Consider the following 72,089-nt stretch of genomic DNA (forward strand, 5'->3'; position numbering starts at 1 on the left):
TAGTAAATGAATAGAGAGATAAGAAGAAGTAATTTTAGAAGTACAAAAGCAATTTTTGAATATTTTTTTATAAAATAACAGATAGCAACAGAAATCAGACAGTTTCGATTCCAGCAATGCAACAAAAAAGACTTTGTGTAATCAATTGTGTACTTTATCAATTATCATTTTGTCCTACTTTAGTTACTAAAATCATATACCTTTGTAATTTGTAACAATTAAAAATAAGTATATTTGAGTTGTAACCAGTAGTACAATTTAGTCACAAAAAGTAAATTTTAGACGCAATTTGCCCCTAAATCAATGAGGTGGAGGGTAAAGAAGAAAGGTTAAAATTGAGTTTTCCAGAGCCATTAATTTTCTTATATTATAGATTAATTAAAGATAATATTAATAAATGATAATTAAAATAAGTGATATAAAAAGTAAAAGAAAAGTACTAGTAGTTGAGAACGGATTGAGTATCTTATTTGTAATCTATCGATTCTAGAAGCATTAAATTTGTATATGCTAAAGAGACAAATTAAGAAGACAGAAAAAAAATAATGAAAGAATGGACCTGTTCTCAAAATTATGAGTCAAATAAAGCTATAAACCAAGAAGATAGATAACGAGGGAATGGACCGTTTCTCAAAATTATAAGTCAAAATATTAATAAAGATACATCTATAAAATTTAGGTGAAATAAATTTATTAATTAGAGACTATTCCTAATATAATTTTCAACTCCATGTATGAGATTACATCAATTTCTTCTAATTTGATTAAAAGTTTTAGATTTAAATTCATACTTTTGAATGGTAAAGTGTTAATCATTTTAAGAGAGAGGTTTTTTATTTATTATTAGGGCTGAAAATGAGTCGAGTCGAGTCGAATTCGCCTCAGCTCAGTTCGACTCGATAATAATTGGCTGAGTTTGAGTTCGAGTTCGAGTTTATGACAAACTTTTATTTCAGCTCAAATTCGACTCGTTAAGAATTGGCCGAGTTTGAGCCCGAATTCGAGTTCATCACGAACTTTTTTTTCGGCTCAAACTCGACTTGTTAGAAGTACACGAACATCTCGGTTCAACTCGTTAGATTTTTCTTGTTAGGTTTAACTCGCTTATTTCACGAACTTAAAAGTAATTTTTTTAAGTATATATATATATATATATATATATATATATATATATATATATATATATATATATATATATATATATATATATATATATATATATTTGATATTTTAAATTAGTATTTTTTAAATAAAAAATATAGATATAAAATAAAAGTTATAACTCTATAAGATTATAATTTACACAATTTTAATTTTATTTGTATAATTATTTGTAGAAATATTTTGCTCACTTGAAAATATAAATTATCAATTTTAATTGTTAGATACTAAGATCTAGAGCAAATATTTAAATTTACTCTATCTCATATATAATCGAATTGGCTCATGAACCTAACGAGTCAAACTATGTATAATTTAAGTTCAACTCATTTAGTTAACGAACTTAGTTTTTAGCTCATATCCAGCTCATTTGATTCATGAACCTAATTCAACGATTTAATTTACGAATCGAGTTTCGAACTATATTCGAGTTAGTTTGATTCATTGTCAGCCCTATTTATTATAGTTGTGATTCTCTTTAATTAGAGAAATTAATATTTACAATTGCGTGCAGTAAATATTCAATAAACACAAAAAGAATTATTATAAATTTTATTTATATTAAAAAAATTGTAATCTAATTAATGTGCTTATTTCATATGCCTTTTAAAATTGAGATGGATTAGATTACAATTAAGATAAATCCTCACATATGTTAAAAGAACTCAATTTAAAAATCAATATCTTAAAACTTGTAAATTTTATTTTCTTAAAAGTTTATAACAAGTTAGTAATATTTTCTTAATTGTTTTTTAATATTTCTAGTTCAAAAAGTAATGTTAGTAAGTGTTATGATTTGAAAAAAAAAATACAACTATTAGCTTAAAAGAGGAGGAGTTATATCCTCTTTTATCCTTGTCTCGAATTTAAGTCATGGAAGATTTTATCCTTCATCTTTATTTATGCAAGTTTTCATAGTTTCATAAATATAAAATAATATTTTTAATCATATTAATAATAAAAAAAATTCAAAACTAACCATAATAAATTAAGAAATTAATTATTTACGATTACTTTATTATTTTAATTTAATGTATGCTCGAAAAAAGTTATGACCATTGTAACACCCCATATTTTCTAATTTTAAGTTAATCGGAAATTAAATTATTATTTAGAATTATTTTGTATTTTGTTGAATTATTGGAGAATTATGGATTAAGGGCCATTGGGCTGGAATGGTGAGATTAGTAGTATGGGGGTGCTAAGTGAGTAAGCCCGTTACTAATTATTTTATGTTTTCATAAAATAAAGGAAATAAGGAAAATTGGGAAAAAGGAAAAAGGAACGTGAAAAGCAGAGCAAAGGAGATGAGAGATTGGAAAGCTGATACGTGAAAGAGGAACAGAAGAGGAAGAGGGCTAATCAAGATCTTTGGCTAAGGTAAGGGGGGACTCTTCCGGTTAATATCTTTTATCGTATCATAGATAATAGGACTGATTTAGATGCATTGTTTGTGTCAATTGGTTATATGATGGATTGGAGTTTTGGGATGATTTTGAAGGGAATTGTATGATTTGATGAATTGTATGATTATATGATTGTTATGATGATTAAATGATCCTCTTTGTGTGTTATATTTGTGTTATAACATGTATGTGGCTGATATGGTGGTAATTGATGTTCATGACATAACTTGGTTTGAGTTTTGGGGATTTTGGGGTAAATCCCGTAATGCTGTCAATTGCGATGAAAGTTGTGACTTTTGCCAGTTCGCGCCGCGAAGGTAGGTGCGCGCTGCGAAGGCGTAGTGATTTTCTCGTTCCGCGCCGCGAACCTGTGTTTGCGCCGCGAAGGCGTGTTTTCTATTCGTTACGCGCTGCGGACTGGGTGTGGCGCCGCGTGCTGTAGCGATAATTGTTTTCTAGTAAAAAGTTAAAGATGTGTAACTTTCAAACCGTAAGTCCGTTTTAGACGCCGTTTTGGATGTTGTTCCTTAAATTGAATGCTCTACCATATGAAATAAATAAAACAACAATAACTTGATTTTATTTTGAAAAGTACCGTTTTCTCCAAATGTGGTTTATTCTGGTTTTGCATAGTTGATGAGGTGCAATGATGGTTGTTTGCATAATTGAATATGTGCAATGATGTGTGCTGTGATAATGTGGTTGCTTCTGCTTGTTATGCAAATGGATGTTGTTCATGGTAAATATGGCTATCATGTGTTTTGATGAACGATGATGTAAATGCTCTGTTGTTGTTGGGTTGATTTGTTGTACTTGGTACACGATGGTGAGAGGTGCTATTGTTGTTGCACTGTGTGGTGGTTTATGTGTACAAACACATTAATGAATGATTTACCTGCTATGATGTTGTGGTTGTAATTGGTGTTTGTTATACATATATTGTTGGTGTAAAATATGTATTTTATTATGGTTGAGAAATAGCATAATTGTGTGTGGCTATTGATTATTGTGTTGGTTGATGATTATGACATTTGGATGGTTTATGTAGATGATGAGCATGTTATGGTTGATACATGCATTTCATAATCATTATGTGGCTGATCCTTAACGATGGTGGATCAGTGGTAGCTAATTCCCATTGTGTGGAATTAGTGAGTGGGTGTTGCCGTATCCTTGACGATGGTGGATCGGTGAGTTGGGTTATCCCAGATTTTGGTACCACATGCATATAGTTGCATTTGCATTAGGCTACTTGTGTTATTATAACATGAATGGAAGATTGTCCAATGTTATAATATGTGATGATTGTGTAATGGTTATGATTTGTTTGGATGAATTATGGTGTTGTCTCTTGGTAATGTATTCTATTTGTTGTTGTGTGTTGATGAGTACTTCCTGACAATCTGAATATAATGAAATTGGATGAATAATGTGACTATGATGTGTTATTGTTTATGATTCGATAACATTTGTTAATTGTGAATGAGACTCACCCTTACTGTTGATATTTTCAGATTGAGGATATCGGCTTGTGGCTCGGTGAGGATTAGCTCATGAGTCAGTTTGTTTAGTATAGCGTCGGTGTCATGCTCTGATATTGTAGCACTGGGGGAACGCTAGCTTAGATTTGATGATGATACTCTATGTTGTTGTTATTGGAGTAATTTTGTGAGATATTGCATAGATGATGTTATGCTTATCTGTTGATTAATGTTCCGCTGTATAGAAACATGATTTTGTTAAATGGATGGTTTGCCCCTAAGTGAAGCATGACAATTGATTTATGATAATTTGTTTTAAATTGAATTGTGGCACCCTTGTTTTCATGTTTTACTCTGAATTATTTTATTAATTTCCGCGGGGTTTAGAAGGGTGTTACAACCATCACATTTTTAAACCTCAAAAAATTAAAATAGCCATTTAAATATCTCTCTTTTACTAACAATAAATATATGTTTTATTTTTTTTTTATAAAATAAAGTATATGAAATGATAAATAAATAAATATATAAATTTAAACTTATATGTGAATCAAAGATATTATTAGGGGTGGCAAACAGATATATCAGGCTCATTTAGGTTTGTCATGTAAAAACTCGTAAAAAAAAACGAGGCGGGCATACATAGTTAAGGTTGTCAAGTTAAAACCTTGATCCTCCCGATGGAAAATGGGGTGGGGTGGTGTTAGCCTGAAAATTCAAACCAAGAGATTTGACATAAAGTTATTGACAACTATGTTTGGAAAATGATTAAGTATGAAGAGGCTTAACCTTCGACATAATGGCTATGTCGACCAAGAGGATTCAACTAACGTGGTAGGCGTAATTTGGAGGAGTCACAGGAACAGGTCTATTCGATTAGGATCACTCTCTTTTCAAAATATGTCCAAAATCTCAAAAAGGATTTCGAGAAAAGGTTAAGATCGATAGGACTTATCATATATTATAAGTATAAGCGTCATTTAAGCAAACGATTCTCGGCAACGCTATAGAAGTTAATCAGAGACTCTTAAAGGCAGTTATAAACAAAAGATTTGGAAAGAAACAAAAGATTTGGAAATATTATTCCGTGAATTTATCGTCTCCACATGGATTGGTTGGAAAGAATTGTCGTTCGACGAATTCTTAGTTTTTGAGTTCGGGTTAAATGAGTTTTAAAGTAAAGAGCGAAAAAGTAAATTATAAACAGAAAATAAATGCATTTTCGAGAGGAGAAATTAATCTGGCATGAATGTAAACTACTCGTCACAAACTTAAACCTATCACTCCATTGCACTAAACTTATAATACTCGTCAGAATCACCACATATCCCTCACATCAATGTTCATTTCAAAATATGATTAGGATCAGGTCTATAAGATTAGGATCACTCTCTTTTCAAAATATGTCCAAAATCTCAAAAAGGATTTCGAGAAAAGGTTAAGATCGATAGGACTTATCATATATTATAAGTATAAGCGTCATTTAAGCAAACGATATCTCGGCAACGCTATAGAAGTTAATCAGAGACTCTTAAAGGCAGTTATAAACAAAAGATTTGGAAAGAAACAAAAGATTTGGAAATATTATTCCGTGAATTTATCGTCTCCACATGGATTGGTTGGAAAGAATTGTCGTTCGACGAATTCTTAGTTTTTGAGTTCGGGTTAAATGAGTTTTAAAGTAAAGAGCGAAAAAGTAAATTATAAACAGAAAATAAATGCATTTTCGAGAGGAGAAATTAATCTGGCATGAATGTAAACTACTCGTCACAAACTTAAACCTATCACTCCATTGCACTAAACTTATAATACTCGTCAGAATCACCACATATCCCTCACATCAATGTTCATTTCTGCAACACCGACGAGAGTTCAACCATATTGCTCTTTCGACGATGTCTCAAACCGATTGAACAACACAGAGAGGCATTAAACTCCGATATTATGTGGATGTTAACCCCAAACCTATCTCTAGAATCTAAAGCTAACAAATATCCCCCTAATCAAGATTCATGAGCTATATATTTATAACAACACAAATCAAAAGCATTTAAGCAAAAAGATCAAGGAAACACCGACAAAGATTTGTAAAGAAAACTTTATACAACAATAGAGTAACAAATATACATAGGTTTAGAGTAAACTTACAAACAAACCCAATAAATAGAGGATACATAGAGATAAGAGAAGTAGAATCACAAATCTCCTGGTTTGTCAACTCCGATTGATGAGCAATCTGACTCCGGATCATCAAAATGAAAGCTCCATTGTTGTTTTCGAGCCCTCTCTACTAAAAAATGGTTGTGATGATGTTGGGACTAAAAAAACTCAACCCATACCTTAAAAAAAATAATCTGATTTTCCCCCTATTTATTGAATTCCAAAGTTGCAGGGCGCGCTTCACGCACTTAGAGAGCACTTCGCGCTGTCATGAAAAGATCAGCATTACTATTTTTTCCATAACTTGAGAATCGTAACTTCAATTGCACCCGGTTCGAAACGTTGGAAAGCTTATTCAATTTCCTATCTAACAATGACTAAATATATACAAAATTGATGATTTTTTTCATATTTGTTTTGAGCCTTATTCATTGATGAATTGCTCAAAATCGCGCATTTGAAGCAGTGTCTTCAACACTTTATTGCTCATTCTCCAAATACCGATCAATACCTACAAAATAAATAGAAAACTATCAAACGGTAGATAAATGAATCAAAAATTCGAAGAATACATAATATGTACAAATATAATGAAAACAGACGCATTCACGCACAAGTTGAGGAAAAAGAGACGATAAGTGTCGTAAAACTATATAAAAAAATAACTACACTTTGACACTTATCACCAACGTGACAAATGGTTTGCAGCAGTTTTTAACTAGTAAAGACGTGGGGAAGCAAATTAGGTGCTTGAAGCCCACCTAAGGAGATATGTATTGATTGTTGAGGAAATAACTGTCGCCGACAATTATCATTAGAGTAGTATGTAATGCAGGCTCATGCATGTAATCATGTTCGCAAAAATCTCATTTATTCTCTATAGAACTGAAGTACCCAAGTTCCAGAGCAAAATAATTTGTGAGAAATGTATGAGTTTGCGTCCTTGTCTTTTACTTTTCTAAGTTTCCTTAATTAAACATCTTACTATAATGCCATTTATTGTGCTTTTGGTTTATTATCTTTATCCAAGGTTTATCGTAGTTAAAGTTTACATGCAATTTGTCTTTATACAAACATTTAAATCCAATTCTCAAATATTTTTTGTTGTATTTTTTCTGCACAAATTGTCTTCGAGATTTTTTGAGTTAATCTTTTAAGTGGACTAAACTCGTGATTACTTAATAAAAATACTAGTAAACAGGTGGACACATGGACTTTGCACCCCTAAAAGCTAAAACTGCAAAAAATATATTAATACACACGCCTGTAAAAGCCCACAAAAAATGGAGTGGAATGGAGCACACATATTAGAAGGTGTGCACCTAAAACCTTGGTTTGTCCTTCAAAAAAATCAGACAAAATAGACATGTTCGATGGGTCTAACTTTACATGCTAGTGTTGGTTTTGAAACCACACAACTTTTTTCTCTTTATAAAACCAATGTAGTTGGATGAGGAAGTAACACATATGATTTGTTTGTACATTCTTGGGTTTGTATGGTTGGGGATGATGATATGAACACAAATCCATAATTGTAACTTAAATAGTCTTTTTGTCTTTATAAGTTGGTGCGTTTTTGGTTTAAGTCCACAAAACTTTTCTTTTTATGATTTTAGTCCCTAATTTCGAGTTTCACAAAAAAATAAATAAATCAATGATGCAGTTTCAAATCTCTTGACTAACATTAGAAATTGAAGTATTTGACTAATAAGGAAGGAGGGTTGGCAAAGTCATAAATCTAATAATAGCCAAACATTTCTATCATTAAAGAATATAACAAACCATAAATTTAACTATTTGTAGAGTAAGCATAAAATATTTTACATAAAAAATTTGCTTTAACACCTTCGCAACAATACACCACTATTATTTCAGAGGTAAAACAGAAAAAAGTGATTTAGAATAATAGACATACATTCTAGGGTTTGAATATAAAAATTGAAGTGGGAATGCAATTGAGAACAATACTTGAAATGATTATAATAATAAATGATGTTGTGCAAGATAAAATAGAGGTTGAAAATGAATGTGAAGGTGAGAAAAAATAGAGATGGAGGTGAATTGAAGAAGAATAAGATGTTTTTATAAAATTAATTAATAATATATAAAATTAAACTATTTAATGAATTATTTTAATAATATTAAATTACTATGTAATATATATTTGTGTTGCAATGTTATAAATAAATTGAATGGTTGTTCCAGTGAATAGAGATCACCTTATGATAGCAAAGGTTATAGGTTTAGCTCTTCTTTTTGGGACCAAAATTTTAATTTTTGCATTTAAAGATTTAAGACCCAAACTAAAAAAAAAAAAATTGCTTATGTGGAATTACTAATATTTAAAAAAATGAAAAAAAAATATGGCTGACCTGAGTTGGTTACATTATTTTATTAACATTTTAACAAAAGTTTAACATTATACCAACACACACAAAAATCAGCTAAAAGTAATGTTCAAAACTAAACCGACTTAATAAAAAAACCGTGAAACTAAATCAAACCAAATATAAATTCCGATGATGTATGATCCACTTTAGTATTTATGTAACATAACACTTTTGACTAACACTTTTCAATTTAATATAAAGTTATTAATTTGTAAAAGTTAGCCATGACAAATGTTGGTTGTGACTAACTAGCTACACGAAACATTACAATCCTTTTTTTCCCACTTTCTAGGTGAATAATTAATACAAATTTTACACGAACACACTATGATATTTACTCGACATGCATGATGCATGCATTATTGGTGGGAATTTTTTAGACTAGGCACAAGAAAAAACATTATTTTAAGTCTATAGATGTTGGACCATCTAACAAACAACTACCATCTCATAAAAAGAAACCCATCAATAATAACTTCATGTTTACTATAGTATTTAGAAACTAAAATGGAAAATCAATTATACTACCTTTTCTTTTGTAAAACAATAGTCTCAAAAGAGTGTTATTTTCAACTTCTAACATTTATGACAATAAAGAAACATTAATATTTTAATAAAAAAATAGTGAAATATGAGATTTTGTGAAATATAAGAAAGTATAAGTTGGATTTTTGTGTACATTTTTTTAAAGGTTTTTTTTTATAAGCAAAATTGGATTAAAAAAGCACTAGGGGTGCTTAACCCAAATACAAAGAAATAAAAGTCGGTAAGCAACCCAACCAACAATCAAAAAAATAAAAGTCTCGGGGTCTAGGAACCAATCCTCCCGGGACCTATTACAATGGTTCCTAAAAAACACACTAAACCAATTCCAAGATAGGGATTTCATAAGTAATAATCGATCAAAGGAGGACACATCCAACCCATTGAAAATAACATCATTTCTACAATTCCACATAATCCAACAAAAAACTAAACCGAAGAACCATCTCAAATCAACACCGCCCACCATACCAAAATGCTCCTCCAACCAACAAAGACGGCCCATTACCGAAACAATCACGGAATCATCAACCAATCTTAACCAAAGAAGAAGTTTCCTCCACCAAACATTAGTAAAAAAACACTCAAAGAAGATATAATTTAAATTTTCCTCTACATTAAGGCATAGAGGGCAAAGCAAATCATTTGGATTATTCAAAATACCACGTTTCGAATTCAACCTTTGATAGAACATTGGTGACAACAACCATAGCCCATAGTAACTGTTTTCAAGAGTTTGTAGTTGGAAAGCAAGCTAGTCTTGGTTACTTAAAACAACTTTACACATAAAGAGGGATAAGGGCAATAACTTTCTATTTGGTTACCCATGTGATGACCAAATTTGTACCTAGACCTAACTTTCCAACTGCTAATAAATAAGTGTAATAAACCACTCAAACAATTTGTGATTATTACCTTCGAGTATTCATCAAAAGAGTTATAAATATATTTTATTAATGGTATTAGTATCTCCTTATTTATAAAACCCTTTTATTTTTGGTGTGGGATAATTTATCATTAAAAGACAAACAGATTTTATTGTTACAACTAATTTTTTTAATATATGTATTAAGAAATGATCTTAAAATGTGTAATAATGTCTTAAAAAGGTCTTTTTGGTTGGTCAAATATGAGTATGAGTTTTCACATTTAATATTTAGATTGTATGTCTTCTTATAGGGATGGATGTTATTCCTCTCGTTCTATCTATAAAAAAAAAGTTTTAATTTTAAGTTCATTTAATAACTAATAATGTATTTAATTTATATATTGTTTAGATGCATTAATGATCCAATGTGTGAATTTTTTTCATATAAATAGAATGGGGAGTAATATTTACAACAAATGCAGTGCTGGCCTGAAAGAAAGACTAATTACACTGATATAAATGTGACGGTCGGCAACTGTTTTTCTTGGATTCTCATTGTGTCAAAGGTGGACACAGTCATACAGCTGATGAATCTACAACATGGAATTTTATGAAGTCTTTAGTTTCAAGAGAGAGATGAGATTAAAGAATAAATCCCTCCCCTCTAAGTATACTCTAATTTTGAAGGCCAAATATATATATGTTTGTAGAGTCCCTCATCGCCATCATGCTCTGAAAAGAAGTCAACAATGGTAGTTTCTTGCTAACCATGTCTTACCATAACAACAACCAAGCCTTATTCTACTAAATGGGCGATAAAACTACTGTGACTATAATGCACGGCAACTGCAAATCCAAACATGCACTGATTCCCTTTCAATGGAAACCGTGGGGAATGCGAAGGAGATAATCAAACATCATGCAAAGTACACACAATTTTAGGATGCAAAACATAACATCTATACAAACCAAAACATCAGAACTATGCCACCATGATTGCGGTATTAATACAAGATCAGAAAACCTAAAGATGAGAGGAAACTCATCATGCAAGTTATTTCGAGTAATTAATACAATTTAAATGTATCATGGAAAAGCAAACCATCACCATTTCTTCAGCCAAATGTTGCAATGAGGAAGGATTTGTAGACGCTCATAAACTTAGCCACAAATGCTGCCAATGTTGGAAAAACAAATAAATACAATCAGTACGCAATTATTGTATATCCATAGTTTGCATACCAATATATATCCACTTAGTATAAAGAAATAGCTATAAACAAGTCTAGACCAATGAGTCTAAAAAGTATAGAGAATTCGACACGGGTAGCAACAAGCTCATAAAATGTAACTGTTCATCCATCAGTCTATTCCACACATTAAGATCAAAGTACCTTCAATGTGAAAAATTGCCTTCTGCCCGAGGCGCATCCTATGCTCCTGGTTCAATGAAGAGAAAGAAGAATCAGGAACTCTTTAATATGACAAATATGAAGTAAAACAAATACAGAAGGCCAGAGTTCAAGCAGAAGACATTATCATAAGCACTCTATCTGCTGACATGAAACATCATACTGATAATGCACTTACATAATATGCTGCCCAATGGCAGATTTCATGCTTCAGTTCTGCATCTAGTTTCCTCAATAGCTCGTAAAGAAGCCTCTGAAACAACAATTATAATGTCAAAGTGAAGTACGAAAAAAACAAAATCAAAGAGAAGTCCTTGCACTGGGACAATGTGAAGCAGCACATTTATTTACCTTCAAAATAATCTCTGGAGGAATGCAATTGATCAGCAACTCATACAGCTTTCCCCGAACTTGAAACAGCCTAAACATAAGATCATATTATATGGGAGATAAAACATTCATTGCACGTAAGCAAAACGGGAGATTAGTTGACAACGCAATCGGGTAGACAAACTACCCTTATCCTATATCCAAATACGATTCGTAAACTGACAAGGTTCGGTGAAACATTTTAGATAATCATAAAAGATCAGAAAACTGCAAACTGAATCAAAAGCAAACCTTTTTGGGCTCTGTTCCTTCATTATGTCAGATGCAATTTCAGAAATATATTCTTCCCAGTCCATTGGGGAAATTGTTTGCTTGTCAGTAAAAGGATACCTACAAGACAATTTGCAAAGAGGGCTATTAGTAGTTTTCCTTAAAGCTTTGAGAAGAGAAGAATATCCAAGATTATGAATCCCATATTAAATTGGAAGCCAGAGGAGCTTACTGTTGGACACGGCAAGTCTCAAATGACAATATGGCCCTCCTTAAATTCCGGTTAGATTTCTCTGCTATGCGAGCAGCAAAAGTAGGAGGAAGTTGCAGACCTTCTTTCTTACCAATGAACTGTAAAACTTCAACAATCTGCCATGTGGATTTCCAAAGATTCAATAAAGAGGAACATTCAACTTATTGAATGGATATGCTAGACAAGATCAGTATATAACAATGTCTGTTGACATTCAACTTACAGAGTGGATATGCTAATCAAAGTGTTTATTAACACACAAAAAAAAAGATCAATAATGAAACAGCAAGCAAGCCACTTGATAGGACATCATTCATTTAGTGGAAATAACGAACAAGCAAAAATAATAACACATTGTAACCAATGAAAGTACTTACTACTCACAAACCCTACCAGAGAAAACAATTGCCTCAGTGCTAAAAAACAAGAGGAAAATATACCAAAACATAGGAAGCCGATTCCTTTCATTCCTTGGACGCTACAGAAGACATAAATTTATTTACCTGTGTTTCACTTGGTGCATTTATTCGTACATTAAGACAACGGGAGCGGATTGCTTCTGTTACTCTTGAAGAACTATTGCAACATAGAATTAATCTGCAATAAGCACTGTATTTCTCCATTGTTCTGCGGAGAGAATGTTGGGCTTCTCTAGAGAGTTTGTCAACATCATTAAGCACTAGTACTGATACAGAATAAAATCAAACATCAGTATGCAAAGACTGAAGCAAACTAAAAGAAGAAAAAAAAAAAACTTGGAAATCTTGCATTTATCATACAAGCCAAGGTGGAGACGTTTATTATTTGATATAGCCATAAAGGAGCAGAGATTAAACGCATTACACAAGTGAATAAGACATTATCATACCATACAACAATCTACACAATCAAAGAGAAAATGATTCACAGCACATAAGAATTGAAAGATAGCACTAACATGTGCTAAAAGTTCCACACAGCTGACCATGCAAAGATGAAAGATTCCTTCTTGTATTGTTTTAAAATAACACTTGTACACAGGTTAAACAAAAAGACAGACAGTTACCTTTAAATCCTTTCTTCCCTTTAGTATCAATGGGTCTATTCTTGGCCATTTCTTTGATTATTTCTTGAACGATGTATCTGTCCTGAAAGCCTGCATCACTTGGAGTCATTTCGATATGATTGGCACTTGATAATGTAGTCAGCTCTAAATCAATAGATCTACTCCCAGCCTGAAACCAATTCTCAACTACTTCAGAATAATAATAAATATCCAAATAAAACACCAATGATTCAGTTTTATCGTACAGAAAAAATCCAATGCAGTGCGTGTGATATTGAAATTTCAAAGGATCAAAAGATATTTCTAAGCAAAGAAATTCAATTAAAAGTTTTTTTCTGACTTGAACTTGAAGGTGTTCATTTAGAGTCATCTACTATAGTTAAAACATTTGTGCAAAACCAACTCCACTGTCATATTATATACATTGTAAAAATATATCAGTACGAGTTGACTTCAATAATGTTTCTGATTATATGGAACTTTTCTTCTCTGCCAATATAGCAAAACTGTTTGAAACTTAGAGGTCAAAAATAATATCCAAACAGACATTGCTCACTAACTAACAAATAAAAGTTTGCAACAGCACAGAAAGAACAGGGCGGTTTGAAAAAGAATGAAGCTTACATCAACTTTCCACGCCCTATTCTCCACCTTCACCTGAAACAATAAAAGAGGGAATTTAGAAAGGCATTGAATTACAGCACCAAGAAGTAAATAACAGTTGCTCTAGCATAAACAAAGAATCTACAAGTACATCAAATCAAAATTTTAATGATACATGATAATGTTATAACATGAAAAGAAAATCAACACATCTTACTAAAATTAATATAATTTAATTAGATTTAAAATTACTCTTGGTGCTCAAACAATAACGCATGCTCTGGGAGCAAACCAAAAGTAGTTGACAATTCATATGCACTTTCTTAAAATAGTAATCAGTGAAACAAAAAAGGGTTTTAAAAGATAGACCTTTTCAGCACCAGGTCCAAACATTTGGCGGAGGAGAGCCATAATTAGTGTTTTCTTGCCAGCGCCCGATGGGCCATAGAACAACAAATGAGGGCAATCATGTTCGGTAACCTGCAACAACACATACAATCCAAACAAAAACTGAAACTTTAAAAAAAAAAATAAAGGACAAATTTGATCGACTCAAATACAAAAGGAGAGTGTGTGAATGAGTTACCAATTTCTTGAGATTTTGAGCGATGTCATTGTGAACCATAACATTGTCGAGAGTCTTGGGACGGTACTTGTCAACCCACAACATCCTTCCTCTCTATACCTTCTTCCGCTTCTTTAGTCAATCAAAAACACTAATCAGACAGGGACAATACTAACATATACAACAATTGATACTTTATCAATTTGATAAAATGGAAATTATTGAATATAACTACATTTGTCGTGTGTCAGTGCTACATAGACATAGGCAATAAGTACCTCTGTAGCACAGACACCACTGGAAAAAAAGTGTTTTGGTGTCCAGACATTGACACTTGTAATTATGCTCAATTTATTCATTTTTTTTCAAATTAGTAACTGTGTGAGCATATCAGTGCCAGTGTCGTGTCTCGACAAAGCTAAGCTTGTGACTAAATTTGAGTTGCGAAAATCGCTAAACAAAATAACTTTGCATGCATTCACCAAAATCCCCAATATAAAATCAATTTCACAAACATAGAATACTCACATACTAGTAGCATATATAGAATGAAAACATAAACAGAGATAACTCTACTCTAACTATAAGTATCGAAGACAAAATTTGAGATAAAGTATGCAGAATCTGTATTTTGGAAATTTGATTTATGACCACACCTTTACGAACGGCGAACGGATGAAGAGGATGACAGCACGATGCGAAGCCGGAACGGACAGACTGAGCAGTCGAGCTCCGGTAGAACTTCGGAGCGGCACGGAAGCAGTGAGCCGGTGGTAGGCTGCAGCTGCGACGGTTTAGGGTTCTCCTTCAAGCTCGACAGAGTTTTTATTTTTTTTTAATTGTTGAATAATAATAATTGAATTAAAAAAAAGAAAATAGTTAGTAGGGGGTGAATTCCCGCCAAAATGCGATTTTTTGTTTCCTATTGGTATCCGTATTATCTTAGATGTTTTTTTAGTAATGCATTAATAGCATTTTCTAAAATACCAATATAATTATTCAAATAGTATGCTAGTATATAATTTTATAATGTAGGCGTTCTTTTTGGGAGTTAGAATTGATTTGATCGGTTAATGAGGAAATAAAATTTGTTGCGGTAGTTTTGAGATTTTGATGTGGTGGAGGGAGATTAACATGTAAGATTAACACTCTAATTTTTAATTTCGTAAGAAAGTGAAAAGTGATGTGTGGATAAAAATGAATTTGAATACTTGATAAATAACGCACTTTTCCTCTTAAGCCTTGCAAACTATCTAAAATAGTTTTCCCTCAAACTCTTGTATTTCCTTTGCAATATGAGAGTTTGCCATGTGTGTTCTAGTTCGGTCACTAGATTCGGAGAAGCAAAAGCCTTTAATGGGATGTCATTGTCACCAAGAACATGTGCATTTAAAGTCATTCTCGATATATGTAATATTTGTTGGGATCAAGTGATGTGTGTAGGTGATGATGTTTCCTCTTCCTTAGAGCACTTGTACTTTAAATAGTTTTTGATGAAATTCCAACCTTTGGTGGTACGCCATGGATCATGCAATCCTTAATGGACGAGTAGCTTATTAGAGACCTTTGAAGTCTATTTTTTTACCCTTTTCGTCATTAGCAACTTGAAAGAATTCCTTTATGCGTTTCTTTTCATTCTTTCACGCGAGCTTCGTTGTTCTAGTTTTGGTCATCTTCTTTAAGATAGAGAAATTATTTTCTCTTGCTCATGCCCCCATTTTCTAGGATTTCCTGAGTATTGGGCATTTGATATATTTGTTTCTTTCTCGAGAGATTTTTTCTGTTGTTGGTATTTTCTACCATGAGTGTTAGTATTTATCATATCTTATTTGTATATGGCTCTTCTTCGTAGCACTTCTAACTATGGAGATTGCATCAACTATGTCTAGAAAAATAAAAAATATATATCTCTGACAATTGAGTGGACCAAAAAATATTGGGAATCATTTCTACCTTCATTCAAATGGGTGGCTTACACCATAATTCGATTGATGCATACCCTTCGTACGACTATGGAATGTTTCCCCCATATGGAGATTAGAGGATATACAACTAATATAAATATAATGGGTGTGTCATCCCCTTTCACTTCACAAGTGCTTATGCTTTTTCATAGGTTTTTGTCTTTCTTTTAATGACTTTAAGATAAGTGTTATAAACTATTTGATGATCGTCCATTCACATTTGCATCTAGTGAATTTGTAATTGTCAAGATTTTCTTAATATTGGTGAGGGCAAGGGGTTAAACCAACCGTGACGTTGCTCTTCCAAATGTAAGGAGAATCAAACAAAAGAACAAATATATTCATATTTCAATCCTCTACACTAGAAGTTCGGACAAGCTTTAGTTTAATATGCATTAGTTGCACATTTACATCAAAATAGATATTAAGATAATGACACTCCAAACTCCTCTTAATCATATATTACAGCCACTTTTGCAATCAATTGTGCTCCACATGTGATTGCCAAGATTACAAATTACAAATACATATGAATGACACATGAGATTGCCTAAATTTTACTAGCAGTGTAGAAAAAAGGGATGTGTGTCTCCTTGTACTTTAGACTTCTGGTCCAACTTGAGTTCATTGAATGACAGAGGCAGTGAATGTCACACAGCCTGATTTGAAGCTGGAGAGCCTAACATGATAGTCTTTTGCTTTTCTCTAGATGTTATCTGTGGCTCTTGAAAAAACAAGGGAAAAGAAGGATAATATTAGCAATTGGTATCCAATTTCATGAAAAGAATGATAATATTTAGGAGGGTTCAATGTTGCTGCTGAACTGTTATCTACATAATGAAAAACACGGTACAACAAGGGATAATGTGAGTAAAGGATAGTCAGATCTTACTAGAAATGAGGGCCTTTGGTCTGGTCTTGAACAGAATCTTATGTCTAATGATTCCAACAACCTGTAACTCAACATCACTACAATTTTCTCCATCCATATGCTTGACTTTCTTGAGCACTAACAACGGCTTTTTCAAGGAAATCTTTGACCCTGTCAGTTCATGGTACCCAATAGTTAAAGTGTAGACTTCCTGAACAAGAAAAGAATGGACACAATATTAGTTTTTTTTTTCCTAATAAGATGAAAAGTGACAGTGGATTCCAATCACACTAGATTATATCATAAACTCTTACAAATTATGATTCAATGCATTAGAAGAAAACGCAGTTACGCGTATTATTTAATATCAACCATAGATTTGAACTTGATCGACTCACATTACACCTTCACCAAATCATCTCTAAATAATTTTACCATTAATTTGACATCGCACAATCAAGATAAAAAAGCAATGTCATGCAGTTACTATATAGAATCCAAATATAGACTTTTATAGTATAAGAGACAAAGTTGATCTGGTTTTTTCATTAGTAACATCAACCCAGAATTACCTTTTTCATTTTTACGAGCAAAACACAGCACACTTGTGAAATTTTGTCTAATATTTCCTAGTAATTTGACTTAAACAAAAGTGATATATATTAATTGTAGCTCTAACCTGATTAAAGCAAGCAACTTTATCTTAGTAACTCAAAATTTTGCTTCGACAATCAAGAATTAAGAATATCATTAAGCAGTTTAAATCTTAATCATTATAATTATACTAGGAATCCGGTAAACAACCAATAAAATGAAAAAATTTTCCATGTCAAAATAACACCCTCACTATCTAACACAATAATCTCTTACACTGTTAGTGTTAGACTAGCACATGTAAAATCACAATCTTGTACCAAAAAAAAATCACAACCTTTCCATTTTAATCCTAAATAAAATTTATTCACTATTACTCTCTTTCAAAAACTCTGTGGGCTTAACCCCCATTTGAAAAAAAGCTAACCAAATTGACAATTTCTCAAACCCTAATATTTTGGTTAAAAATTGAAATTTGAAACTACAATCAATAACTTCAGACAATGTAAAAATACATACCATTTGCAAACAAACAATTGGTAACCAATAATCATGATAGGGAACTAGATCATAGTCTTAGGGGTTAATTGGTAACTCTATAGCACCGACACCTCAAAAAAAGACGCTAGTGTCTAAAACCAACACCTGTGAGTAAATTTAACTTATTCATTTTTTTTAATAGTTATCGGTGTGGCGTGTGTCAGTGTCATATTTCCAGTGTCTGTGATTCATATATTGGTACTAAAGTGATGGAAAATAATATAGTAGTATAACCTGAGAAGACGGACGACAGAGAGTGCCAATTTGAAGGTTGGCGAGGGAACCCTGAAAACCAGGTTGAGGTTCAACAACTCCTTGAAGTTCAACAACGCCCCATTCCGCGCAGTTTCCTTCACCGCAATTGCACTTCACACGAATCTGCATCTTTTCCCTTTTTATCAATTTCTGAATCAGTACAGTAATACAATTGAATGCTGATATTTTAGTATCTTAGTATGAATGAAAAATTACGGAATAAACAAAGGTAACTATCTATCTAAGCACCAAATGCAAAAATTGATAAAGTTCGGAGAATCACCTTTACTAAGAATGAACGGCGGAAGGAGATGACGGCGTGACGCGATGAGAAGCGGAGACGGATAGAGTGAGCAGTCGAGATACGGCAGAGCGGAGGATCGCCGGAGTATGAAGTCGGTGTGCGGTTGGGGTAGCTGGCTGCGGCGGTCTAGGGTTTTTCAGTTCTTCATGGAGGCAAATTCTTTTTTCAATTGTTAAAAGAAAAAGTGGGAAATGAATTCCCGCCTAAATTGAGAGTGTGGGAATTGTTATTACTTTTTGGGCCATTTTTTAGTTTGACTTACTTAATTATAGGTACAAACTAGTACTTTACCCCGTGAGATGCATGTGTTTAGGCGGGATTTTGGTCTAAAATTGGCGCTAAATATGTATCCTGTTTTAATATATTAAAGATTAATTGGTATTCAATTTGATAGTAAAGATTTTTTTATTTTAACTTAATTTAATATAGTATTTAAATAATTAAATGAATTGATATTTTTAGTTACTTGATTTGGATAAAAAAATTATGGGTAATGCTAACTTTTAGTTATTTTTGGATAAAAAAATATGGATAATGCTAACTTGTATCTTAGGAGCACAAGTTAAGAAGTTCACTTATAGAAAGTTTGTATTGAAAAAAACAATATAAAATTTATATATTTTTATCTAAATCAATGGACAATTTCCAAAATAACATTTCTCCATTTAGTTCTTAACCCCGTAAAAATACTTAACTTTCTATAAGTGATACTCAAACTAGTGTCTTAAAGATACAAGTTAAAAACTATGGCAAAGAACCCCGTAATCAATGTCATGTGTCTATAAGTCATACTCAGATGAGTGCCTTAAAGACACAAGTTCAGACTATGATAATCAATGTCATATGTCTGAATATAACCTTTTGCCACTAATCTTATCTTGTATTGATCAAGAGTGGCATCTGATTTTATGCTTTATGGTAAAGATTCATCTGCATCCAATTGACTTCTTGCCTCTTAATAATCTCTCAAATACCATTTTTTTTCAAGAGCTGTCATTTCCTCACTCATAGCTTGAGCTCAATTCCTATATTCCAATGCTTATTCAACAAATAATAGGATTGTCACATAATTAATAACTACAACAAAACTTTGATAATGCATGGAAAGATATTTGGATGAGACATATTTAAAAATAGGATATCTATAAGTGAGGGACAAAGTCTTTTAACTTTTCTCAAGGCAACAATTAAATCATTCATATCTAAATCACAAGTATACTTTTTTTTTGTTGGAATCACCAATATGAGAATCATTTTCAACACTTACCTTCGGTTCAAGCGATTGAAATTGTTTATGGAGCATATCAGATTTACCTTTTCTCTAATACACAATAATTGGTGTTGAATGTGCTAGTTTTTGCAAATGAAAAGACAACAAGGAACGAAAATATGACTAGGTGTAGATTCATGACTATGACTAAGAATGGGTTCACTCACAATAGGCGAAAACTCAAATTCAAAAATAGACTCGGGCAATTTAGGGAAGTTATGGTTAAGGATCATAAACTCAAACTCAGAGTCAGAGTCATTCATGCTCTACCCTGAGGCTGATGACGAGTGAAGTAAGACAATTTTTTTTTTGTAAAATGTGACATCTTTAAAAACAAAATACTTACGACTGGGAGGATGATGATATTTGTACACATTTCTGTTAGAATGATAACATACAAAGCTACATCTAAGGGCACATGAATCCAACTTATTTTGGTGTTGCTTATGGACATGAACAAAACCCATACCACCAAATGCTCGAGGTTCAAGACCCTATAACATGGAAGTGGAAGGAAAGAGAGAGATCATAAACCGAACAAGACTATCATTACCTATAATACAAGATGAAATTCAATTAATTAGATAAGCAATGAAATGATCATGACTGCTTCACTCCAATATGATTTTGGAAGATAAGAGCTCGAGGACTTCTAGTAAGTGACAACTTTTTCTTTCTACGACACCATTTTGTTATTGAGGTGTCGACACATGAGAATCATGAATGATGCTATTTTTATTGGTAAGGTTGTAAAAATTATGATTGACAAATTCTTTACCATTGTGAGAAAGTATTCTTTTAATACCTTTTCTAAATTGTCTTTGTATTATACTATAAAGTTAAATAAATAACTATGATATTTTTTATTTATTATTCATCAAGAAAATCCAAAATACTATCATCAATAAAAGAAATAAATCATTTCGCAATGGAAATGTTAAACCATCTCCAATGGTGCAACCCATTTTTGAGTTTTTTATGGGTCCCACCAGCCATATCATCTCAAAATAATTTATTTAATTTTTATTTTATTGGTGTAATTATAATGGGTTCCACAACTTTACCTCATAAATTAATTTGATTGGGTATCACAATTTTTTACTAGTTGCATTGCAATGCAACTGTACTATGACATGGAAAAATATTTGAATATTTAATTATTATATTGATGTCCAGGTGGAGAACTCAAAAAAAAAATACTACCATTAGAGATGCTCTTAGAAACAAAAGTTGATCCTTAAACATCAAAATGAATGAGATTAAATGGTTCATAAATATAAATAAGATTGTTCGGTAGACCGAGAACATGAATCACATCTTTCAAAGTTGTCAATGATCAGTACACATGCCGTGAACAGTGTTGCAACAAAGTCTATCAATTCCTGTGTCTTAAGAAGTAATCACTACCTTGACAGAAATGAGTAGTACTAGTATTTTCACCATACTACATCTTCATCTAACAAACTCAATTCGGATCACATTAACATGTGAAAGTTATGTAACACAAAAGAACACATATGATACATAGTTTCAAACTTGGAGCATTATACAATAGGGGAAAGAACATAAAGGAAGGTGATTTCAACTCACTCAGGTGAGAATTTTGGAAGAAAATCACCAATCCTTGTTTTAAAATGTAATAGGATGGATGGTTCTCTCAATTTCGGAACCAAAACCTTTCTATTTGCTGTGTTCTACTCTATAAATGAAGGATTAGGTTCTTTTCAAGTTCTTAGACTTTGCTATAGATTTAAAAATCCATGTTATAAATAGAACAACAAAAATGGTATGTGGGACTAAGTAGTTTTGGTGGTCAAATCTCCACAACATTGTCGATGTATCTTGGCTAATTGATGCGAATCTTTCTTCGGAGTTTCCTTTCCTGTACATAAAGAAGTAGGTATCGATTATTCATAAACGATCTCTACTTGGAAGATTTCAAATCGGAAACAGCAATGATTGTTTATATTCAACCAGAATTAGCACATACACAGCTCTATTGATACCTGATAGGTATGGTAAGGTTTATGTGAGAAAAAGACAAAAGGGCAAGGAGAGAGAGCAGAATCTTTTGTAGTGGGTGCTGCACATGGGCCTGCCAGCTGGCAGTAGATGAGTGGAGAATAATTCCTAGGTTTCAGTATTTAATGATTGGCTGCAGCAATCATTAGGGCACGCAGAAATTAGTAGTGGATATACCACATGGGAGAGACTAGGCCTCTCTAAGAGCCTCCTTTTTCTTTCTATCTTTTCTGCATTTTTTCTACAGCTTTCTACTTTTATTTGGAACCCTAGATCCCCTTTGAACTCTAGAGAAATTCAAATAAACGTCAGTCTTTTCTTATATTATCTTGTTTCTGCTATTTTCCCTATTTAGATATTAAATTGATCCTATCAATACCTACCTTAAGAAGTTCTTGATTGATCCCCAAAGAGACTTTGCAGTTTCGGTTCCCTTGCCCGAGGCATCACTTTCTGTATCCTTCTTCATCAGGAATTCATCGAATTTTCCTTTAGATTTTCCTGAAAAAACACATTTGTGAAAAATCTAGGATAATATATTTTTTTCCATGTATGTTCAGCATAATTTTAAAATGAACTATTTTACCACGGTCATCGGAAGAAAACGAACGGTCATCGGAAGAAAACGAACGGTCATCGGAAGAAAACGAACGGCCTCCTCTAGATGCTCTCAACGAAGCTAATTTCTCAACAAGTGCGCGTTCGGTGTCACTAGAACACGGAGTTGAAGAGAATGAATGAAACCACTTTAGTTTTATGAGGGATATTAGAAAGCAGTAAAGATGGTAAGAAAAAGTACAGACCTGATATCTTTTGGAATAAGAACATTTATAACGAAGTAATGATCGCCCCGAATAGATGGTTTATTCATGTCTGGAACTCCCAAACGTGATAGTTTCACTGAATGTCCGTGTTGAATCCCGGAAGGAATTTTGAGATTCCTTAAACCTTCAACCGTTTCTACCTGGAATAACAAGTTTAAAATCAAAACAAAACATTTAAAGAACATAATCATCTAAATCAACAAGCTACTCCATTTTGCATTATTAATTGTTGCCATTTTTTGAGGTTAATTCATACCTTTTTAACAGACCCTAGTATTGCCTCTGTGAAGTCAATGTTAATCTTTGAGTATAAATGGAGACCCTCTTTCCGAATTCCTCGCTTTTCATCCACATGGAGAACAACAAAAAGATCCCCGGTATAATGCCTGAAAAAGTCACAAAACTAATAATCAGCGCTAAGCGCTTAGATGAGTTGATAATCGTGATTCTGACCATCTTTTTGCTTCTGGTTGCATATCAATAGTTCCATGCTGCTAACCTTTTCTTATCAAAATTTCCTTCTCCTCGAATTCGCATTGTGTCTCCATCATTGACACCGGGAGGAATGACCACTTCCACTTTTCGTTTAGCTTGCACATGACCATTACCGTCACACTTTCGACAGCTTTCCGTGACTATCATGCCGAGACCACCACACTTCGAGCATGTAGAAACCTGAATGTCACATGTCATCATTGAATATACTCTTGTTATAATGCCGCTGGTAATTTAAATGTAATTAGAAATATAGTCACTCGCTAATTAAATCTATTTAATTGAAATTACCTGAGACATCATTCCAAACGGCGTTCTCTCGGTTTTCTTCTCTCCTCCTTTGCCACCACAATGTAGGCATTTTTTAATGCAATTCGTAGATTTAGCTCCTGTACCATCACAACTATTACATGTCTCATAACAAGAAACTTCTATCTCTCTCTTTCCTCCAAAAATAGATTCTTCAAAGCTCAAACGTAGGTCATACCTGCATTGTAAAACACAATTAATTTAACACGTACACACCGACGAAAATGACAACTGCCTTTCTCTGTAACAAGAGACGAAATTTACCGAATATCATGGCGGTTTCTATCGTTTCTTATATTGAAGCCGAAGCCCCTATCATTACTAAATAGTCCTTCCGAACGACTAAAGAATGCGTCGAATAAATCAGAAGGATCAACCTGATCAACTCAAACACCACAAGCAGTAAAATCAAAATAAATAATAAGTACTTTGGTAGGAAATGAAAAGACAGGAACAGATTTAATTCTGCATCACCAAATCAAAGAGTCTTAAAGTTCATTTTAACATTGAAGAAAGCAAAAGAAATTGAATATAGACATACCCCTGAGGCACTGGCGGGTCCTCCATTTTCTCCTTCTAGACCTGACTCACCAAAGCGATCATATAAAGATCTTTTCTCATCATCTGATAGAACCTATTTGCATACTTTGTTACCAAGTGAACAAAAAGAGACAGATACAAATATGGTACATGAAAGTTATAATCCACGAAATAAGACAAGTATTCATAAATTTCATTAGTTCAGCCTTGTATACTAGATGGGGGAATAATTAGTTTATTACAGTGTCAATGCTCAGACGATAAGCAAATGAAATAGTAGAATAGAAAATAGAAAGAATTATGGATGGTATGAAGAACTCAAAACACGTCTCGTTTAAAGTTAACTGATACTCTCTTCTCTCTCATTATTATCATCGGTGTACATCACTAATTTCTCAAATGTATCCTAGATATATATTATTCTAGCTACGTATCCGCAAGTATCTTTGAACTATCTGATACGAGTCCGATAAAATATTTGTTAAAAATTCAATAAATAATTCTGATACTTCTAGGATACATAACCGCGATGTATCGGCATCCGATACGGATACATCTCCTATTCGGAGTATTCGAGCTTCATAGATGGTTGAAAATAGAGAATATATCATTGTAGTGGTAGAAGAATTACCTCGTACGCAGCACCAATCTCCTTGAACTTCTCTTCTGCTCCAGGGCTTTTGTTCATATCTGGATGGTACTGATCCCCAAAAAATATAAACATTATTACGAACCAGCTATTTCCAAAAGCTTGTATTTGTTGGATAGAAGTACATAAATGGTGTTACACCTAAAATACCCCCTCATGCATGGTCCCTTTGGCTTTTTAGCGTGGATAGTGCATAAAAAGTCCTAACTAATGCCGAAATTCAACTTTTATAGTGACAAAAAATTGAATTCTTAACCATATGGTGTCCACAAAACAACATCACGATCACAGCTGCAGCCACATTTGGCCACAATAGCATTCATCACAGCATAACCCTGACCACAACCACAATTTAGAACCATTGCCTATATAGATATAATAATTTTTAAGGATAGACCATTCAAAACCTTCCTTAATGGTTTGACAGCTAAAGTAGAATCCTCCAAATGATCTTAATGATACTTCTATGTGTTTCAAGCACATACCAAAATTACCTTAGAAGAAATTCTACCAACAGAGGATACCCTCCCTTACTACTCTCTAACTCTATCATTCTTATTCTAATATTTTCTTGAGAGACCACTCATCTAACATAACATTTTCATATTTACAGCACCAATCTTATTTTCTTGAGGAAACATATTTTGGCTACAGAAAGATCCTAGAAACCAACATATATAAAAATGAGAACCACAAAGCCACATTCTAGAAAAATGATATTGCTTCATCTTCGTGCTATCATTGAAAGTCCTACCTGATTTGTGTCGGGTCGCGAAGGGAGCCTAAAATATTTGAAGATCATCACACTGTATTCAGTAACCTCAATCCTAGCCTGATGTCAGACTAATTACTCACATTTGAATCCCAACCGATTGTTAGGTTTTCAAATTGGAAGTGGAAACTAAATAAATTTTTAACCACAATTATGCCTATTACTTTACAAAGCAAACCCATCAACAAGCTAAAAAGTATCTGAAAACTATAAAAAAGAGACAATTTTCAGCATAAATTTATACGAAACTCAACAGCCCATTTTCCAATTCCCCACCTTTTACTCCATTTCCCAAAAACTAAACACACCCATCAAAAGTATCACTTAAACAAATCAAAGCATAGAACAAAACAGAATGCAAAACCCATTTTAAAAAGTAAAAATTATACCTTTCGAGCAAGTTTTCGGTAGGAGCTTTTGATTTCTTGCAACGAAGCGGTGTTGCTGACATTCAAAGTTGAGTAGTAATCAGTTTCGGTTTTGGCTCTGACAATTAAAGCAAAACGGGAGCGGTTTCTGGTGGAGGAGAAAGAGAAAGGGAAAGTAGTAGTGGTTTTGAAAGTGAGATTTGAAGGAGTGGCAGTGAATCCCATAGAGGTGACAATGGTGAAAGGGGAAGAAGATGGTGGTGAGTGGGTGATGAATGGCATTGATAATGGATTTTGGTTTTGAAATGAAGAGAAGGAAATTTGATACATGATGATGATAAATGTTTTTTTGTTCAAAGAAATTAAGGAAATGGAAATTGGTGATAATTGGTGGTTAGTGAGGCATAAGAGGGGTTTAGTAAGTTGAGGTTTGTTTAAAATAATTTAGAGATTGATATTTAGTTATTTTTTTAAATTGTTTGGTGTTTGTTTGTAATAATAAATATATTGTAAATGAATGAGAACACTAATATCTTTACACACTTAATTCATTTCTCTGTCTTCTCTCTCATCCTTTGTGTTCTCTTTATCTTAAATCCAACCCTGCCAGAAATATCCCAAACCCTTTTACTCTTCACACAGCATGTTGTTGTTATGTGTCTCGAGAACTCTAAGACCATATAAAATTTAATTCATAATTCAATATCCTTTTCTTCTTGATTTTACTTGAAACATAAATTTGAAAATCACATTGAAAAAGGGTATTTTGTCTTGAAAAATTAGAAGGTTTTTTTTGTTATTTATTTTTTAAAAATTGCCTACTCTCTCTACAATTTTTTGAAAATTCGTTTAACTTCGTCGCCGGTAAAATGAGGAGTTGTGATTGCAGCCCAGATAACAATTTAGAAACAAAAACACAGTGTTGGGGTTGTTGTCGATAAGTATTGGGTATAATAAAAAAGAAATTGTTGATGTAATGAGCACTAATGTGATTGTTAGTGATGAGTGGTGGTGACATTGATGGCAAAAAGATAGGGTTTGTGATAACAATGAACTATGCCATTGACAAAGAGAAAGGAAAATCTCATACAGAGACAGAGAGACAGAGAGAAGAAATTAAAATTCAGTGTAACAACAAATATTAAAATTAGATAGATCTATTTAATCATACGGTTGTTATTGGTGGTACATAGGTGAGGGATTTAATGGAGCCCTCACCTTAGAAGCAACCCATGGTGAATTCTAGAATGAACCATCAATTAAATGGTTCATGGGTGTATCACTTTTATACACCATTAGATTTATCTAAAGGCTAAGATGAGTTGTAAAAAAATGAGAACACTAATATCTTTACACACTTAATTCATTTCTCTGTCTTCTCTCTCATCCTTTGTGTTCTCTTTATCTTAAATCCAACCCTGCCAGAAATATCCCAAACCCTTTTACTCTTCACACAGCATGTTGTTGTTATGTGTCTCGAGAACTCTAAGACCATATAAAATTTAATTCATAATTCAATATCCTTTTCTTCTTGATTTTACTTGAAACATAAATTTGAAAATCACATTGAAAAAGGGTATTTTGTCTTGAAAAATTAGAAGGTTTTTTTTGTTATTTATTTTTTAAAAATTGCCTACTCTCTCTACTATTTTTTGAAAATTCGTTTAACTTCGTCGCCGGTAAAATGAGGAGTTGTGATTGCAGCCCAGATAACAATTTAGAAACAAAAACACAGTGTTGGGGTTGTTGTCGATAAGTATTGGGTATAATAAAAAAGAAATTGTTGATGTAATGAGCACTAATGTGATTGTTAGTGATGAGTGGTGGTGACATTGATGGCAAAAAGATAGGGTTTGTGATAACAATGAACTATGCCATTGACAAAGAGAAAGGAAAATCTCATACAGAGACAGAGAGACAGAGAGAAGAAATTAAAATTCAGTGTAACAACAAATATTAAAATTAGATAGATCTATTTAATCATACGGTTGTTATTGGTGGTACATAGGTGAGGGATTTAATGGAGCCCTCACCTTAGAAGCAACCCATGGTGAATTCTAGAATGAACCATCAATTAAATGGTTCATGGGTGTATCACTTTTATACACCATTAGATTTATCTAAAGGCTAAGATGAGTTGTAAAAAAATGAGAACACTAATATCTTTACACACTTAATTCATTTCTCTGTCTTCTCTCTCATCCTTTGTGTTCTCTTTATCTTAAATCCAACCCTGCCAGAAATATCCCAAACCCTTTTACTCTTCACACAGCATGTTGTTGTTATGTGTCTCGAGAACTCTAAGACCATATAAAATTTAATTCATAATTCAATATCCTTTTCTTCTTGATTTTACTTGAAACATAAATTTGAAAATCACATTGAAAAAGGGTATTTTGTCTTGAAAAATTAGAAGGTTTTTTTTGTTATTTATTTTTTAAAAATTGCCTACTCTCTCTACAATTTTTTGAAAATTCGTTTAACTTCGTCGCCGGTAAAATGAGGAGTTGTGATTGCAGCCCAGATAACAATTTAGAAACAAAAACACAGTGTTGGGGTTGTTGTCGATAAGTATTGGGTATAATAAAAAAGAAATTGTTGATGTAATGAGCACTAATGTGATTGTTAGTGATGAGTGGTGGTGACATTGATGGCAAAAAGATAGGGTTTGTGATAACAATGAACTATGCCATTGACAAAGAGAAAGGAAAATCTCATACAGAGACAGAGAGACAGAGAGAAGAAATTAAAATTCAGTGTAACAACAAATATTAAAATTAGATAGATCTATTTAATCATACGGTTGTTATTGGTGGTACATAGGTGAGGGATTTAATGGAGCCCTCACCTTAGAAGCAACCCATGGTGAATTCTAGAATGAACCATCAATTAAATGGTTCATGGGTGTATCACTTTTATACACCATTAGATTTATCTAAAGGCTAAGATGAGTTGTAAAAAAATGAGAACACTAATATCTTTACACACTTAATTCATTTCTCTGTCTTCTCTCTCATCCTTTGTGTTCTCTTTATCTTAAATCCAACCCTGCCAGAAATATCCCAAACCCTTTTACTCTTCACACAGCATGTTGTTGTTATGTGTCTCGAGAACTCTAAGACCATATAAAATTTAATTCATAATTCAATATCCTTTTCTTCTTGATTTTACTTGAAACATAAATTTGAAAATCACATTGAAAAAGGGTATTTTGTCTTGAAAAATTAGAAGGTTTTTTTTGTTATTTATTTTTTAAAAATTGCCTACTCTCTCTACAATTTTTTGAAAATTCGTTTAACTTCGTCGCCGGTAAAATGAGGAGTTGTGATTGCAGCCCAGATAACAATTTAGAAACAAAAACACAGTGTTGGGGTTGTTGTCGATAAGTATTGGGTATAATAAAAAAGAAATTGTTGATGTAATGAGCACTAATGTGATTGTTAGTGATGAGTGGTGGTGACATTGATGGCAAAAAGATAGGGTTTGTGATAACAATGAACTATGCCATTGACAAAGAGAAAGGAAAATCTCATACAGAGACAGAGAGACAGAGAGAAGAAATTAAAATTCAGTGTAACAACAAATATTAAAATTAGATAGATCTATTTAATCATACGGTTGTTATTGGTGGTACATAGGTGAGGGATTTAATGGAGCCCTCACCTTAGAAGCAACCATAAAACATAGTTTTATAGAAAATATATTTATAACAAATTTTTTATTTAAAATGTGAAAATATGTAATAGGTAAATGAAACTTTTTAAAAGTAACTTTTTATGAGTAAAATATATTTGGGTTCATGTAAATATCTCATGATTTAATTTTATCTTTTAAAAGATTATTTTGAAACAATGGTCATTTTAAATTTTTTCTTCTAAATTTTAGTGTTTGTCGTTTATTTGCTTTAATGAAAGTTGACGTGGTCACCATGTTACTTAAACTCAACCATTTGTTTGGCTGCAAAAAATTGCTTTAGTTTGCGAGGTTTACAAATCTCTTCTAAATTAATCTGGAAAATTCACTCTCTTCACTCATTTTTAGGAGTCGCAAAATAGACCTGGCTCATTGGACATGCCTGTTATATTTACAATTTAGTGCGGGACGGACCAAGGATTTAACCCTCACCCTCTAATGTGCTCACTCTGCTCCGTTTTTTTCGTGGACTTTTGCGTGCGCGGTTATTTATATACATTTTTGTGCTTTTAAATTTAAAAGGTGCAGTGCCCGCAAGCTTTCTCCATCTCGTATTCATTTTTTTTCAAGGTGAGCCTATGTTTTAGACTCGTAAACTCAACTATGTCCTTCTCGCCTGCCCCATTTTTTCCGGAAGAGACCTAAACGGGACGGGCATGCCGATTTACCATACCTACTCATACCTTCAAACCAAATCCAAAATCTAAATTATGATCTAAATATTTTATTTCTTTAACGTTAAGACGTGCATTTTCTTTTTTATTTAGTTTTAAAAAATAAATAAAAGGGATATCTCTAAGGTTGTTTTATACAACTGTTGTGACACACACACATAAACATATCACTACGGTTGGTAATGAAAACTGTTGTGAATTTTTTTACCTATATATAAGCAAATTAACTCTCGCTTATTGACAATATCGCTGTATCGTTCACAATAAAACCATAACACCCATTTTTTCTCTTCTTTTTCGTTATTAGCTTTCCTATTTTATAGAATAGCAAATCTTGTTCTTCATACACAAAGTTATTCTTCTTCTTCTTCTTCTTCTTCCATATTCTCTTGTTTTCGTGTATGTTGTTCTTATGTTTCACATGATTTTCATAAGATTTTTTCTCTTCTTCATCGTCATTAGCTTTGTCGTTATCGTATGTTGTTGTTGATAAATGTAGATAAATGTTTGTTGACATAATTTTTTCAAATTCGTCTTCACCACCTTAACAAAGCGCATGCGTGACGATCGTACATATGGTTTGTGTAGCTTATATATCTTTTTCATAACTTCACAAACTAGACGAACTTCATAATTTATTCCAATTCCACGATTATTTTCAATAAAAGGTGTGTTCTTGAAACAATTTAATATATCTTGTGATGTTGTATGTTGTTAGTGTTATGTTTCTAAAATGTATATATTTTTTTATGTTGTTGCATGTATTTGTTGTGTTGTTGTTGTTGACAAATGTTCTCAAAACAAGAATAAGACATTGCTAAGTCACAAGAAAGAGGTTTCTTGTGACTTACCAATGTTTTGTTCTTAAATTCTTATACAGGTTGACAGTAGTTGAAGTATAGTTTATTATATGCTATGTAGATTGCTTTTTTCATTAATTTTTCACTGAAAATACATTCATTTAAATTGACTTATAAACTTATATTTTAAAAATTAAGTTGTATTTGAAAATCAACTTATATAAATAAATGTTTTCTGAATTGATTGTGTCTCATCATTCATTTAATGTTCTTTAACATTTAGAATGTGATTTAATGACTTGATTCTTTCAATACATCGATATCTTTTCTTATAGTTTAATATGAATAAAATCTAATTATTGGTTAGGTCTACCTCATTATCGTCGCTTATCATCGTGATTTTTGTGATGATAAGTTATCATAACAATCACAATGAAAAGCGACGATGATGAGGTAGACCTAGCCAATAAATTGATGTGGTTCAAATTAAACTAGAATCGAAGGAATTTATGCAATGAATGAATCATACCACTAAACTACATTTTATGTGTTAAAGAGCAGGAAATGAATGATGAGAAGCATGCAATTCGGAAAACAGTGGTTTGTTAAAGTTCGTTTTCAAGAATAGTTTAATTTTTTAGATTATACACTTTTTAATCAATTTGAATGGTTGTATTTCTTTAATGAGGTGTATGAAAAAACAAGCAATCTACGTAGTATATATAATAAACTATGGGTACTTTCCACAACGGTTTTCTAATGTAACCGCGATAAATTGTAATTTATGTTCCAAAAATATCGTTGCTGAAAATAGAACCTGAGACCTTTAAGTCTATAACAACGGTTGAGATGTTAACTACCTGTTGTGATAGTGCACGCTTTCTAGTATACTACAATGGTCTCATGACCGTGATTGTAAGTAACACATTCACAACAACACTCTATATAACAACGTCGAGACCTGTGTGATTATACATTTTTTCCCACTGTTGTAGTATGTCTTTTTCGTAGTAGTGTAATAATAATCTTGAACACCAAAAATTACTTTTATCCGAGTCACCTATTTATCTCAATTCTTTCTATCAAGAATTGATAAGTGTCCTTCGAATTCTCCATAACCCATAGTGATTGAATTCACTTGAATCTTTAAGATCGTTCTCACTCTTGATACCAATTTGTTAAGAACATTATTTCTTAAAAAAAAATTGAAAAAAAGAATATGAGAATAAAAATTAAGTGAATAAGAACGGAATAATATATGAATTAGCTTACACATCAAATAATTACTTTATACAAACTTTTTAAAGTTGGAAACTAACTATAAATAACTATGAATTAGCTATTCATAACCAACTACCTACCGAATTCTAAGCTACCAGAGGCTTGAATTCATCTCAACAAATAATTTGTTAATGGATATTAAAAGACTAGAGGTGCTTAATGTTACTAGAAGTAGAAAACCCTACTATTAATGAAGTAGAAAATCCCACTATTATTGAAGTCGAAAACCCACGAGTGAACATTACTTTTTAATTAGTATTAAAAAAATACATGTTCCCTAATTTAATTTAGGAAATTTCTCTATAGACCTCCCAACCTTCTAGTCCACCTCTGGTGAAAAATCCAAACTACCCATGACTTCGGAAGTTCATTTCCGAAATGCAAGAAAAATGCGTTTTCGGAGATGCATCTCCGAAAGCGCCTTTTTTTTTGAAAAAATTGTCTTATTTCGGAAGTTCATTTCCGAAAACACCATTTCGGAAATGAACTTCCGAAATACTGCGCGTTTTGCAGATTTAGCAAAACAGCCCCCTCCCCCAATTCATTTACCCTAAATCAACTTAATACTCAACCCCTCTTCAAATTTTCTGCCAAAATCAAGTGTAAGATCAAAGAGCATTCCCAAGTCTTCTTCCAAACTCATCATCAAACACTAATTGGTAAGTTCTACATTGTTTTTTCAAGTTTTAGATCTATTTGAATAAACTCTAATAGGGTGTTTAGAAACTGAAAAAATCACATTAAGATAAGTTAGTACTGATATTAGGATGTTTAGTAGGCATAAAAGTAGTTTTGGTTTAGGTTTTTTGGGTCTGCCATTGGAGGCTGTATTGAAGGTCTGCGCAGGGGTGTTTCGGATGTTCATTTTTGAAAACACCTCCATCCCAGTTTTCGGAAATGAACTTCCGAACTGTATCAGAAGTTCAATTTTTTTTGTTTCTTCTTTTGTCTCGCATATTAATCGATTTCAATTGTTTACAGGAACATGTCAGGCAACCAACCAACACGCATCAGACAGGGGAGAGAGTCTCAGACTGCTTCGGCTAGACGCGAGCGGGCGGCGGCGCAGCTGGCGTCGACTGAGGGACGGGGGCAGGGCCGGGGACGCCGTCTGCGAGTTCCCGTGGACGTGGGAGAGGGTACATCTGCTTCAGGATCTAGGAGTCGGCTGGCTCGGGTATCTTCTTCCCGCCAGCGAGAGGAGGAGGAGGAGGTGCCAGTGCCATACCACGAGCAGGAGGGTGTACCGGATGTTGACCCTCCAGCCGGGGAGGAGCACGAGCAGGAGGATGGCTATCCGGGAGGGCCCTTTGACACTTCCGTGCTGATTCACTACCACGATCACGTCGCTCGGCGGATCTAGGAGGGAGAGGTATTTTTTTAATTTAACCGTTTATTTGTCACCATTTTTTATAATCTAACCGTTTATTTGTCGCTTATTTAATATATGTCCGCTTATTTAATATATGTCGCTTATTTGTTTTTTTTTGTAACAGGAGAGAGAGCCGCTGAAAATGGTCAACCACGCCCGCAAGATTTTCGGTCTGTTTAAACCAGCAGCTGAGTGGTTTAACGACCATGTGCGAGGTTCAGAGCTCAGCGGGCTCTGCATGACGGGGTACACCACCATCAGCACCGGCATGCAGGGGGCATTTGTGGAGCGCTGGCACAAGGAGACGTCCTCTTTCCACTTGCCGGTTGGGGAGATGACGATCACTTTGCACGACGTGCAGTGTCTTCTCCACCTGCCGATTAGGGGGCCGCTGTTGCACCACTCCAAGATCCAGAGGGTCGAGGCCATTGAGTGGATGACGCTCTATTTGGGCATGGAGCACGAGGTTGCTCACTTTGAGTGCGCCACGACTTCTGGGCCTCATATCCGGTTCACCACACTGAGCGCCTATTTCGAGCACCACTTGGTGTCGGCGGCCGAATCCGAGGATGCGGGTGACGAGCTGTTCACACACTATCACCGCGGCTGCGCTCTCCGGTGCTGGTACATGCATGTGGTAGGCGCTGCATGCTTTGTGAACAAGAGTGCCAGGTACGTCGACGTGACCTACCTCCGCTACTTCATGGACCTGGATACCGTTCACCAGTGGAACTGGGGGGCAGCTACTCTGGCATACCTCTACCAGAAGCTGAATGAGGCCCCCAACTGGAGGACGAGGCAGTTGGTCGGATCCTGCACACTGCTTATGGTACGTTTTATTTTAACACATTATCGTATTTATTTATTTATTTATGTTTCGTATTTATTTTTAATACATTATCGTGTTTCTGTTTCAGAGCTGGATCATTTCCTACTTCTCCCGCATCCACGGCTTTCACATCGATCCTGCGTACGTGGACGCCATGCCCAGGGCCGCCAGATACGCTCTCCAGAGGGGGAACGATGCGGTGGGACCATACTGTCTGTACTTGGACCGCACGATGCACGACGACATCATGATAAGTGCCAAAATGTACTTATTTTGTGTATGTAAATAGTGGCACTTATCGATACTTTTGTTAATACCGTTTGAATAATTCCCCGTTTTGTGTATAAATACGTATACTTTGTGAATAATTATATTTTCATATACTTTTATACCATTTGATAGTTTTTCCTTTGTTTTTATAGGTATTCATGCTTATTGGAGCCTTGAGGAATAAAGTGTCAAAGGCACGGCTTCGATTTCGCAATTTTGGTGAAAGCCCGCTTAGCCACCGTCAAGCGGACTTCCAAAGACTCAAAATAAGGATGACCAAAATCATCATTTTGGTTTCCATTCATTCATTATTGGATAGAGCATTGAATAAGCTTTCCAACGCTTCGAACCGGGCGCAATTCGGAGTTACGGTTCTCGAGTTATGGCGAAAACAAAATCTGATTTTTAGCAGACTCCGCTAAGCGGAGGGGGTCAGCTGAGCGGAGCTCCAGCGGAGCAAATCAGAGTCTGGATGCAATTTTGAGTCCGCTGAGCGGAGGGGGTCCGCTAAGCGGACCTGCTAAGACAGTTGCTCGTTAAAAGGGGCCAAAATCACATTTTTAGGTTATGGGTTGGGTATTTTTGAGTCCCAACACCATCAACTTCATTCTTAGAGTAGAATTGGCTTAGAAAACAACTTCGGAGGTTGCATAAGGATGATCGGGGGTGGATTGAGCGTCGAACGGAGCTGACAAACCGGGAGATCTTCGGTTCATTTCTCTTCTTCTTTGTGTATTTCTCTTTGGTTGGGTTTGTTTGTATATTTACTTGAATCTTATGTATATTTACCGATTATAATGTTATGTTTAACTTGCTTTACAAATCTGTGTTGATGTTGTTCTGGATTTTTGCTCTATGCTGGGGATTTGGGGTGCTTTAGAGATAAACTTCTTGAATCCTTATCTAGGATGATAATCTGTTGGTTCTGAACTCTAGAGATAGATTTAGAGCTAGCATTCACTGTGGGTATCTGTACTTAATGCTTTCGTGTTTGAGCGGCGCGCGAGAGATCGCCTACGCGAGAACACGAATGTTCTCGTGACTTCGCGTTAGAGATAACCTTAGTTGTGAGATGATCTCGTTTGTGCTCCAGAGATGGACGCTTATGTGAGAAATACGTGATGACATAGATGAGTATCGTAGGTTGAGTATAACGGGTTGGTAAGTGTATGTTTGTGAAGAGTGAATATATTTACATTCCTGATAAGTTATTTCTCTTCTAAGAATGTGTTTATTATTTTCTTGTCTATATCTTTGTTTACTTTTTGCTCATTCAATCCAAAGTTCGAAACCATAGAAACTGTTGAATGGCATCTCTCCATCTCTGAGGACGATAATTCCCGGATCAATATTTCCAAATCTTTTTTGTTGCTTGCCCTATACTACATTCAACAAAATGGCGCCGTTGCCGGGGATGGTTATGATTGCATCGCAATAGCTTTCATGGTTTTGAGCTTTGTATATAACGTATATATTGTATAGTTTCACATGTATATATTTACTTGTACATGTTTACTTGTTTATGTTCACCATATAAGTTTACTTGTATATGTTACATATAAGTATACTTTTATTGGTGAATGTTGGTGAAACATGTTGATCTCGGATGAGCTCTTTAATAACAAATCGTCACTTTTCAACTTGTGAATCCAACATTCACTAACTTTTCTCTTTTTATATGATAATAGTTGTTTGTGTTTCATACTTGTGCATATGTGTTGGTTTGTGTACATAAGTGTATACTTGCGTTTTCTTTTATGTTCGTATAATCGTTGTATATATTTGTACCCGTAACATTTATTGAGTGGTTGGTTAGGACACTTTCTTTAGGTTTATGCGGTGAGACGTCACCATGGCATGACGAGAAAAAGCTACTTTCCAAACACCAAAACAATAAAGGTGTCGAGCTAACGACGTAAAACAAGCGCTTGTTGGGAGGCACCCCAACGGTTGTAAAGTTTTGTTTATTTTTATGTTTAAGAGGAATTTAGGTGAAGTGGCGAGTGATTGAAACAGCTGGTGCAATTCTGATTTTTCTGAGTTCTGATGTGCCCACTAAGCGAGCTCAGCTCCGCTAAGCGAGCATAGCAGAATTTTGTTTTTCTGCTCTGTACCAGTGGGGTTCCCATTCCACTTGGTTCACTCCTTTTCCCACTTTCACCAAGGCTAAGTAGTTATAGATACTAGTTCTATTTTTCTAATTCTTTAATTGGTTGTTTGTACTCAATTTTTGGTTCGGTAATTCGAAGATTTTTGAGGTGATTTTCCAAAGCTTGAGTGTTTCAACTTGCGGATGTATGGTAGGATATTGTTTTTGAAGTGTATCATTCAAGGTACTCACTTATCGCTTTCTATAGCATAGCATGTTTAGGAAACTTTTCATTTGTACAATTACCATACCATTCATTCTTTTGCATTACTTGCTTGTTGATTGAATCACTTTAGTTCCCAAACCATAAATGTGAGGAAGCTTTCCATTGTTCATATATGCTGGAGGCCACAATCTTTGTTTTAACTGGATTTTATTATGCTTAATCTTTTGTTTATGTTGATTTTATGAAAGCATGAAAAGGATCAAGGCATTTTGTTTCATTTTGAGCACAACCACCATAACCAAATAGTCAATTCACCTTGTGAGTGTGTGATCATTTGTTAACCCTTTTGAGCCTTTTTGTCAATGTCCATGTTGTTTTTGCTAAATGCTTATCTTTGAGTGTTTAGTTGTCATTTTTGCATGGATGATTGATTCTTTGTTTTCTTGAACCCTCAACCATGATTTTTGGTATGAATTTTTACCTTGCCTTAAAAAGTAGGGAGTATTCACATGATGATGTGGTTGAATTCAAGTTGGGGAGAGAAATGGTTGTGTACTTATTTGGTTGTTGCTATGAAATTGAAAAGAAAAGAAAAAAAATGTGAAAAGAAAAGAAAAGAAAAAGAAAGAAAAAAAAATGAAAAAGTTTTGAAAAACAAAAAGAAAAGAGAAGCTAATAATTGTGCTAATAAGTATTGTGATTGGTTTGAGAAACTTGTGTTTAAGGAAGAAGTTTAATCGAGATTTTGTTGTTTGAATCTTTGGTGGATTGATCACTCCCTTAGGTTTAGGCAAGTTTTTGTTTCGATTAGCCTTAGGACTTATCCCTTGTTTATTAACCAAGCCACATTACAACCTTGAAAAGCCCTTGTGATTCTTGCTTTTATATCTTCAATGTGATTTTTGGATGAATGCATAATTTAATCTTTTGTTTGCAAGATTGTTGGATGAGTGTTAAAAGTCCTCCACCTTTGTGTGTTCTTCATCCATTGATGAAATTTTGCTAGGTGTGATTCATGATGTGAGCATGTATTGTGTTAGAATGTTTTGTATGCTTTTTGTGCTTAGGATTCGTTTCGTTTACATGTTGTCGTTGTAGTATAGTGGTAAGTATTTACTTTGTTTATACGTTTTTGTGTTGAGCCATACATTTGTTTTTGGTTTTCAAAACTTGTTGATTCACAATTCTTTGGTTTATTACTTTTGATTCTTTGATTTATTTGACATTGTTTGAGGACAAACAAAGTTTCAAGTTGGGGAGAGTTTGATAAGTGCCAAAATGTACTTATTTTGTGTATGTAAATAGTGGCACTTATCGATACTTTTGTTAATACCGTTTGAATAATTCTCCGTTTTGTGTATAAATACGTATACTTTGTGAATAATTGTATTTTCATATACTTTTATACCATTTGATAGTTTTTCCTTTGTTTTTATAGGTATTCATGCTTATTGGAGCCTTGAGGAATAAAGTGTCAAAGGCACGGCTTCGATTTCGCAATTTTGGTGAAAGCCCGCTTAGCCACCGTCAAGCGGACTTCCAAAGACTCAAAATAAGGATGACCAAAATCATCATTTTGGTTTCCATTCATTCATTATTGGATAGAGCATTGAATAAGCTTTCCAACGCTTCGAACCGGGCGCAATTCGGAGTTACGGTTCTCGAGTTATGGCGAAAACAAAATCTGATTTTTAGCAGACTCCGCTAAGCGGAGGGGGTCCGCTGAGCGGAGCTCCAGCGGAGCAAATCAGAGTCTGGATGCAATTTTGAGTCCGCTGAGCGGAGGGGGTCCGCTAAGCGGACCTGCTAAGACAGCAGCTCGTTAAAAGGGGCCAAAATCACATTTTTAGGTCATGGTTTGGATATTTTTGAGTCCCAACACCATCAATTTCATTCTTAGAGTAGAATTGGCTTAGAAAACAACTTCGGAGGTTGCATAAGGATGATCGGGGGTGGATTGAGCGTCGAACGGAGCTGACAAACCGGGAGATCTTCGGTTCATTTCTCTTCTTCTTTGTGTATTTCTCTTTGGTTGGTTTTGTTTGTATATTTACTTGAATCTTATGTATATTTACCGATTATAATGTTATATTTAAATTGCTTTACAAATCTGTGTTGATGTTATCTTGGATTTTTGCTCTATGCTGGGGATTTGGGGTGCTTTAGAGATAAACTTCTTGAATCCTTATCTAGGATGATAATCTGTTGGTTCTGAACTCTAGAGATAGATTTAGAGCTAGCATTCACTATTTGTATCTGTTCTTAATGCTTTTGTGTTTGAGCGGCACGCGAGAGATCGCCGACGCGAGAACACGAATGTTCTCGTGACTTCGCGTTAGAGATAACCTTAGTTGTGAGATGATCTCGTTTGTGCTCCAGAGATGGACGCTTATGTGAGAAATACGTGATGACATAGATGAGTATCGTAGGTTGAGTATAACGGGTTGGTAAGTGTATGTTTGTGAAGAGTGAATATATTTACATTCCTGATAAGTTATTTCTCTTCTAAGAATGTGTTTATTCTTTTCTTGTCTATATCTTTGTTTACTTTTTGCTCATTCAATCCAAAGTTCGAAACCATAGAAACTGTTGAATGGCATCTCTCCATCTCTGAGGACGATAATTCCCGGATCAATATTTCCAAATCTTTTTTGTTGCTTGCCCTATACTGCATTCAACACATCACTTGGAGGCCGTTCGTCGACTACGCTCAGATTGTCCCCTTTGACGGCATTGCTCTATATTCAGGCTGGTTGGCATGCGGGACCGGCATCATGGTCCGGTATCTCCCTGAGCGGTGCATGCGTCAGTTCGGATTCGTGCAGCGGATACCCAGGTCACCCTTTGAGGCAGCTCCCGACACAGTGACCCGAGTGCAGCTCACTGCCATATGGGAGGACTGGCAGCATCATGTGGTACCGCAGGAGTACCGTCTCACTCGGGTCACACAGGACTGGCACAGTGAGGAGGGGTACGTCACATGGTTCTACCGGGTGTCCCATCCTCTACTGAGACCCGACGTTCCCGGCGCTCCTAGGCCAGCACATGAGGAGATCCTGGAGAACCAGCAGGCCGAGGATGACCACGCCATTGATCTCCTGCCGATCTGCCAGCGGATAGAGATGCTTGGGCGGGACGCCTTGGATCGGGGTGTCGTTCTTCAGGGCGGTCCAGATGCAGTCGCCGTGATGGAGGCGATCGTCACTGATGCGGGCCGTGCGGCGGGGTATAGGCGGTAGAGGAGGGCTCAGGGTGAGAGGGTTAGGCACACCCAGTAGTGGTCGGGTTTATTTATTTTTTGTTTTCGGATTGTATATTGCGCACACTATTACTATTTGGTTCGGCTTGTATATATTATTTGGATTTTATTTATCGTATTAGTATTTTCTGTTTATCTGTTGCTTATTTTATTTGGCGTTTGCGTTTAATTAAAATGCGAGACTGTTTAAGAAATAACATAAAAAAAACACAGTTTCTGCATAATTCGGAAATAAACTTCCGAATTCACCCATGAGGTGTTTTCGGAAGTTCATCTCCGAAGACACCCCCTGAGGTGTTTTCGGAGATGAACTTCCGAATTATGGAATTTTTTTTTTAAAAAAAAGCGCTTCGGAAGTTCATTTCCGAAGCAGGGGTATTTTGGGATTTTCGCTGGGGGTGACCCCCATAGGGAGGTGGCTAAAGAAATTTTCTTAATTTATCTTTTTTTCATTTATACAAGAATTTCTTTTTACAATTTTTAACATAAAAATAATTAAAAATTAAGTAATTGTCAGAGAATATAGGAATCGTGGTTAATATCAATGGACTAAACGTTCAAGATCCATAAAAAATTTTGAGATCATAATTTCACACTTACTCGTAAAATTTTAATTAAAAATGTAGTGTTAATGCTTAGTCTATTCACTCTCCACGCTTCTCAAACTTCTCAAATAAGTGGTATTAAAGTCTTGACGGTCAAATTTCTAACAAATAGTATTAAAGTCTAGGTTAAACTTAGCGGAAGATCCATAATGAGATCTAGCATGGGTCAATGCTAGTGACGTGGATAGTTTACTTGTGAGAGAAATTTTTGAGTTCAAGTATGAATCATCTCACATCAATTAAAAGCGAAAGAAAGATATAGTTTTTTTGATTTAGAAAACTCAAAATGATAGTTTTTTTTATTCTTCAATGACACCTAAAGATGTGAAAGACATGAGCACTATTTTGGCTTAGAAATGATATATTAATTCGTGAATTTCGGTTGAGGAGTGCTAGCAACACTCTCTTTTCAACAATCTCTCCAACACTCACTTTTTTATTGGTTGAAATATGTGTGGGTCCCTCATTTCAGAAATGGATCCCACATAAAGTGGTAGGACCCACACATGTTTCAACCAATAAGAAAGTGAGTGTTGGAGAGAGTGTTGAAAAGAGAGTGTTGCTAGCATTTCTCATTTCTGTTTGTTGTGTCTTTTAGCTTCGTTGCTGTTACACGTGTTCTTGGATCGGGGAGATCTAGTTTTGTCTGGTTGGATTATTGTATGCCTACTATTTGTTCTTTTGATTTTTGACCCCCTTTATTGGTGTTTTGTATTCTTGTAGTTGGTTGTTGTGTTTTCTTTTAGGACCTAGACGTTTATCCCACAACTCTCCAATATATTATTATACTAATATACAATGTCCAAAAATACTTGGCATACATGACATACTAAACCTTTCTGTCTCTTTACCTTTTCCTTTCATATATGAAGAAATTCTTTTGTTACTACAAGTGTTACTATATTTTATTTCCTCTGTCTCTCTCTCACACGTTCTTTTCTTCAAATCTAAGTATTCTATAAACTTATCTCATAGATTCTTGTTACTCAAGCCATTGAATATTTCTTCCATCATTAGTTTCCAAAAGTAAACGCTCTTCTATATTCTCTCCGAAAACTCTACTATATTGCTACGAAATCACCTAGCAAATAAAAAACAACACGCTACACCCCAAAACACAACAACTCAGAAACTTTAAAACACACACAAACACATATTCATCAACAACCCAAAACTCAAACCTCACAAATATGTGTTTCAGACACTGGTTTTTGTGCCTCTATTGCACAATCTACGCCCTAATATTCTTACTCATAACCACCTCAATCATCTTCTTGATAGTAATCTCTCCCTCAAGCGTGAAATTCCACATAACCGACGCTACTCTCACCGAGTTCAACCTCACAAACAACAACTTATACTACAACTTCAAAGTCAACATCACAGCAAGAAACCCTAACAACAACATCATAGTCTATTACCGAAGAATCACCGCGATTGCTTGGTACAAAGACAATGAATTCAGTTATGTGAGTTTGGCACCCTTTGATCAAGGACACAAGAATACAACATATCTTGGACCTATAGAGTTCAAAGGGAACCGTGTGATTAATCTAGGACGTAAACAACTCGATGAGTATAGGGAAGAGACGCGGCTCGGGGTTTACAATGATTTGGCTGTTGATTTGGATGTTCGAATTAGAGCTAAGTTTGGAAGCTTCTTTAAGAGTGGACGGTTTAATCCACCGGTTGTGCAGTGTCGTCGGTTGAGCATTCCTTTGGTTTCTTCTTCCAAGGGTAACTCATCATCACCATCAATATTTTCTTTTAGAGTCAGAAGATGTAGTAGTGGTTCTTTCTTTACCGATCGTGATGCAGATGCAGCAGCAGCTTGATATGAATAATGAATAATTATAACAATTTGTATACTGTTTTTTTCACTTCAATTACATTCGATTTACAATTTTGTACTATGTTAAGCATTTATGTATATGATAAAGTTATGTTTGTTACATATGTATTCTTTGAATGTAGATATTAATATTGTATGTGCTTATTCTTATCATTTATGTGTGGCATTAACTTCAATTTTGGTGACTTGTAGATTTCACATACACACTGAAATACTGAAAACAATAAGAAGGTTAATGTGTTTGCTCAAGAAAAAAATTAAAAGAAGTTATGTGTGTACTATTGTTTCTATACAGCTTGACATGGATAAATAAGCTAACGAACCATCCATTCTAAAATGAATAGTTTAATGCAAACAAAATATTTGAGATTGACATATTGCTTTTGGAAATTCAAGAACTAAATAATTGATCACTAGTAAGAGAATATTTTGCCTTGTGTATATCATTATATATATATATATATATATATATATATATATATATATATATATATATATATATATATATATATATATATATATATATATATATATATATATATATATGGAGCATATCAAGTGAGAGCATTTTTAAATGAGAGCATGAGAGGAAGAAATATCAACCATTGGATTCATCAAGAGAGAGAATGTTAATACATTAATGAGGTTATTAATTTCTCTCTCTTGATGAATCTAATGGTTGATATTTCTTCCTCTCATCTCTCATTTAAAAATGCTCTCACTTGATATGCTCCTATATATATATATATATATATATATATATATATATATATATATATATATATATATATATATATATATATATATATATATATATATATATATATATATATATATATATATATATATATATATATATATATATATATATATATATATATATATATATATATATAAAGAGTATCCTAACCGTAAGACCCAACTAAATCGTAGCACTAATCTTTTAATTATATATTGAGATTGATTTGCTAATTAGATACTGTTCTAGACTGGTATGGTCAGATGGTTAGGAATGATCCAATCTGTTTCTGACTTTAGGGCGGCCCAATGACTTTGGCCCAATCACATAAGGGCAAAGGAAACCCCTTTCTGTCTGCCCCTATATCGAGGACACTCCTCCATTAAGTTCGAGGACATCATATCGTCGCAGCCCTCGACCTGGCTTATCCCTCGCCTACTGCTAGGCAGTTCCTCTTCCCCTCCGTCGAGGACAGACGACCTCTTGCTCGCTGGACATTCTTGTCGACCAAGGATACATTTCTGCCCGACCAACGGCTAGTTTCGGGAAGCCTCCCAGGATTCCTAAACATACTCCTAGATCCACGATCCAGCCCAAAACGCGGACCAATGGCCAAGCCCTTGAAACACTGAAACGTATCTGTGCTCTTACTTACTTGATCATTGGAAACGCTGGCCCACTTTTAGGTTCTGATCGCCTTCCAGATCAGTGGCGACGTCTGTGGGAAACATTTGCTCTCCCCGTCTTTTCCTCCTCAACATTAGAAAACCAAAGCAATCTTCAACAATCACATTATGGCCAATCTCAACGATGACCGCAATGTTCATACCGCCGTCATATATCCCGAGCGTAAATTCGACCTCGACCCCGCCAACCCTTTCTTAGAGGACGTAATCCCTCAGAAACGGGACGGTGACACTGCATCTCCATCCTCAGATGATGCTCGCGATCTTGGCGCCCTCCACGCCAACCCTGGCAATACCAAAAAGATCTAAAAAAGCGTGCCTGAATCTTCTAAGATCCCATCCCGATCAATGTCGATCCCATGCTCGCGGTCTTGTTCAAAGCCATCAATAAGACTAACTCCTTGATCCTCTTACAAAACGAAAGGATCGGGGCGTTAGAAGGAACACGCCCGTCAAGGTCTCCCCAGCAGAGACACCGAGGACGGTCTCGAAGCCCCTCTCCACGGCCAAGAGAATGTCGTTTAAACCGAGGAGAACCAGAGGTCCCAGTGGTCAAGAAGCATGACTTTAACTCTCCCCGCCACAATCAGCTCTCTCCGGCGTCCAAGATATGTAGAGAAAATCCCCGGGCAGAGACTCGACGAACACCTCCCAAAGATCGTTCAAGAAGTCAGTCTCCTCGACGAGACCGCAGACATCGTGGGTCTCCCGCCCACTCTCCCAATTTCAACAACGATGACGAGCCTCGAGACCCGTGACATGTTGATATCACGGCGGCCAGACTTCTCAAGGGACTGGAGAATCCTCCCGATTTGGACACATATGACAATACCACCGACCCTGACGAGCATATAGAAAATATCGAGGCTCTGCTCGATTACCGTGGCGTTTGGGGCACGATAAAATACAAGTCACCACTTTGAGGAAAGGGGATATGGCCTGGTATAAGAATCTCCCCGACGGGTCCATCAAGTCCTGGAGACAGTTGGGGAGAACCTTGTCCAGACATTTCATGGCCTCTCGTCGCCACCCGAAATCAGAGACGTCGCTAGAAGCCATCATTCAGGGAAAGGATGAGTCCCTCCAAGCATATAATATGAATGCTAGAAGTTAAAATAAAATTAATAGAACAAAATAAAGCATAAAAAGGTCAACAGTGCAGGCGTTAGTTAACATAAAGGACCCACGTGTAGCGAAAAAAACATTAAGGACTAACTTGTTACAATTAAATAAGTTAAAGGATCTTGGAGGTAGTTTAGCCAAAATATTTTTATGGCCTAGCCATCTAATTAGGGGAATGTTTGATAATTGGAAGACTATTTCAAACTGAATAATCATTTAGACCTAATAACCTAATCAATTATATTCACTAGGTTGATTCTAAAATCAATTAAGATTGTCTCTTAATGATTGGTAATGGTTAAATATCAAAACCTTCCATTTATGCCTTGAACAATTGATTATTAGAAGTCAATAATCGATTGGCCTAATCAATTAGGAGAATTATTTCACTCATGGATAATTTCAAAATTTAAACCACAACTTGGACTATAGAAAAAGAGTTTCTCTATCATTTTATTTCACATGGAAAATGAACTTTGATCTCACTTTCATTTCTCTCATTATTTTCAATAAATCCCTCATTTTCTCCCACATATTTAGCCATAATGTTTTGAGATTGCTCTTGAGTCTAAGTGAGGACTTTGTTATGAGCGAGGGTTTAATTGTAAGTTACCAAGAGTGAGGACTTTGTTCTCGAGTCTTGTTTGATTTGGGGGATTGTCTTAGAAAGTCTCCATTTGGTTCATGAGTTATGCCAAGTAGAAAAACTCTTTTTTGGTTTGTGAAGATCAACCATTAAAATCTCTATAACGGTTCTTGAGCTCGATCTGGTTAAAAGCTCTATCGAATTGAGATTAGCTAGTGTAAAATTTCACTTGGTTCTTAAGTTCAACATGACGTTAAAGCTCGGCTGGTTTGATATTAGAACTTGTAAAATCTCAACTTGGTTCTTGGTCACCCTATATAAAACTCTAGTTCATTTCAGAGGCTAACCGACTCAAAATTTCATCTTGGTTCGAGATCAACTTGTTGAAAATCTCTGTTTGATTTGGAGTATGAGTATTCTAAACCCTGTTTCTTGTTTGGTTCGAATTAGCCTTAAAAATTGATTTGCTTGTATAAGGAGGTTTATGAGCATATTCTTTTAAAATATCTCTAGTTTATTGGATATTCTCAAGAATTATTTTTGGGGACAAGAGTAGGTCAATTAAGGTCGAACTTGTATAAATATTTAGTGTTTATCTCTATCCCTTATCTCTTTAATTTATTGTATTTCCTTTGGTTTTCCGATGCTTATTTACTTGTTTAGTTTTAAAATGTTTCCAATTTCTGTTTTTCCCAATGATTTTTTTCAACCAAAGTTTCTCAAATCTCTACAATTCACATAACTCTACAAGTCAGATGTTCAACAAATGGTGTCAAATCCTAATGCCTATTTAAATACTAATAATCTAAGAAGAAAGATGACTTCAAACACTTATTTTAACAAGCAGACTTTTCTAAACACACCTCCACCGTTTAATGGTGATATGTTTGAATTGTGGAAAGTTAGAATTAAAATTTTCACATAGAGTATCAATATTGAATTGTGGAAAATAATAATCAAGACCCTTTATCCCAGTCATTACATTAGTGGTGTAGTAGTAGATAAACTTGTTTTCCTTTGAACTGAAGAAGACAATAGAGAGGGTTCGAATTGGATCTTAAAGCTAAAACCCTTGTGGTTATGTCTTTAAGTGAAAATCAATTTCTTTATGTCCTTAAATATAATTTTGCTAAGGAAATGTGGTACACTCTTGAAATAATATATGGAGTCTCTCCAAGTATCTAACAAGGGGGATTAACTCACGAAGCAGAGAAGTTGAAACACTAGATGAATGTGAATGTTATCTTCACAGATGGTGTTAAACCTTTATAAATTTTGGAAGTCATGTTAGAACCTTCGTAGCTAACAAATATTAAAGAGTTAAGATTTGGAATCAGAAAACTGAACCAACACTAGTACGAAAAAGGAATTTAACAACGGTTGGAAAAGATATTTAATCACATAGGTCCTAACGTTGTTATGTATTGTTGTAAATACGTTACTTACAATCACGATCCTGGGACCGTTGTAGTATATATACTGGAAAACACGTGCGATATCACAACGGTTAGTTAATACAACCGTTGTGATAGACCTAAAGGTCCCAGGTTTGATTCTCAACAGTGATATTTATGACTCTCTTGTTGAGGGCTCTTCGTTAAAGTTGACATGTGGAACTGAATGCTACAATCTAAAGCTTTATATATTATCACAATAACAAATTCACCTCGGTTGGAAAACAAAACCAAAGTGAAAAGTGACTTATTTATAGATTAAAAATAAAATATTCAATAAGACGTCACTTTTAATAAAAAAACATGGTCCGATGATGCTGGGATTCAAAGCGTGTACGCTGAATTAATTAACCCCCAGTTTTCAAAAAAATCGACGGAATATAGTATATATTTTTATTAAAAAAACATTTTACGATATGTGAGGTGAAATAGTTGACTTATTAATAATAAATAGATTTTATTTGAAACATAGATATACTCAATATTAAAAAAAATGTATTCATAATTATTTGATACTAGTCACTTTGTATTTGAAACATAAATATAATCAAATATTAATAATTTAAGAATCATTGTGATTTTCTTAAAAATATATTTAGTCATGTAAATGATATTGCACTAAAAAAATACTCACGTGAAATTCACGCCGCAAACAAAAGTATCATGCCACAAAACACAAATTAGCGACGTGAGCAAACACAACGCATGAATACATATAGCAACTTTTTACAACGTGAAAAATACGAGACATCTTTGCCACGTGAAAATCAAGGCGCTAAATGTACATAAAGCCAAAAAATTCATTCTTTCCCTCCTTAACATGATAGAACATTAACTAGTACAAAAACATTCATAGGAAATACAAGAGACGCTATAAACTTGAAAAGTACACAATAAATAAAAGCACCAACCTTCCGCAAAGACATGTAAACGTAAAACAAAGTATCATTGGGGTTAAGAAGATATTCAACAGAGGTCTAAACAACTACAACAATAAATTACACCATTAAAAAAACAACATTTTTAGCACACAATCGTTTACTGGTTGTTGCTCTTTCTTCAATTTCTGTTCGATTATCCGTTGCAAGGAATAGTTTAGTGAAGTGGTGTGAATCATGCAAGCTCGGGAAGGGCAATTGCTTCCAGTGGTCGGTGGAAGAGGAGCGGCATATTGTTTCTCTTTAGGTACAACGACGATGATGAAATGAGAGAAAGAAGAAAAACATAAAATATGAGAGAAAGAAGGAAAGAAGAAAATGTGAATGGAGAAAGAAAGAAGGAAGGGTAAAGCATAAGAGAAAGAAGGAAAGGGTAAAACGTGTATGGAGAAAGAAAATATGATTTTTCAAGTGTGGATAGAGAAAATACTTGATTTTTATTTTTTTTATAATTTTAAAATATTTAATGACGTGAAAATTAAGTGACAAAATATTTTACTTACAAATTCACATGCCTGGAACTCTTCCCTTGTATCGTTGAAATGACAAATTTTGATAATATAATTCATTATTTCAACCGAAATTATTCATTAAATTTCAATATAAATTGCCTAATGGTAATTGCATAGGTAAAGAGATAATGAGAGGTAGTAGACTAGTGGTTGCATATAGATAAATAACAATAAAATATAAATATTATAAAATACCAAATTTAACCTTTCAGTTTTTGAAGAAAAAATTTATAAAAGATATTATAGGATTACTGATCGTTTATTTGCAATCACATGCTATATATTAAAGATATTCTTTTTTAAAGAATAATTTAATATAATTTATACATATGTTTTTATTTAAATATTTAGAAAGATAATTTTTTATCTCTAAGTTAAAGGTCTGAACTTTGATAATTTTTTTAAAACATAAATAAATATCATATATTTGTAAATAATTTATATGTTTTGGACTTAGATATCATTTGTTTCTCTTAAAAATTGTTCCCTAAAAAAAAAAAAAACAGAAATTTTAATTAGACATTAAGATTCAATACATGATTATTATTATTAAGGATAAACAATTTAGAAAAATAAAAAATCACTCTATCCGTCCCACAACGAAGGACCTAGCCCACCATTTCACACAGATTAAGAAAAGTGTATAAAAATAAGAGAGAGAATAAATTTTTTACTATGATACCCTTATCATGTATTGAAAATGATGAAATTATTATTCAATTGGAGGATAGAATTGAAAAAATGTATTGAAAATTAAAATGGGTCATTCATTTAAGACACCATTTTATTCCAAATAAATAACGGAAAAAGTACTATAAGATCTAATAAAATGGATTAATAATTACATATTTTACTATAGTTTTTTTTTTATAATTACAAAAACAAACATTTTGTTAAAAATTATTTATGATTAAGATGCAACTCAACTTCTTCAATAATTATATTTTTTATAAGTATTTATTAAAAAATTACAATTAAGAATTAGAAAACAACAATAAAGAAATTTTTTCAATAATGCAACAACAGTTAAATTAAAAAGAGAGTATAAAAAGTAATATAGAAGAAGAATGAATAAGAGAAATTAAAAATTAAAAATTTAAAGTTATTGTTTCTGTAAATATTTGTATGAGAGAAAATAAAAAATTATAAAGAGAGGAAAAAAATGGATGTTACATGAGAAGTAGATACATGTAGATCATGTGAAATAGTATATTGTTTCACTAACAAAAAAATTAAAAAAAATAATTTACACTAAAGTGTTAGAGGGTAGGTAATGTATTAGTGGATAATGGAGAGATACCTAGAATGGATTTTACTAATTAGAAAGTGTAGCAAAGAGGAAATAGAAATAATAGAATTAATTGAGAGGTCATGTAAACATGTGTAAATGGTGAGTAAATTTTTATTTACTTTTAATAAAAAAAGATTAAATAAAAAAAATTCATTTTTAATTTTTTTAAGTCGCCTCTGTAAACTAATTAACTTAAAAAGTCTATTTATTAAGTAAGGTGCGCCAAACTGGCCTAAGAAATGTTTATAATTGTAACACGCCACTAATTTGATTCCCACTTGTCAAATTTTAGTGAAATAAAAAATAAAAACAAAATTTTAGATTGATATGAGAATTCGAACCGAAGACCTCAGACTCCCAAAATATTAAATGTGCCGATAGGCTAGCTAAGATTATGATATTACTATTTTATATATATATATATATATATATATATATATATATATATATATATATATATATATATATATATATATATATATATATATATATATATATATATAAGGAGGGATCAAATTACACCCGAAGAATTACACCACGAGTTACACTCGCTCATAATTTCATTTTAAATAAATATTTTTTAAAATCAACCGTTGGATTGAAACATACTTTCATATAGATCATACCTATAAAGTTTGATATTAATCCACAATGATCGTATAGTAAATCATTGTAGCGGGGGCACTATTTAAAGTCGTATGGACTGAGCCAACACAAGGATTGTTAGCACCTAGTAGGATCCGAACTCAAGATTTTGAGAGGAGCACACCCTTAAGACCTTGGGAATATCTTAATACACCCATATGTCTTAGAGACCTCTGACGAAAATATCAAAATATCCCTAACTTCGGATCTGCACATCCGAATGCACCTTTTATTGAAAAAAAATGGTGAATTCGCATGTGCACTTTCGAAGACACCTTTTTTAAAGAAAATATGCGTTCGGATGTGCACATCCGAAGACACTTTTTTTTCTTCAAGAAAAAATAATTTCGCATGTACACTTCCGAAGACACCTTTTTTTCAAGAAAATGTGACTTCGGATGTGCATATCCGAACATGTATGGGGCAGTAAAAACCAAAGCAACAAAGCATAGATTTATCATAAATTATCAAAATTACATAAATAGTTCAACAAAAATTTTAACGTTACATATTGTTTTAAACGGATAGTTGAGGATGTCTCAACATTTTGATAACATCTTCTCCCGATCTTTGAAGCTTCGCAATCAACTCGATCGGACCCTTTGAAGAATATTGTTGAAAATTTTTCCACATAACCTGTAAATCGTCGTCGTTCTTAAGCTCAAATGGGTTGAACTTTACTTTTCCTTCACTGTCAAGTGAAGATGAACGATACTCAAGTTGGACCACCTTCTGATTTTTTAGATATTGCAAGAGAGAGTTTAGTATCAGAATTAGCTCGGTGAACGGGCTGTCGTGCGGGAACCTAAATTGAAGCGGCACCGTGTAACCATTGCCGAAGTAGACAAAAGCAAGGTGATGACAGGTTTGAGTCATTTCTGATTGACGAACCTTGCTATCACAACACTCAACCCAAGCTTGCTAGCTTCAATTCGGATCCATTCAAGAAAATGTTGACGAGAGATGAAATTTATTTTATTTGTAAATTATTGTTGAACATCTATCGTGACAACAATCATTTTAACATCGTTCTACACCTCATTCGGCTTAGCATCTTTGTTGACCTTCTATGGAACCTTTACACCATCTTTAGGAATGTTGTCGGGGTGCACCATACGAAACACGACAAAACACATAAATTCTATTCAAACAAGTTTTTGAGTTCTGTAGCAGATATTTTTTCCGGAAATGCACATCTAAAAAAAGTTTGGTTGAATTCGGAAATGCATATCCGAAGTGGCGCAGTTTTCTTCTTCCACAAATAAGCACGAATGCAAGGAAATGAAAGATGAAATGAGGAGACTTTACCTTAAATTGTAGCTTTGATACTCTCTTTGCTATGGTCCACCACTTCAAACTTGGTTTGAAGACGAAAAATGGATTGGAAATGGTTGAAGTTTTTGAGAGGGTTTTATTATGGAGTGAAAGAAAATGAATGAAATAGTAATAATGGTAACAATGTATAGCAAAAGTATTTTCGAATATGCATATATGAAAATACCTTTGTCATTTTAAATCCAACATTTAAATAATAAAACGTTTGAAAAAGGTGATTTAGGATGTGCATATTCGAAACATCTTGTAAATATAAAAATAAGTGCGTTCGGATATGCACTTCTGAATGATATTTTGGGGTTTTCAGAGGTGTTTTTCCACCATATAGGGTGGCTTAAGAGATTCCCTATTTTTTTGAGCTTTTTAAGTTTGGCCCGAAAAAAGTTTCAAAAATCCAGACTGACATTGATAATTGAAAGTCTACGACCTATTAAAAAAACATCATAAATTTAACAAGAGATTTTGTTCTGCGACCCTTCAATTATATCCGACACCCATTAATTTTTCGTATTAATCAAAATGTCCTTCTCATTATTTACCTATCTCAAAATTATAATTGATCAAAATAATTCATTTTTATTGAAATTATAATTTTGAAATTTCTAATCGTTGTAGCCAAAAATCTAATATAATTTTTTTTGAAATTAGTTAAAACTTTTCATTTTTACCGTATATTTAAAAATCTTATGTATTTTTATCGTATTTTTAAATACTCAGCACATTTATCCGCTATATCAGAAAATGTGATAAGCAACAAAATTCTCGTATACTAGATTTTTCAGACATTTTTGGAAATTTTGGTATACTAGATTTTTTAAAAATTCTGGTATATCGAATTTTTAGTCTAGTCTAAAATATACGGTAGTTCAGTTTATGATGCTTTTTATGTGCGCACTCCTACAATAGATGGTTTTTCTACATATTTTACACAGTTCTTCACCACTGACAATGTATGTTTTACTTGCATGTTTTGTTTTTAACTGGAGCAAAATTTAATAGACTTTTGATATCTCCGGCATACATATTTCATTCATTGTATGTGGTAAATGACAGAGATTTCTCTCCCGGACTAACGTGTTAACATGGACACACCCCATTGGTAAACAACATGGCGTTATTGTTGTTACTATTCATTATAATACCGCAAATGCGATTAGAGGGAGAAAGATAAATGGATTATGGATGTAAGAGAGAAGGAAACTAAGAAGAAGAATTTCTCTCAAGACACTTTTAGTATAAAAATCAGATGTCCATTAATGTTGAGAACTGTGTCAAGTGATAACGGTTGGAAGGTGACAATTATGTATGGAATTTACAATCACGAACTAGCTAAGAATTTAGATGGTCATGACATATTAGGGCGCTTAAAACATAATGAAAGACAATTTTAGAATGACATGACAAAATACAGTATAGTTCTCAAGTACATAGATGATTCTTTGAAAGAGAGACATAGAAAATCTAACGAGCATTACACATGTGTATAAGGCAAAGAGAAAAGAGGCCTATTGACTGAAATACAACATTTGTGGAGACTAATTCACGAAATTCGTTAAACTTGGTTACATGCGTATTTTGTAAGATTTTCGTATGCTATACTACATAAAAGTCACGAAGTTTGTCAAACTTGCAAAACTTTGGTCTTTTGGAAGATTTTCGTGTGCTATACTACATAAATGTCATCAAGTTCGTTAAACTTGCAAATTATAATATTTTGGAAAATTTTCGTGTGCTATACTACAACAAAGCCGTGAAGTTCGTTAGACTAGCAAATTTTAATGTTTTGGAAGATTTTCGTGTGCTATACTTCATAAAAGTCACGAAGTTCGTTAAACTTGGTTACATTGGTATTTTGGAAGATTTTCGTGTGCTATATTACATTAAATACACGAAGTTCGTTAAACTTACAAAATTTGGTCTTTTGGAAGATTTTCGAGTGCTATACTAATGAAAACTCACGAAGTTCGTTAAACTTTTTTAAATTGGTATTTTGGAAGATTTTCGTTTGATATACTACATAAAAGTCACGAAGTTTGTTAAACTTACAAATTTTAATATTTAGGAAGATTTTCGTGTGCTATAACATATAAATGTCTCGAAGTTCGTTAAACTTGCATACATTGGTATTTTGGAAGATTTTTGTTTGCTATACTACATAAAAGTCACGAAGTTTGTTAAACTTGCAAAATTTGATCTTTTGGAAGATTTTCGTGTGCTATACTACATAAAAGTCACGAAGTTTGTTAAACTTGCAAATTTTAAAATTTTGGAAGATTTTCGTGTGCTATACTACTGAAAACTCACAAAGTTCGTTAGACTTACAAATTTTAATAATTTGAAAGATTTTCGTGTGCTATATTACTTAAAAGTCTCGAAGTTCGTTAAACTTGCATACACTGGTATTTTGATAGATTTTCATGTGTTGTACTACATTAAAGTCACAAAGTTCGTTAAACTTATAAATTTTAATATTTTGAGAGATTTTCGTGTGCTATACTACATAAAAGTGACGAAGTTCGTTAAACTTACATACATTGGTATTTTGGAAGATTTTCGTTTGCTATACTACATAAAAGTCACGAAGTTTGTTAAACTTGCAAATTTTAGTGTTTTGGAAGATTTTCGTGTGCTATACTAAATAAAAGTCTCGAAGTTTGTTAAACTTGCAAATTATAATATTTTTGATGATATTCGTGTGCTATACTACATAATGGTCACGAAGTTCGTTAAACCTATAAATTTTAATAGGGTTAATAGTAATTCAACCCCCTGTAATGTTAGCGAATTTTGCTTTTCCCCCTCCTTACCTTTTGGCTACGGTTTTTTCAAAAAAACCGTTGCCAAAACCAAAACACGCTCATAATACAGGGGGGTAAACTACTATTAACCCATTTTAATATTATGGAAGATTTTGGAGTGCTATACTACATAAAAGTTACGAAGTTTTTTAAACTAATATTTTGATAGATTTTTGGGTGCTATACGACATTAAAGTCCCAAAGTTCGTTAACGTTGCATACATTGTTATTTTGGTATTTTGGTTGATTTTCGTATGCTATACTACATAAAAGTCAGGAAGTTCGTTAAACTTACTTATATTGGTATCTCGGAAGATTTTCGTGTGCTATACTACATAAAAGTCATGAAGTTCGTTAAACTTGTATACATTGGTATTTTTGAAGATTTTTGCGTGTGCTATACTACATAAAAGTCACGAAGTTTGTTAAACTTCCAAATTTTAATATTTTGGAAGATTTTCGTGTGCTATACTAATGAAAACTCACGAAGTTCGTTAAACTTGGATAAATTGGTATTTTGGAAGATTTTTGTTTGCTATACTACATAAAAGTTACGAAGTTTGTTAAACTTACAAATTTAAATATTTAGGAAGATTTTCGTGTGCTATAATATATAAATGTCTCCAAGTTCGTTAAACTTGCATACATTGGTATTTTGGAAGATTTCCGTTTGCTATACTACATAAAAGTCACAAAGTTTGTTAAACTTGCAAATTTTAAAATTTTGGAAAATTTTTGTGTGCTATACTACTTAAAATTCACGAAGGTCGTTAAACTTGGTTACATTCGTATTTTGTAAGATTGTCGTGTTTTAAACTACATAAAAGTCTTGAAGTTTGTTAAACTTCCAAATTTTGGTCTTTTGGAAGAATTTCGTGTGCTATACTACATAAAAGTCATGAAGTTCGTTAAACTTGCAAATTTTATTTTGAAAGATTTTCGTGTGCTATACTAATGAAAACTCACAAAGTTCGTTAAACTTGGATAAATTGGTATTTTGGAAGATTTTCGTTTGCTATACTACATAAAAGTTACGAAGTTTGTTAAACTTACAAATTTAAATATTTAGGTGATTTTCGTATGCTATACTACATAAAACTCACGAAGTTTGTTAAACTTGCAAAATTTGGTCTTTTGGAAGATTTTCGTGTGCTTTACTACATAAATGTCACGAAGTTCGTTAAACTTGGTTACATTGGTATTTGGAAGATTTTCATGTGTTATACTACATAAAAGACACGAAGTTCGTTAAACTTGCAAAATTTGGTCTTTTGGAAGATTTTCGTGTGCTATGCTACATAAATGTCACGAAGTTCGTTAAACTTGGTTACATTGGTATTTTGGAAGATTTTCGTGTGCTATGCTACATAAAAGACATGAAGTTCGTTAAACTTGCAAAATTTGGTCTTTTGGAAGATTTTCGTGAGGTATACTACATAAAAGTCACGAAGTTCGTTAAACTTACAAATTTTAATATTTTGAAAGATTTTTGTGTGCTATAATACATAAAAGCCTCGAAGTTCGTTAAACTTGCATACACTGATATTTTGGAAGATTTTCGTGTGCTATACTACATAAAAGTCACAAACTTCGTTAAACTTTCAAATTTTAATATTTTGGGAGATTTTGGTGTGCTATACTACATAAAAGTCCCGAAGTTCGTTAAACTTGCATACATTGGTATTTTGGAAGATTTTCGTTTGCTATACTACATAAAAGTCAAGAATTTTGTTAAACATTCAAATTTTCAAATTTTTGAAGAATTTCGTGTGCTATACTACTTAAAATTCACGAAGTTCGTTAAACTTGGTTACATTCATATTTTGTAAGATTGTCGTGTTTTATACTACATAAATGTCACGAAGTTTGTTAAACTTGCAAATTTTGGTCTTTTGGAAGATTTTTGTGTGCTATACTGCATAAAAGTCGTGAAGTTCGTTAAACTTGGTTACATTGGTATTTTGGAAGATTTTCATGTGCTATACTACATAAAAGACACGAAGTTTGTTAAACTTACAAAATTTGGTCTTTTGGAAGATTTTCGTGTGCTATACTAATGAAAACTCACGAAGTTCACTAAACTTGGTTAAATTGGTATTTTGGAAGATTATCGTTTGCTTTACTACATAAAAGTCACGAAGTTTGTTTAACTTACAAATTATATTATTTAGGAAGATTTTCGTGTGTTATAACATATAAATGTCTCGAAGTTCGTTAAACTTGCATACATTGGTATTTTGGAAGATTTTCGTTTGCTAGACTACATAAAAGTCACGAAGTTTGTTAAACTTGCAAAATTTGGTCTTTTGGAAGATTTTCGTGTGCTATACTACATAAAAGTCACGAAGTTCGTTAAACTTGCAAATTTTAAAATTTTGGAAGATTTTCATGTGCTATACTACTGAAAACTCACGAAGTTCATTAAACTTACAAATTTTAATAATTTGAAAGATTTTTGTGTCGTATATTACATAAAAGTTTCGAAGTTTGTTAAACTTGTATACACTGGTATTTTGATAGATTTTCATGTGTTGTACTACTATAAAGTCACGAAGTTTGTTAAACTTATAAATTTTAATATTTTGAGAGATTTTCGTGTGCTATACTACATAAAAGTCACGAAGTTCGTTAAACTTGCATACAATTGTATTTTGGAAGATTTTCGTTTGCTATACTACATAAAAGTCACGAAGTTTGTTAAACTTGCTAATTTTAGTGTTTTGGAAGATTCTTGTGTGCTATAACAAATATAAGTCTCGAAGTTCGTTAAACTTGCAAATTTTAATATTTTGGATGATTTTCGTGTGCTATACTACATAAAGGTCACGAAGTTCGTTAAACCTATAAATTTTAATATTATGGAAGATTTTGGAGTGCTATACTACATAAAAGTTATGAAGTTTGTTAAATTTGAAAATTTTAATATTTTGGAAGATTTTTTGTGTGCTATACTACATTAAAGTCCCAAAGTTCATTAACGTTGCATACATTGGTATTTTGGTCTTTTGGTAGATTTTCGTGTGCTATACTACATAAAAGTCATGAAGTTCGTTAAACTTGCAAATTTTAATATTTTGGATGATTTTCGTGTGCTATACTACAGAAAAGTCATGAAATTCGTTGAACTTAGTTATATTGGTATTTCGGAAGATTTTCGTGTGCTATACTACATAAAAGTCATGAAGTTCGTTAAACTTGTATACTTTGGTATTTTGGAAGATTTTTGCATGTGCTATACTACATAAAAGTCACGAAGTTCGTTAAACTCTCAAATTTTAATATTTTGGAAGATTTTCGTGTGCTATACTACATAAAAGTCACGAAGTTCTTTGAACTTGCAAATTTTAATATTTTGGAAGATTTTCGTGTGTTATACTACGAAAACTCACGAAGTTTGTTAAACTTGGTTACATTAGTATTTTGGAAGATCTATACTACATAAAAGTCACGAAGTTTGTTAAACTTGCAAATTTTAGTGTTTTGCAAGATTTTCGTGTGCTATACTAAATAAAAGTTTCGAAGTTTGTTAAACTTGCAAATTATAATATTTTTGATGATTTTCGTGTGCTATACTACATAATGGTCACGTAGTTCGTTAAACCTATAAATTTGAATAGGGTTAATAGTAATTCAACCCCCTCAATGTTAGCGAATTTTGCTTTTCCCCTCCCTACCTTTTGGCAACGGTTTTTTCAAAAAAACCGTTGCCAAAACCAAAACACGCTCATAATACAGGGGGGTAAACTACTATTAACCCATTTTAATATTATGGAAGATTTTGGAGTGCTATACTACATAAAAGTTACAAAGTTTTTTAAACTAATATTTTGATAGATTTTTGGGTGCTATACGACATTAAAGTCCCAAAGTTCGTTAACGTTGCATACATTGGTATTTTGGTATTTTGGTTGATTTTCGTATGCTATACTACATAATAGTCAGGAAGTTCGTTAAACTTAGTTATATTGGTATTTCGGAAGATTTTCGTGTGCTATACTACATAAAAGTCATGAAGTTCGTTAAACTTGTATACATTGGTATTTTGGAAGATTTTTGCGTGTGCTATAGTACATAAAAGTCACGAAGTTTGTTAAACTTCCAAATTTTAATATTTTTGAAGATTTTCGTGTGCTATACTAATGAAAACTCACGAAGTTCGTTAAACTTGGATAAATTGGTATTTTGGAAGATTTTTGTTTGCTATACTACATAAAAGTTACGAAGTTTGTTAAACTTACAAATTTAAATATTTAGGAAGATTTTCGTGTGCTATAATATATAAATGTCTCCAAGTTCGTTAAACTTGCATACATTTGTATTTTGGAAGATTTTCGTTTGCTATACTACATAAAAGTCACGAAGTTTGTTAAACTTGCAAATTTTAAAATTTTGGAAAATTTTTGTGTGCTATACTACTTAAAATTCACGAAGGTCGTTAAACTTGGTTACATTCGTATTTTGTAAGATTGTCGTGTTTTAAACTACATAAAAGTCACGAAGTTTGTTAAACTTCCAAATTTTGGTCTTTTGGAAGAATTTCGTGTGCTATACTACATAAAAGTCATGAAGTTCGTTAAACTTGCAAATTTTATTTTGAAAGATTTTTGGGTGCTATACTAATGAAAACTCAAGAAGTTCGTTAAACTTGGTTAAATTGGTATTTTGAAAGATTTTCGTTTGCTATACTACATAAAAGTTACAAAGTTTGTTAAACTTACAAATTTAAATATTTAGGAGATTTTCGTATGCTATACTACATAAAACTCACGAAGTTTGTTAAACTTGCAAAATTTGGTCTTTTGGAAGATTTTCGTGTGCTTTACTACATAAATGTCACGAAGTTCGTTAAACTTGGTTACATTGGTATTTGGAAGATTTTCATGTCTTATAATACATAAAAGACACGAAGTTCGTTAAACTTGCAAAATTTGGTCTTTTGGAAGATTTTCGTGTGCTACACTACATAAATGTCACGAAGTTCGTTAAACTTGGTTACATTGGTATTTTGGAAGATTTTCATGTGCTATGCTACATAAAAGACATGAAGTTCGTTAAACTTGCAAAATTTGGTCTTGTGGAAGATTTTCGTGAGGTATACTACATAAAAGTCACGAAGTTCGTTAAACTTACAAATTTTAATATTTTGGAAGATTTTTGTGTGCTATAATACATAAAAGCCTCGAAGTTCGTTAAACTTGCATACACTGATATTTTGGAAGATTTTCGTGTGCTCTACTACATAAAAGTCACAAACTTCATGAAACTTTCAAATTTTAATATTTTGGGAGATTTTGGTGTGCTATACTACATAAAAGTCCTGAAGTTCGTTAAACTTGCATACATTGGTATTTTGGAAGATTTTCGTTTGCTATACTACATAAAAGTCAAGAAGTTTGTTAAACATTCAAATTTTCAAATTTTTGAAGAATTTCGTGTGCTATACTACTTAAAATTCACGAAGGTCGTTAAACTTGGTTACATTCATATTTTGTAAGATTGTCGTGTTTTATACTACATAAATGTCACGAAGTTTGTTAAACTTGCAAATTTTGGTCTTTTGGAAGATTTTCGTGTGCTATACTGCATAAAAGTCGTGAAGTTCGTTAAACTTGGTTACATTGGTATTTTGGAAGATTTTCATGTGCTATACTACATAAAAGACTCGAAGTTTGTTAAACTTACAAAATTTGGTCTTTTGGAAGATTTTCGTGTGCTATACTAATGAAAACTCACGAAGTTCACTAAACTTGGTTAAATTGGTATTTTGGAAGATTATCGTTTGCTATACTACATAAAAGTCACGAAGTTTGTTTAACTTACAAATTTTAATATTTACGAAGATTTTCGTGTGTTATAACATATAAATGTCTCGAAGTTCGTTAAACTTGCATACATTGGTATTTTGGAAGATTTTCGTTTGCTAGACTACATAAAAGTCACGAAGTTTGTTAAACTTGCAAAATTTGGTCTTTTGGAAGATTTTCGTGTGCTATACTACATAAAAGTCACGAAGTTCGTTAAACTTGCAAATTTTAAAATTTTGGAAGATTTCCATGTGCTATACTACTGAAAACTCACGAAGTTCATTAAACTTACAAATTTTAATAATTTGAAAGATTTTTGTGTCGTATATTACAAAAAAGTCTCGAAGTTTGTTAAACTTGTATATACTGGTATTTTAATAGATTTTCATGTGTTGTACTACATAAAAGTCATGAAGTTCGTTAAACTTGTATACATTGGTATTTTGGAAGATTTTTGCGTGTGCTATACTACATAAAAGTCACGAAGTTTGTTAAACTTCCAAATTTTAATATTTTGGAAGATTTTCGTGTGCTATACTAATGAAAACTCACGAAGTTCGTTAAACTTGGATAAATTGGTATTTTGGAAGATTTTTGTTTGCTATACTACATAAAAGTTACGAAGTTTGTTAAACTTACAAATTTAAATATTTAGGATGATTTTCGTGTGCTATAATATATAAATGTCTCCAAGTTCGTTAAACTTGCATACATTGGTATTTTGGAAGATTTTCATTTGCTATACTACATAAAAGTCACGAAGTTTGTTAAACTTGCAAATTTTAAAATTTTTGAAGAATTTCGTGTGCTATACTACTTAAAATTCACGAAGGTCGTTAAACTTGGTTACATTCATATTTTGTAAGATTGTCGTGTTTTATACTACATAAATGTCACGAAGTTTGTTAAACTTGCAAATTTTGGTCTTTTGGAAGATTTTCGTGTGCTATACTGGATTAAAGTCGTGAAGTTCGTTAAACTTGGTTACATTGGTATTTTGGAAGATTTTCATGTGCTATACTACATAAAAGACACGAAGTTTGTTAAACTTACAAAATTTGGTCTTTTGGAAGATTTTCGTGTGCTATACTAATGAAAACTCACGAAGTTCACTTAACTTGGTTAAATTGGTATTTTGGAAGATTATCGTTTGCTATACTACATAAAAGTCACGAAGTTTGTTTAACTTACAAATTTTAATATTTACGAAGATTTTCGTGTGTTATAACATATAAATGTCTCGAAGTTTGTTAAACTTGCATACATTGGTATTTTGGAAGATTTTCGTTTGCTAGACTACATAAAAGTCACGAAGTTTGTTAAACTTGCAAAATTTGGTCTTTTGGAAGATTTTCGTGTGCTATACTACATAAAAGTCACGAAGTTCGTTAAACTTACAAATTTTAAAATTTTGGAAGATTTTCATGTGCTATACTACTGAAAACTCACGAAGTTCATTAAACTTACAAATTTTAATAATTTGAAAGATTTTTGTGTCGTATATTACATAAAAGTCTCGAAGTTTGTTAAACTTGTATACACTGGTATTTTGATAGATTTTCATGTGTTGTACTACATTAAAGTCATGAAGTTCGTTAAACTTGTATACATTGGTATTTTGGAAGATTTTTGCGTGTGCTATACTACATAAAAGTCACGAAGTTTGTTAAACTTCCAAATTTTAATATTTTGGAAGATTTTCGTGTGCTATACTAATGAAAACTCACGAAGTTCGTTAAACTTGGATAAATTGGTATTTTGGAAGATTTTTGTTTGCTATACTACATAAAAGTTACGAAGTTTGTTAAACTTACAAATTTAAATATTTACGATGATTTTCGTGTGCTATAATATATAAATGTCTCCAAGTTCGTTAAACTTGCATACATTGGTATTTTGGAAGATTTTCATTTGCTATACTACATAAAAGTCACGAAGTTTGTTAAACTTGCAAATTTTAAAATTTTTGAAGAATTTCGTGTGCTATACTACTTAAAATTCACGAAGGTCGTTAAACTTGGTTACATTCATATTTTGTAAGATTGTCGTGTTTTATACTACATAAATGTCACGAAGTTTGTTAAACTTGCAAATTTTGGTCTTTTGGAAGATTTTCGTGTGCTATACTAGATTAAAGTCGTGAAGTTCGTTAAACTTGGTTACATTGGTATTTTGGAAGATTTTCATGTGCTATACTACATAAAAGACACGAAGTTTGTAAAACTTACAAAATTTGGTCTTTTGGAAGATTTTTGTGTGCTATACTAATGAAAACTCACGAAGTTCACTTAACTTGGTTAAATTGGTATTTTGGAAGATTATCGTTTGCTATACTACATAAAAGTCACGAAGTTTGTTTAACTTACAAATTTTAATATTTACGAAGATTTTGGTGTGTTATAACATATAAATGTCTCGAAGTTCGTTAAACTTTCATACATTGGTATTTTGGAAGATTTTCGTTTGCTAGACTACATAAAAGTCACGAAGTTTGTTAAACTTGCAAAATTTGGTCTTTTGGAAGATTTTCGTGTGCTATACTACATAAAAGTCACGAAGTTCGTTAAACTTGGTTACATTGGTATTTTGGAAGATTTTCATGTGCTATGCTACATAAAAGACATGAAGTTCGTTAAACTTGCAAAATTTGGTCTTTTGAAAGATTTTCGTGAGGTATACTACATAAAAGTCACGAAGTTCGTTAAACTTACAAATTTTAATATTTTGGAAGATTTTTGTGTGCTATAATACATAAAAGCCTCGAAGTTCGTTAAACTTGCATACACTGATATTTTGGAAGATTTTCGTGTGCTCTACTACATAAAAGTCACAAACTTCGTTAAACTTTCAAATTTTAATATTTTGGGAGATTTTGGTGTGCTATACTACATAAAAGTCCTGAAGTTCGTTAAACTTGCATACATTTGTATTTTGGAAGATTTTCGTTTGCTATACTACATAAAAGTCAAGAAGTTTGTTAAACATTCAATTTTTCAAATTTTTGAAGAATTTCGTGTGCTATACTACTTAAAATTCACGAAGGTCGTTAAACTTGGTTACATTCATATTTTGTAAGATTGTCGTGTTTTATACTACATAAATGTCACGAAGTTTGTTAAACTTGCAAATTTTGGTCTTTTGGAAGATTTTCGTGTGCTATACTGCATTAAAGTCGTGAAGTTCGTTAAACTTGGTTACATTGGTATTTTGGAAGATTTTCATGTGCTATACTACATAAAAGACACGAAGTTTGTTAAACTTACAAAATTTGGTCTTTTGGAAGATTTTCGTGTGCTATACTAATGAAAACTCACGAAGTTCACTTAACTTGGTTAAATTGGTATTTTGGAAGATTATCGTTTGCTATACTACATAAAAGTCACGAAGTTTGTTTAACTTACAAATTTTAATATTTACGAAGATTTTCGTGTGTTATAACATATAAATGTCTCGAAGTTTGTTAAACTTGCATACATTGGTATTTTGGAAGATTTTCGTTTGCTAGACTACATAAAAGTCACGAAGTTTGTTAAACTTGCAAAATTTGGTCTTTTGGAAGATTTTCGTGTGCTATACTACATAAAAGTCACGAAGTTCGTTAAACTTGCAAATTTTAAAATTTTGGAAGATTTTCATGTGCTATACTACTGAAAACTCACGAAGTTCATTAAACTTACAAATTTTAATAATTTGAAAGATTTTTGTGTCGTATATTACATAAAAGTCTCGAAGTTTGTTAAACTTGTATACACTGGTATTTTGACAGATTTTCATGTGTTGTACTACATAAAAGTCATGAAGTTCGTTAAACTTGTATACATTGGTATTTTGGAAGATTTTTGCGTGTGCTATACTACATAAAAGTCACAAAGTTTGTTAAACTTCCAAATTTTAATATTTTGGAAGATTTTCGTGTGCTATACTAATGAAAACTCACGAAGTTCGTTAAACTTGGATAAATTGGTATTTTGGAAGATTTTTGTTTGCTATACTACATAAAAGTTACGAAGTTTGTTAAACTTACAAATTTAAATATTTAGGAAGATTTTCGTGTGCTATAATATATAAATGTCTCCAAGTTCGTTAAACTTGCATACATTGGTATTTTGGAAGATTTTCATTTGCTATACTACATAAAAGTCACGAAGTTTGTTAAACTTGCAAATTTTAAAATTTTTGAAGAATTTCGTGTGCTATACTACTTAAAATTCACGAAGGTCGTTAAACTTGGTTACATTCATATTTTGTAAGATTGTCGTGTTTTATACTACATAAATGTCACGAAGTTTGTTAAACTTGCAAATTTTGGTCTTTTGGAAGATTTTCGTGTGCTATACTGGATTAAAGTCGTGAAGTTCGTTAAACTTGGTTACATTGGTATTTTGGAAGATTTTCATGTGCTATACTACATAAAAGACACGAAGTTTGTTAAACTTACAAAATTTGGTCTTTTGGAAGATTTTCGTGTGCTATACTAATGAAAACTCACGAAGTTCACTTAACTTGGTTAAATTGGTATTTTGGAAGATTATCGTTTGCTATACTACATAAAAGTCACGAAGTTTGTTTAACTTACAAATTTTAATATTTACGAAGATTTTGGTGTGTTATAACATATAAATGTCTCGAAGTTCGTTAAACTTTCATACATTGGTATTTTGGAAGATTTTCGTTTGCTAGACTACATAAAAGTCACGATGTTTGTTAAACTTGCAAAATTTGGTCTTTTGGAAGATTTTCGTGTGCTATACTACATAAAAGTCACGAAGTTCTTTAAACTTGGTTACATTGGTATTTTGGAAGATTTTCATGTGCTATGCTACATAAAAGACATGAAGTTCGTTAAACTTGCAAAATTTGGTCTTTTGGAAGATTTTCGTGAGGTATACTACATAAAAGTCACGAAGTTCGTTAAACTTACAAATTTTAATATTTTGGAAGATTTTTGTGTGCTATAATACATAAAAGCCTCGAAGTTCGTTAAACTTGCATACACTGATATTTTGGAAGATTTTCGTGTGCTCTACTACATAAAAGTCACAAACTTCGTTAAACTTTCAAATTTTAATATTTTGGGAGATTTTGGTGTGCTATACTACATAAAAGTCCTGAAGTTCGTTAAACTTGCATACATTGGTATTTTGGAAGATTTTCGTTTGCTATACTACATAAAAGTCAAGAAGTTTGTTAAACATTCAATTTTTCAAATTTTTGAAGAATTTCGTGTGCTATACTACTTAAAATTCACGAAGGTCGTTAAACTTGGTTACATTCATATTTTGTAAGATTGTCGTGTTTTATACTACATAAATGTTACGAAGTTTGTTAAACTTGCAAATTTTGGTCTTTTGGAAGATTTTCGTGTGCTATACTGCATAAAAGTCGTGAAGTTCGTTAAACTTGGTTACATTGGTATTTTGGAAGATTTTCATGTGCTATACTACATAAAAGACACGAAGTTTGTTAAACATACAAAATTTGGTCTTTTGGAAGATTTTCGTGTGCTATACTAATGAAAACTCACGAAGTTCACTAAACTTGGTTAAATTGGTATTTTGGAAGATTATCGTTTGCTATACTACATAAAAGTCACGAAGTTTGTTTAACTTAGAAATTTTAATATTTACGAAGATTTTCGTGTGTTATAACATATAAATGTCTCGAAGTTCGTTAAACTTGCATACATTGGTATTTTGGAAGATTTTCGTTTGCTAGACTACATAAAAGTCACGAAGTTTGTTAAACTTGCAAAATTTGGTCTTTTGGAAGATTTTCGTGTGCTATACTACATAAAAGTCACGAAGTTCGTGAAACTTGCAAATTTTAAAATTTTGGAAGATTTTCATGTGCTATACTACTGAAAACTCACGAAGTTCATTAAACTTACAAATTTTAATAATTTGAAAGATTTTTGTGTCGTATATTACATAAAAGTCTCGAAGTTTGTTAAACTTGTATACACTGGTATTTTGATAGATTTTCATGTGTTGTACTACATAAAAGTCATGAAGTTCGTTAAACTTGTATACATTGGTATTTTGGAAGATTTTTGCGTGTGCTATACAACATAAAAGTCACGAAGTTTGATAAACTTCCAAATTTTAATATTTTGGAAGATTTTCGTGTGCTATACTAATGAAATCTCACGAAGTTCGTTAAACTTGGATAAATTGGTATTTTGGAAGATTTTTGTTTGCTATACTACATAAAAGTTACGAAGTTTGTTAAACTTACAAATTTAAATATTTAGGAAGATTTTCGTGTGCTATAATATATAAATGTCTCCAAGTTCGTTAAACTTGCATACATTGGTATTTTGGAAGATTTTCGTTTGCTATACTACATAAAAGTCACGAAGTTTGTTAAACTTGCAAATTTTAAAATTTTTGTAAATTTTTGTGTGCTATACTACTTAAAATTCACGAAGGTCGTTAAACTTGGTTACATTCGTATTTTGTAAGATTGTCGTGTTTTAAACTACATAAAAGTCACGAAGTTTGTTAAACTTCCAAATTTTGGTCTTTTGGAAGAATTTCGTGTGCTATACTACATAAAAGTCATGAAGTTCGTTAAACTTGCAAATTTTATTTTGAAAGATTTTCGTGTGCTATACTAATGAAAACTCAAGAAGTTCGTTAAACTTGGTTAAATTGGTATTTTGGAAGATTTTCGTTTGCTATACTACATAAAAGTTACGAAGTTTGTTAAACTTACAAATTTAAATATTTAGGAGATTTTCGTATGCTATACTACATAAGACTCACGAAGTTTGTTAAACTTGCAAAATTTGGTCTTTTGGAAGATTTTCGTGTGCTCTACTACATAAATGTCACGAAGTTCGTTAAACTTGGTTACATTGGTATTTGGAAGATTTTCATGTCTTATAATACATAAAAGACACGAAGTTCGTTAAACTTGCAAAATTTGGTCTTTTGGAAGATTTTCGTGTGCTATACTACATAAATGTCACGAAGTTCGTTAAACTTGGTTACATTGGTATTTTGGAAGATTTTCATGTGCTATGCTACATAAAAGACATGAAGTTCGTTAAACTTGCAAAATTTGGTCTTTTGGAAGATTTTCGTGAGGTATACTACATAAAAGTCACGAAGATCGTTAAACTTACAAATTTTAATATTTTGGAAGATTTTTGTGTGCTATAATACATAAAAGCCTCGAAGTTCGTTAAACTTGCATACACTGATATTTTGGAAGATTTTCGTGTGCTCTACTACATAAAAGTCACAAACTTCGTTAAACTTTCAAATTTTAATATTTCGGGAGATTTTGGTGTGCTATACTACATAAAAGTCCTGAAGTTCGTTAAACTTGCATACATTGGTATTTTGGAAGATTTTCGTTTGCTATACTACATAAAAGTCAAGAAGTTTGTTAAACATTCAAATTTTCAAATTTTTGAAGAATTTCGCGTGCTATACTTTTTAAAATTCACGAAGGTCGTTAAACTTGGTTACATTCATATTTTGTAAGATTTTCGTGTTTTATACTACATAAATGTCACGAAGTTTGTTAAACTTGCATACATTGGTCTTTTGGAAGATTTTCGTGTGCTATACTGCATAAAAGTCGTGAAGTTCGTTAAACTTGGTTACATTGATACTTTGGAAGATTTTCATGTGCTATACTACATAAAAGACACGAAGTTTGTTAAACTTACAAAATTTGGTCTTTTGGAAGATTTTCGTGTGCTATACTAATGAAAACTCACGAAGTTCACTAAACTTGGTTAAATTGGTATTTTGGAAGATTATCGTTTGCTATACTACATAAAAGTCACGAAGCTTGTTTAACTTACAAATTTTAATATTTACGAAGATTTTCGTGTGTTATAACATATAAATGTCTCGAAGTTCGTTAAACTTGCATACATTGGTATTTTGGAAGATTTTCGTTTGCTAGACTACATAAAAGTCACGAAGTTTGTTAAACTTGCAAAATTTGGTCTTTTGGAAGATTTTCGTGTGCTATACTACATAAAAGTCACGAAGTTCGTGAAACTTGCAAATTTTAAAATTTTGGAAGATTTTCATGTGCTATACTACTGAAAACTCACGAAGTTCATTAAACTTACAAATTTTAATAATTTGAAAGATTTTTGTGTCGTATATTACATAAAAGTCTCGAAGTTTGTTAAACTTGTATACACTGGTATTTTGATAGATTTTCATGTGTTGTACTACATAAAAGTCATGAAGTTCGTTAAACTTGTATACATTGGTATTTTGGAAGATTTTTGCGTGTGCTATACTACATAAAAGTCACGAAGTTTGTTAAACTTCCAAATTTTAATATTTTGGAAGATTTTCGTGTGCTATACTAATGAAAACTCACGAAGTTCGTTAAACTTGGATAAATTGGTATTTTGGAAGATTTTTGTTTGCTATACTACATAAAAGTTACGAAGTTTGTTAAACTTACAAATTTAAATATTTAGGAAGATTTTCGTGTGCTATAATATATAAATGTCTCCAAGTTCGTTAAACTTGCATACATTGGTATTTTGGAAGATTTTCGTTTGCTATACTACATAAAAGTCACGAAGTTTATTAAACTTGCAAATTTTAAAATTTTTGAAGAATTTCGTGTGCTATACTACTTTAAATTCACGAAGGTCGTTAAACTTGGTTACTTTCATATTTTGTAAGATTGTCGTGTTTTATACTACATAAATGTCACGAAGTTTGTTAAACTTGCAAATTTTGGTCTTTTGGAAGATTTTCGTGTGCTATACTGCATAAAAGTCGTGAAGTTCGTTAAACTTGGTTACATTGGTATTTTGGAAGATTTTCATGTGCTATACTACATAAAAGACACGTAGTTTGTTAAACTTACAAAATTTGGTCTTTTGGAAGATTTTCGTGTGCTATACTAAGGAAAACTCACGAAGTTCACTAAACTTGGTTAAATTGGTATTTTGGAAGATTATCGTTCGCTATACTACATAAAAGTCACGAAGTTTGTTTAACTTACAAATTTTAATATTTACGAAGATTTTCGTGTGTTATAACATATAAATGTCTCGAAGTTCGTTAAACTTGCATACATTGGTATTTTGGAAGATTGTCGTTTGCTAGACTACATAAAAGTCACGAAGTTTGTTAAACTTGCAAAATTTGGTCTTTTGGAAGATTTTCGTGTGCTATACTACATAAAAGTCACGAAGTTCGTTAAACTTGCAAATTTTAAAATTTTTGAAGATTTTCATGTGCTATACTACTGAAAACTCACGAAGTTCATTAAACTTACAAATTTTAATAATTTGAAAGATTTTTGTGTCGTATATTACATAAAAGTCTCGAAGTTTGTTAAACTTGTATACACTGGTATTTTGATAGATTTTCATGTGTTGTACTACATAAAAGTCATGAAGTTCGTTAAACTTGTATACATTGGTATTTTGGAAGATTTTTGCGTGTGCTATACTACATAAAAGTCACGAAGTTTGTTAAACTTCCAAATTTTAATATTTTGGATGATTTTCGTGTGCTATACTAATGAAAACTCACGAAGTTCGTTAAACTTGGATAAATTGGTATTTTGGAAGATTTTTGTTTGCTATACTACATAAAAGTTACGAAGTTTGTTAAACTTACAAATTTAAATATTTAGGAAGATTTTCGTGTGCTATAATCTACAAATGTCTCCAAGTTCGTTAAACTTGCATACATTGGTATTTTGGAAGATTTTCGTTTGCTATCATACATAAAAGTCACAAAGTCCGTTAAACTTATAAATTTTAATATTTTGGGAGATTTTCGTGTGCTATACTACATAAAAGTCACGAAGTTCGTTAAACTTGCAAATTTTAAAATTTTGGAAGATTTTCATGTGCTATACTACTGAAAACTCACGAAGTTCATTAAACTTACAAATTTTAATAATTTGAAAGATTTTTGTGTCGTATATTACATAAAAGTCTCGAAGTTTGTTAAACTTGTATACACTGGTATTTTGATAGATTTTCATTTGTTGTACTACATAAAAGTCATGAAGTTCGTTAAACTTGTATACATTGGTATTTTGGAAGATTTTTGCGTGTGCTATACTACATAAAAGTCACGAAGTTTGTTAAACTTCCAAATTTTAATATTTTGGAAGATTTTCGTGTGCTATACTAATGAAAACTCAGGAAGTTCGTTAAACTTGGATAAATTGGCATTTTGGAAGATTTTTGTTTGCTATACTACATAAAAGTTACGAAGTTTGTTAAACTTACAAATTTAAATATTTAGGAAGATTTTCGTGTGCTATAATATATAAATGTCTCCAAGTTCGTTAAACTTGCATACATTGGTATTTTGGAAGATTTTCGTTTGCTAAACTACATAAAAGTCACAAAGTCCGTTAAACTTATAAATTTTAATATTTTGGGAGATTTTCGTGTGCTATACTACATAAAAGTCACGAAGTTTGTTAAACTTGCAAATTTTAGTGTTTTGAAAGATTTTTGTGTTTTATACTACATAAAAGTCACGAAGTTTGTTAAACTTACAAACTTTAATATTTTGGAAGATTTTCGTGTGCTATACTACTGAAAACTCACGAAGTTCGTTAAACTTGGTTAAATTGGTATTTAGGAAGATTTTCGTTGGCTATACTACATAAAAGTTACGAAGTTTGTTAAACTTACAAATTTAAATATTTAGGAAGATTTTCGTGTGCTATAATATTTAAATGTCTCAAAGTTCATTAAACTTGCATACGTTGGTATTTTGGAAGATTTTCGTGTGCTATACTACAGAAAAGTCACGAAGTTCGTTAAACTTAGTTATATTGGTATTTCAGAAGATTTTCGTGTGCTATACTACATAAAAGTCATGAAGTTCGTTAAAGTTGTATACATTGGTATTTTGGAAGATTTTTGCGTGAGCTATTCTACATAAAAGTCACGAAGATCGTTAAACTCTCAAATTTTAATATTTTGGAAGATTTTCGTGTGCTAAT

General features: G+C 32.7%; 4 protein-coding genes across 7 annotated transcripts; 1 reads left to right on the top strand and 3 right to left on the bottom strand.

Moving 5' to 3' along the window:
* Positions 1–10,926: 10,926 nt before the first annotated feature.
* On the bottom strand, positions 10,927–15,333 carry LOC131598769 (replication factor C subunit 3-like). The gene is made up of 12 exons (XM_058871339.1): positions 15,144–15,333; positions 14,509–14,619; positions 14,292–14,402; positions 13,944–13,976; positions 13,320–13,488; positions 12,778–12,959; positions 12,254–12,390; positions 12,043–12,141; positions 11,773–11,842; positions 11,600–11,674; positions 11,404–11,449; positions 10,927–11,183 (listed from the first exon to the last, which is right to left on the bottom strand). Exons 2-12 carry the CDS (start codon positions 14,590–14,592, stop codon positions 11,125–11,127), a joined length of 1,065 nt encoding a protein of 354 aa, XP_058727322.1. The 5' UTR covers positions 14,593–14,619; positions 15,144–15,333; the 3' UTR covers positions 10,927–11,124.
* Positions 15,334–16,770: 1,437 nt separating this feature from the next.
* On the bottom strand, positions 16,771–19,227 carry LOC131598770 (uncharacterized). 2 transcript variants are annotated; one of them, XM_058871342.1, is made up of 4 exons: positions 18,995–19,227; positions 18,691–18,861; positions 17,344–17,533; positions 16,771–17,175 (listed from the first exon to the last, which is right to left on the bottom strand). In XM_058871342.1, the coding sequence occupies exons 2-4, from the start codon at positions 18,838–18,840 to the stop codon at positions 17,102–17,104; spliced, it is 414 nt and encodes a 137-aa protein (XP_058727325.1). In that variant the 5' UTR covers positions 18,841–18,861; positions 18,995–19,227; the 3' UTR covers positions 16,771–17,101. The 2 variants fall into 2 exon arrangements, with proteins under 2 accessions (XP_058727325.1, XP_058727323.1); XM_058871340.1 differs by having other exon boundaries at positions 18,691–18,847; positions 18,995–19,226.
* A 1,807-nt stretch (positions 19,228–21,034) lies between these two features.
* On the bottom strand, positions 21,035–26,668 carry LOC131594438 (uncharacterized). 3 transcript variants are annotated; one of them, XR_009281379.1, is made up of 12 exons: positions 26,286–26,668; positions 25,107–25,175; positions 24,477–24,569; positions 24,200–24,312; positions 23,918–24,113; positions 23,631–23,806; positions 23,388–23,517; positions 23,111–23,271; positions 22,894–23,018; positions 22,691–22,808; positions 22,292–22,594; positions 22,042–22,167 (listed from the first exon to the last, which is right to left on the bottom strand). XR_009281379.1 is itself a non-coding variant. In XM_058866570.1 (11 exons), the coding sequence occupies exons 1-11, from the start codon at positions 26,592–26,594 to the stop codon at positions 21,999–22,001; spliced, it is 1,638 nt and encodes a 545-aa protein (XP_058722553.1). In that variant the 5' UTR covers positions 26,595–26,668; the 3' UTR covers positions 21,035–21,998. The 3 variants fall into 3 exon arrangements, 2 of the variants coding, with proteins under 2 accessions (XP_058722553.1, XP_058722552.1); XM_058866570.1 differs by lacking the exon at positions 22,292–22,594 and having other exon boundaries at positions 21,035–22,167; positions 22,691–22,809; positions 22,916–23,018; XM_058866569.1 differs by lacking the exon at positions 22,292–22,594 and having other exon boundaries at positions 21,038–22,167; positions 26,286–26,667.
* Positions 26,669–42,341: 15,673 nt separating this feature from the next.
* Positions 42,342–43,422, top strand: LOC131598771 (NDR1/HIN1-like protein 10). The gene has a single exon (XM_058871343.1). The coding sequence runs from the start codon at positions 42,553–42,555 to the stop codon at positions 43,195–43,197; it is 645 nt and encodes a 214-aa protein (XP_058727326.1). The 5' UTR covers positions 42,342–42,552; the 3' UTR covers positions 43,198–43,422.
* The last annotated feature ends 28,667 nt before the right edge of the window (positions 43,423–72,089 follow it).

The sequence above is a fragment of the Vicia villosa genome, linkage group LG4, assembly GCF_029867415.1.
Source record: "Vicia villosa cultivar HV-30 ecotype Madison, WI linkage group LG4, Vvil1.0, whole genome shotgun sequence".
NCBI classification, from domain to species: Eukaryota; Viridiplantae; Streptophyta; class Magnoliopsida; order Fabales; family Fabaceae; genus Vicia; species Vicia villosa.

Excerpts from the sequence above, each read along its gene's own strand:
- LOC131598769 (XM_058871339.1), bottom strand. The coding sequence starts at position 14,592 with ATGTTGTGGGTTGACAAGTACCGTCCCAAGACTCTCGACAATGTTATG. Across the intron at positions 14,403-14,508 it reads CTCAAAATCTCAAGAAATTG|GTTACCGAACATGATTGCCC; the intron begins GTAACTCATTCA and ends GTGTTGTTGCAG. Across the intron at positions 11,184-11,403 it reads GGCAATTTTTCACATTGAAG|CATTTGTGGCTAAGTTTATG; the intron begins GTACTTTGATCT and ends CAACATTGGCAG.
- LOC131598770 (XM_058871342.1), bottom strand. The coding sequence starts at position 18,840 with ATGCAGATTCGTGTGAAGTGCAATTGCGGTGAAGGAAACTGCGCGGAA. Across the intron at positions 17,534-18,690 it reads TCTGTCGTCCGTCTTCTCAG|GAAGTCTACACTTTAACTAT; the intron begins GTTATACTACTA and ends TTTCTTGTTCAG. Across the intron at positions 17,176-17,343 it reads ACCAAAGGCCCTCATTTCTA|AGCCACAGATAACATCTAGA; the intron begins GTAAGATCTGAC and ends TGTTTTTTCAAG.
- LOC131594438 (XM_058866569.1), bottom strand. The coding sequence starts at position 26,594 with ATGTATCAAATTTCCTTCTCTTCATTTCAAAACCAAAATCCATTATCA. Across the intron at positions 24,570-25,106 it reads AGATTGGTGCTGCGTACGAG|GTTCTATCAGATGATGAGAA; the intron begins GTAATTCTTCTA and ends GTATGCAAATAG. Across the intron at positions 23,019-23,110 it reads CTTATTCCAAAAGATATCAG|TGACACCGAACGCGCACTTG; the intron begins GTCTGTACTTTT and ends TCCGTGTTCTAG.
- LOC131598771 (XM_058871343.1), top strand. The coding sequence starts at position 42,553 with ATGTGTTTCAGACACTGGTTTTTGTGCCTCTATTGCACAATCTACGCC.